Source organism: Myotis myotis, unplaced genomic scaffold, assembly GCF_014108235.1.
Source record: "Myotis myotis isolate mMyoMyo1 unplaced genomic scaffold, mMyoMyo1.p scaffold_m19_p_13, whole genome shotgun sequence".
Lineage (NCBI taxonomy): Eukaryota > Metazoa > Chordata > Mammalia > Chiroptera > Vespertilionidae > Myotis > Myotis myotis.
Window position 1 is genome coordinate 26,716,337 of NW_023416317.1, and position 67,159 is coordinate 26,783,495.

The 67,159-nt window shown below is 39.7% G+C and overlaps 1 protein-coding gene across 2 annotated transcripts; it reads right to left on the reverse strand.

Annotated features, from left to right (window-relative positions):
• Positions 1-2,255: 2,255 nt before the first annotated feature.
• Positions 2,256-38,356, reverse strand: SLC25A36 (solute carrier family 25 member 36). Of its 2 annotated transcripts, XM_036332391.1 has the most exons (7): positions 38,062-38,356; positions 25,524-25,688; positions 21,951-22,028; positions 18,517-18,617; positions 11,019-11,085; positions 8,288-8,577; positions 2,256-6,136 (listed from the first exon to the last, which is right to left on the reverse strand). In XM_036332391.1, the coding sequence occupies exons 1-7, from the start codon at positions 38,100-38,102 to the stop codon at positions 5,943-5,945; spliced, it is 936 nt and encodes a 311-aa protein (XP_036188284.1). In that variant the 5' UTR covers positions 38,103-38,356; the 3' UTR covers positions 2,256-5,942. The 2 variants fall into 2 exon arrangements, with proteins under 2 accessions (XP_036188284.1, XP_036188285.1); XM_036332392.1 differs by lacking the exon at positions 21,951-22,028.
• Between the last annotated feature and the right edge of the window lie 28,803 nt (positions 38,357-67,159).

Here is a 67,159-nt window from a genome sequence, read left to right on the forward strand (position 1 = left end):
GAAAGCTAGGATGCAGAAGCAGCGATTGCAAATTGGCGATTTACCTTGACAATAAAAGACTCAAGGAGATATAAGGTGCTTTGGTAGAGTAGGGACCTAGAACATAAAAAACAGAGATTTGGCACAAAACTTTTGTTGGGCTGAATGTGATGAGTTCCTTTGAATTAGACTAGGTTTGGAATCCTGGGTCTACCAATTGGTTTTAAATCTCAAATCAGTGTTGTCAAGTCCCAGAATAGAAAAAGATGTTATTTCTCCTGAAGGCTGCTACACTTTTATCTTTGCTTCAAGGAATGTTCCTCTCCATATCAGTCCTTCAAATTTTTATCATTGTATCAAAACCTGGTTAAAATACTGTTTTTATCTGGCTGGTGTGGCTCAGTGGTTGAACATTGACCTATGAACCAGGTCACGGTTCGATTCCTGGTCAGGGCACAAGTCTAGGTTGCGGACTCAATCCTGTACGCATCCTAGGGGGCGTACAGGGGGCAGCCTATCAGTGATTCACATCATTTCTCTCTCTCCCGCCCCGAAATCAATAAAAATATATTTTAAAAATACTGTCTTCTCCAGGCAACCTTTCCAGATTTTCCTGAATTAATCACCACACTTCCAGAGAACATAGGACATCCCTGAGGCTCAAAGGTAGACTTGAGAGCAGCTCACATAGGAAAAACTGAACCTAATGTTAAGTCTGACTTTCTATGATGTCACAGTGATGCTTTAGGGGGAAAAATCCAGTGGTTCCTCAGTAGCACCAGGATAAAAGCTAAGTTCTATATCAATCAGCTTCAAAACAGTTCATGCTGTTCCAGTTCCACTTCTCATTACTTCCCAATGTTTTATTCTGGGCCAATCCACATAGATCTTTCCTTTGGGTGAAAAGATGATTTTTAAAAATCATCTCAATGTCATCCTAAGTGTTGATGAAAAACCTAGTATAAATAAAGGAGTAACATTCAGAACATCCAAATGATAAAGGCCCAGTTGTGACTAATATCCCTCTAAGTATCACTTGTCTATTCACCCAATCTATAGGCTGTTGGGAAATCACATGAAATCATTGTGTACACATAGCATTATATGAATTTAAATTACTGGATGGACTGTATATATTAAGGTAGCTAAGTGGTCTATGCAATGCAAAAAAAAAAAAAAAGGAAATCATTTAACTATAATTGTCTGCTTGGTTAAGTTTTAACAGTTGTACAGAGATGGCACATTTGAACCTTAAGAAATCACAAACTCACAAATTCCTTCCTCTATCACAGCTCCTGATATTCAGTAATGAACACATACATACAATTTAAACTTGGGACACTTGAGCTGTCATACCAACCTCAACCATTACTTTGCCAATGTCTTCACTGTACCCAGTATTTCAGTCGTCAGTGGAAAGAGTACTATTAGTTAAGGCCACACAATTTCAGCTTTATGTAAACTTTCAGAAATGAAACATGACAAATTTGTCCTGGTTTCCTCACCTACAAAGCTGAGTGATGTTTCATGGTAGCTACGATTTGGGAAAACTCGGACAAAATGTAAAGTGGGCAGGTAGGTACTACATAACACATACCTGTGTCACTTGTATTTCAACCTATCACATGTAGATTCATTTTGTTATTCTAAACAAGTTTCCAGCTTTTTACTTTTAAATACCTTTGCTTTCCTAAAAGCTGGAACTAAAACAAATTTAAAAAGCTACTAATATATGAAAATACACACATTACATCCTAGGAAGTTTTTAATCAAATAACATAATCTTGCTCCAGTTTCTCAGATGTTCTTTGCAAACTGCATATTAAAAAAGTACAGGACTTAAAGATCAATAAACCTGTGTAAAATATGGAAGAACAGAAATTTCTTACTGAACTATGAGAGAGTTTGATTATTTGACCTTTTGATTTGCAGAGATTTCACCAGGTCAAGCAGATAGGAGCCTAACATACAACTTGTTCTACACATAGTCCTAAGAAGTAGTGATTATATCCTCACCATACTGGAATATTAGGATACATATATATTAAAAAAACACCGGCCCTACCCGGTTTGGCTCAGTGGATAGAGCATCAGCCTGCGGACTGAAGGGTCTGAGGTTCAATTCTGGTCAAGGGCACATGCCCAGTTGCAGGCTCAATCCCAGTAGGGGGCATGCAGCAGGCAGCCAATCAGTTATTCTCTCTCATCACTGATGTTCCTACCTCTCTCTCCCTTCCTCTCTGAAATCAATAAAATATTTTTTAGAAAAACCACCATATTTTCATAAGCATATTTTAATTTTTAAACTTTTCACAATTCAAATAAAATTCAGCTAGTTAACATAAACATAGAGGAAATGCACATAATTTACAGCCATGTACAGAATACATACAATAGCAATCCTCATATAAATGGTCAAAAGATATCAACTCTTGAAGTTAATTATTAGCTTTGACTTTGAAAGGTCAAGATTTAATTGTTCACATATACAGGGGTACACATTCAAAATGTTTCTTAACACAGAAACTGAGTGAAACTAGAATTTTCAGTTTCTAAAAAGAGTAGCATAAAAAGCAGTATATAGCTTAATGGGAAATATAAGGGCATGACAGAGAAGAGATCTGAGTAGGCAGAAAGTACATTATATGTTTGTATACAATTAAAATTCCTTCCAATTTAAATCATTCAGAACTATCTGTTCTTAGGAATGTTGAAGTCATGATCAATATTAGAGTAAAAAGCTAAACTGCTGTATTTATCAGACCCCAAAAGGTCCCTATAATATATAATATTGTACTAACAGTCTGGGCAGAAGAGCATGTAAACAACCAAAGACAGGCATGAACAACACTGGGAGAGTAAAGGATAGACTGATTTCTAGTGTTCAAATCCTTCAAGTTCAAATTAATATTTTTAGTGACTTAACACAAATCTAAAAATACTGACATGTTTATGCTCCAATAAGAGTAAACCCTCATTATTTTAACCCCAAACTCTGCTGGCCCTAATATACTAATGCTTTTCTACAATGGGCACTAGGTTTTAGAAGACAAAAGGCTGGATTAAATTATCTAATGATATTCTATTCTTGGTTTCGAAGTTACAAATCAATTACTTGTGGGCCCCATCCAGAAAGGCTGGTTCCACAGTTACATAATAATAAAAATTAAGACAAGGCTTTGGTGATAGTTTTTTTTCCTGGATTTAAAAGCACTGATGGGAACCTACAATCACAGGGCTTGGTAATTCTCAAATTTGGACTTTGCAGTTTAGGGGACTGTTCTCTATGAGCCACAGGTACCAGAGCGCTTTCTGCTGCTCTATGAGAGTATGCTATTTCAGTATCTACTGCTTTAACCTGAATAAGTTGTTTAATTTTGAGAAGATTCTACAATAAAAATACATACCCATCTGAAGAGTGCTGACTACCTCCATATTAGAAATAAAATGTTATCTGATAGAAAATAGATGAAAACAAAACACTGTTTAAAAAAAGTCCAGTGCTCTAAGTATACGTTTTTCTTTTTAAACATTTACATCAATTAAAAACAAGATCTACAAAGAAATGTTTCAGAGGCAAATTTTATAAATAATTTGTAATGTTTTTGTTTTTCAAATGATCTCTGTCATACATAAAAGAAACTACAGCAGACTGCTTTGGGGAGAATGAATTAAAACCAACGACACTGCTCCTTTCCAGTTGTTGCACAAAGAAGAAAAGCCCAAGACTAAGATATTTTCCTTCCAGCGCGCAGCTCACTTTTAAAAGCAACCATGCACTCAGGTCAACGTAAATCTTACTTGCTAAATACAAACAGGACTAGAATACATGTTCATCCTTGAAGGACACTTGTTATGAATTTGCTACAACTAAATAATAAGATGTTCCTTAGCTGCTGGTTTTCACATCATTCTTAGCATTTATGGGGTACTGAGATCATTAAGCTACGGGGGAGTCTCTGTCCTACATTCAATACAACTAATATTTACGAATCTTCACAAGGCAAATGGCACTATGTTAGGCAGGACGAGTGGCACCTGAAAAGGCAAACACTATAGATGGAGACTTTCTTTACAGATTTAAGTTAGAAACCCATTTTTTGTGGGTTGTTTTTTTGGCATGTTCCTCAATAAATATCAAAGCTGAAATTCACCATAAAAGTTAAGAATAATTCCAAAGGTAATGAAACTCAATTTTGCCTTTGGTCTCCAAATAGATTGGAATGTTTTCAATTCCAATCAAAGCACCTAAAAAACATCCAGTTATTGTTGATTACAAGGAAGTTAAGAAGGGGAAGGAATTTAAGAGGGCACTGTGTTTCATTGGTGACAGCAGAGAAGCTTGCAATGACATGCTATAATTTTCTATGTTAGGTCACTACAGTGTACATAGAATACTTAACCATTGACATTAAAGATCTCCAAACAACATACCAAGAGTCCAGAAAAAATGTTATGAACACTGTTTCTGCCTAATACATGACCAAGATTTAAAAAAAGTTTTTAACATGGGATTCTCTCCTTTTACTACCTCCCCTCTCCCCCGAAAGGCCACAAAGGCATTCACAGAATCATTCTTATAAAGTAAAGCCATTGCACAAATGTACAGTTCGTGTGTATTGAAATGAGTACCACATTGGAGGTTAACTGTAGAAATTTTCTTACACCAGTACAGCAACAACTGTAAGCTAAAGTCTCTGAATAAAATTACAGCCAACGTTTTCCTAAGGGCCATACATATAATACATGTAAAGTATTAAAGGGTGCTGTTGAACTCAACAGTAAAATGTAAAAGCTATATCCTGTTAGCACATTTAATCTGAATTAACTTGAATCTTTCTCATTTACCATTCAAGAAACTAGGATAGAATGAATTTCTTTGCAAAAGCAGTTTGTCATTTACAAAATGATCCTATGTCAATTAGGATCACTCACCTGCTCAATCAGATAGCAGGCCCCAGGTATTTATGTCGCCTTAAAAAATAAAAAAAAACTTGTAGGGGCAAAATTACCATTTTCTCTATGAAATAAATGCAATCTATATAGATCTTCTGGAAAAAAATTTAAAGATTCAAATTCTTAATGTGAAAGCAAATTGAGAAAGACCCAGAAGTGGTAACTTTTTTCCACTTTAAGAAAATAATGCTTAGGTATGATATGTGGTAATTCAAGTTCAAAACCAGTAAATCACTGAAAAGACAATTGCATTCATTCAAGACAAGAGGATATGCTCAAGTTACTGAAATGGCCTAAAAATCAACATTTTTACTGGTTTATTTTATCCCAAACTATTACCACTTGAGTTTGATACGTAAATTAACTAAGTGTCCACATTATGCTAAACAGCAAGCACATGCTGCAGCAGTGGGAAACAAAACATTTTAATGATAAAGATATCAAGATACTTAGGACAGTATTTCATTAGTTGTCAACTGATGCCAAATAATTAACTTTAAAGTACTAAGCCAGATCCTCTCAAGAACTAATGTGAAAGTGATAGTGAGGATCACACTATTCCTGTTATTTTATAAGAATTACACAGAAGCCAAAAGTTGGAAATTTATGACTGCCAATACTATCTTTGGATAGTTTATAGACTAGTATATAACTAGGGATGGCTTTGTTTAGAAGACTGGAAAGTATTCATAGAATAAATACTATACTCTGTCACAAATAAACAAAATGCAGCTGTGTCCCATGGACATGGTAGAGAAAATGGCAATTTTGAGGAAGGAGTGCTTCTAAAGGCTTTTTCTTGAAGGCAGCCCAGGTTTTAATTCACATTACTAAAAAGATCAAGTAATGTGGTTATGATTATTTGAATTCCGACAACCAGACTTCCACTTAGACATAGTTACACATTCCCAAACCATTTTTCTTCTGTCCATCATGTTGGTTCCGATACTCCATGGTCCACTGTAATCTTTTGGTCTTCCCTCTTTATATTTAGCGGCCTGATGTTGCTATCCATTGAGTAGGTAAACCACCAATTCATAGGTGGCCATCATAATGGCTGTGTTGGGAATCTGTCTCACCAGATGAGTTGTTAGACCACGGTAAAGAGACCCGTAACCTTCTTCTTGAACAACCAAAGACAGTGTCTGAAAAAAAGATCTATATTTTGTTCCCTCTTCACGTAGTCTTGTTCTTACAACTTCTGTTTAGGAAAAAAAATAAAATCATTTTATTTAAACATTAGTGATATCTTTATATCCTCCTAATACTGAATACATCCCATTTACCTGGAAGCGTAAGCTTAGGATAAATAAGAAATTTTGATATGTAACTTATTGAAACTATTCACATTATAATGCCACCAAACTTCTAAGATAGCTGGCTAAAGTCATGTGTACTTGTAAAATTTCATAGGTTCCTGAATGGTGAAAGACAGATGAAAGAAAAGGACCCTTAGTAAACTAGAAATAAGTAAAAGGGAGAATAAATGTGATCGGAAACAGGTGAAGGAGCAGGAAAGGGAGCGGAGGTGGTATCAAAGATGAAAGAAGCAGAAAAGTGGACAGCACAATGAGAAAATAGAATTACTAATCTGTTTACAATGGTCTGCATGTACCAACATAAACTGCATGTGGATAAGACTAAAAATGTTTAAAATACAAGCTGCCACCCAGCCAGTGCTGCTCAGTGGTTGAACATCAACCTATGAATCAGGAGATTACATTTCAATTCCAAGTCAGGGCACATGCCTGGGTTTGCAGGCTTGATCCCCAGTAGGGGGTGTGTAGGAGGCAGCCCATTAATTATTCTTCTCTCACCACTGATGTTCTATCTCTCTCTTCCTCTCTGAAATCAATAAAAATACATTAAAAAGAGAAATGAGGACTTTTCTCAGGAAACTGGGATAAATTCATAGTCCAACTTGGTTAGAGTTGTTTTTATTCATAAATTACATTTTAAAGCATATACTCATTTTCTAGACCTGTTCATTTTTCCTAATACAACTTTAACTACAGAGCCTCAGCTTTATAGGGTGAATATAAATGTTTATTAGTGTAACAAAGTGAAGCAATTAGCCCTGGCCAGGTAGCTTAGCTGGTTAGAGCATCATCCCCATGTGCCAAGGTTGTGGGTTCAATCCCACAATGTCAGGGCACATACAAGAATCAACCAATGAATGCATAGATAAGTGGAAAACAAATTGATGTTTCTCTCTCTAAAAACCAATCAATAAAATAAAAACAAATAAACACCAAAAACCAGTTTTGCTCTGCTTGGAAAAAAAAAAATGAAGTGCTTAGATTAAAAACCTGAACCAAAACAAACCTCAAACACACCAAAATCAAAGACTACACTTTAGACTTCAATTCAATTTTGGACTCCAGGCCCTTCCTGGTTTGGCTCAGTGAATAGAGCGTCAGCCTGCGGACTGAAGGGTTCCAGGTTTGATTCTGGTCAAGGGCACATTCCCAGGTTGTGGGCTCGATCCCAGTAGGGGGTGTGCAAGGGCAGCCAATCAATGATTCTCTCTTATCATTGATGTTTCTCTCTCTCTCCCTCTCTGAAATCAGTATATGTGTGTGTGTGTGTGTGTGTGTGTGTGTGTGTGTGTGTGTGTATAAATATAAAAATTGGACTCCATCACAGAGTATGTATACTAAGTTACATAATCTTAGCATTTTTTGTTTCCCTCTTAAAAATGAAGATAGTTCTGGTTATGTTATTGTCTAACTAGACTTTGCAGAATTTTTATGTAGATTAGCAATAAAGTATATAATGTGTCTATAGCAGCCGTGGGCAAACTACGGCCCGCGGGCCGGATCCGGCCCGTTTGAAATGAATAAAACTAAAAAAAAAAAAAAAAAAAGACCGTACCCTTTTATGTAATGATGTTTACTTTGAATTTATATTAGTTCACACAAACACTCCATCCATGCTTTTGTTCCGGCCCTCCGGTCCAGTTTAAGAACCCACTGTGGCCCTCGAGTCAAAAAGTTTGCCCACCCCTGGTCTATAGCATGTATAAAGTATATACTAGTATATCACTATATCCATACTTAAAATAAAAAGAAACTTGCTCAAAGTCATCTGCTTGGAACCTGACTGACTCTGCTTTAAAATGTGTCCAGAGCTCCTGCTATATCACTGCCATGCTATTATAGCATATAATGATCTATTAAAATTGCTTTGTATTATACATATTTAATTCCATTATGATGAATTCTTAAGACTGTATTTTGTTATGTGGAAATTCAGTAAAATTCTAAATTCTCTAATAAGTGGGCTAATGGCTGGGTGGGAGAGTATTTCTGAATTAACAACATATTACCTATAGAAACTCAACTTCTCTTACCATGTGGATATGCTATACTTGTGGCACAAGTTTTCGAGGTGGCAGCAGCCAGCATCATTCCCACAAAATCTGATGCTTCTTTTACAGACTCTTCATCATTTTCCATCGTTGAAGCAATCTTATATTCCAGTAGTTTTTGCTTAATACTTTCATAAATAACAAAATGGATAACAGTCTCTGATATTCCAGCATATGAAGCAGACATGCCCCTATAAAATCCTCTCAGTCCATCAGTCTGGTACACTTTACGAACACATTCAAAAGCGCCCATTTGCTTTTCCCCACGATTCCTGAAAAGCAAAATAAAAATCTTTTTAATGTAAATAAAGTAGTACAAGTTTTTAAATAAAGCAAATAAAATATAGTAGAAATATGCCACTCTGCTATAAAGAATGATTCCATTTAACTTATGAAGAAATAAAACCAGAATTTAAAACATTCATTTTAGATTTTGTAGTCTTTTATCCCAAATGTGTCATATTAGATGGGTAACATGTGCGTAGTTTATTTGACTGAATGTGAAATATACTGCACTAAATTTTCAATTTCATGTTCTCACTGAAGTCTGTATTGTAGGGATAAGCAACAAAATCCTTTAGTTAAAATATACTGTGACTGCAGCTCAAGATAAAAACAAAACAAACAAAAAATACATATTAAATCCAGTTCTAAGTTAAGATTTCTTTTGCATTTAATAACATAAAAAATGACTGAGACACTAATGATGACAGTACATCACAAAAGCACGATTAATCTAATTTCTCTGCACTTGAGGGATTCTTCCAACCCCACCCAGTTCTTCTCAAAAGGTGACTGGGTGAATTTAAGACAAATTTACTATGATCCTTTAAAGGCCATGGCCATATCTTTCATTTCAGTATCCTAGTCAGTAGTGAACAAGGACCTCTACAGTTATCAAGTATTTATTGAACATTGGGCCCAAGAAAATGTTCTTAGTGCTGCTTTTTACAGGCACAGCATCTATTCTTACAGTATATAAGTTTGAGTCTGTAAAAATATTTATAGCCTTATATAATGATTCCTCCAATAGAACCCTATTTACAAGAAATGGGTTTAAATGCTACCCACAGGGGAAGAAATAGAAGATTTACCTCTTTATAAATTATTCACAACCTGTTTCTGACATAAAATAAAACCACAATGAAGACACCTACCTCATATTCTACACATTCTTCCAATTTTATAAACTAAGGTCTGTCTTCCACTAATGACACTGAATAAATACTTTCTTAGTTTATTAACTCATGCAACCATCTGGAATGAGTTTCTGCAATCAGATCCTTCCTCACAAAGTTAAAAGAGCTTAAAGTCCCGAAGGGTAACATGCAAACAAACATATCAGCCCTGTTCTTGATTGCAGTGTTATAAATTAGCATCTTTAAATCTATGTTTCATGATTACCTCAACCTCATCCCATTCCTCACTCCCAAGCTTAAGAAGTTGTGTTAACTTGTGTTATAATTATAGTGAAATAATAATAATAAAGAATTTTAAGCCATGCTTTTCCGGGATCCCCTATAAATCCACCCTATAACATACTAAAGAATACCACTTGTTTATAATAGTACAAAATAGGCTGGCATCTCACACTTTGCCTAACCTTTGGTTTTTCTTATTCACCATTATTATCTTTCAGATCTTTGGCTTTAAGAAATACACTTTGAACTTTTGCTACAACACATAAGATTTCATTAAAAAGTATTCCAGATGAAAGAATTAGACATTTCTTTTCAAATCTCCAAACATTATGCAATTCAGCAAGACAGAATGTGGAAAACAGATCTTTAATCAAGTATAATTGTTAATCATTTCTTAGATCCGTTTTATTTATAGTCTATAACACTACTTTCCAAGCCCTAAAATATAGCAGTCTACTCTAGACTGAAGGGCTAAATTGGTTTCAAAATTATTAACATTATTATTATACACCAGATGGGATCATGTCTCTAAACAGTATCAGCTTCTCCCTATCCTCTGTTCTAAAGGCCAACAGAAACTGAGATGGCAAGACTCTAAGCTGCATTGCTTCTGGCCTTTCCTCAGATCCCAGGACATACTAAAGGCCCTAAACTTAGAACCTATACGGTTTGCACTGATTGTTGCCTCTGCTTAAATTGGGCTCAAAAAACTATTCCTTGACTATTCCATGAAAGTTGGTCACCACTGTTTCCTGGTATATCTCTAGAACCCATCAGTGCCTGCTCAATATAGATTTGTCGAATGAACGAATCTTGCTGCCATAAAGTTGTCAGTGGTAACAGATGAAGTCTACGAATAAAGGAGAGCAAAATCCCAAGTCAGGACTTCCTGTATATAAGGTTACTGAATTTGAGCAATGATCCTCAAAGATGTAGTCTAGACTGGTTGACCATGTTGGTTATTTAGCTGTTGAGAGACCAATTATAATCACCCATCACTACTTGGGCTAGGTTAATATATCCTTCTTCTTTCTTTCTTCTCCTTTTATTTAAAAACACAACACATAATACACTTTCTTTCCTGAAAGTTTCATACTACCAACTACTATATTGCTTTTGCTTCTGATGGTAGACCCACTTGGGGCCCAATTAACATCACAAATCACTATGTTCAAAACAAAACAAACAATTCAGCAGCAAAAGAGGAGACACTGAAATCTCACTAATATAAATTTGTAGAAAAAAATTAGTTGAAACCAAGTTAAAAAATTTTGTTTAATGAAATAACATACCTTGCATCAAGCTGTAACCGAGTCTTTACAAGCCAAATGGGGTTGGTTGCAGTGATTGCGGTAAAACCTAAACAAACATGTTTAAAATGAACTCTGGTAAAAATGAATACACTATTATTCTAAGGTTTTAAAAATTATATAAATCTATATTAAAGAAAATGCAAATAAATATTTAAAGTATTAACTGACATATGCTTTATGCTTTTATTTACAAATCCATACAAACATGAACATTTGTACTTTATTTCCAAACTACATTTTCAAATTCTGACCATAATAACTAAAAGATAATGTTTTAAGAGCAAAATCTGACTATATATAAATTTCTCTCCCAAAATATTCAGGATATCCTCTGGAATGGCCTCTACTCTCTAACTAAATTCAGAAACCCATTTCTATAGACAAATATACAAAAATTTTGTGTGTTCTAGGGCTTTTTAGCATGCAAATACTACAATCACTAAACTTGGGGTCCAATTAACATCACAAACCACTTTGTTCAAATGAACTCAGCATTTACTAATATTTAATCTTAAGCTGACTGTATAACAGAAAAGATTGTTGTTTGGCCTGATGAATACTTTACATAAACATATGCTTAATACTGTTAAAATAATGGTATCAAAGAGGAAAGGTTTCTGTTAGGATTAATAGGACAAATCTATTTTTCATCCACTTAAACACATACAAAAACTCAAAAGTTCAGAAAGTTACATATGGAAACTTCCCTCTCACTTTTATAGACATTAAAGAGAGAAACTTGGGGTAGAGGCACCTCTAGTTTACTTTTAAAACTGAAGTAATACTTTCTATTGAATACTAGCAGGTCAAGCACATTATTTTTAGAAAGGTGGACTATAACCAACACATTTAATATGAGTAAAGTACTTTTGAAAACAAAAATGCTCTGGTGTACATTAGGGATAAATGCAAAATAATTTTACTAAATTGTATACAAAATGGAATTCAGTTACACAGATTCTTTTCCCTTTCTAGAATGTCAGATAATTAGCTAACTCAAATTTTACTCCTTTAATCCACTGCTTTGACACTGTAGAAATAGCCAAACGTTTCACAAAGGGGTGCTCAAATCAAATCTATTAGGCAAGTAAATGAAATAAAAGTTTGATATAACTCCTTTAATAATCTTATAATGGTTATATAGTCCCCTTTTCTCTAAGTGCTTTTAAATACTACATCCATGTGTATAAAACTAAAATGGGACCAATAATTTGATAAGCATCAGTCAGTACTAAATAATAAAAATTTAAATTGTTGGATAGGTTGCCAGGAATAAGATTCTTTCCACGCATATATTCTAACAACAGGAAAGAGATGAAAAATATGAAACTGTCAGATCAGTTTAAATATTTTGTTTTGAAAAGATTTCTCTTGCATGATCTAGTTTGAAAATAAAGTTTTATAGTATACATATTTTTTCTTCTCTTAAATCTCATTTTTCTAAGTGAAAGTCAAACTAAAGATATTCAAATTTTTCTTTAAAGCTAATATAAACCAGACATCAGTATTCTGGTCATATCCTTAATTTAATAATTCTTTATTTTTAAACTTAAATATTTGTATTAACTCAGGGGTTTATTAGTAAAAAAAAAACCAACAAAAAAACAAACAATAACTGCTGATCAAATAAACAAAATAGTCTACATTACTCATAATGGTTTTTATTAATTATTTTCTGAAAATTTAAAAAGGCCAAAATAGGGAATTCTTATATTAAACTAAATAAAACAAAACAAAACAAAAAAAAAACCCAGCCTGTCTAGGTAAAAATCTCATTCAACTTATTATACTTTATTTGAAAAGAAGATAAGCACCAAAGTATTTTTAAAAGTAATTATGTTCTATTTCTAAAAATATAAACTTAGTACCCAAAGCTTAATACTCTTCCAAGTCACAAAATTCCTCAGAGGCAGAAAAACCTCCAGAAATGTAAATTTAAAATGTTACAATAAACATTTATATTATAAAAAATGAAATTTCAAAATACCCATAAGTTATAATTTTAATTATTCTCTGTACATATTAAACAAAGACAGAAAGCAAACAACAGGTATTTCTCACTTAACTAAAATTCATTTCCAGACACAAATTAATCTATGGAACAGAACACATTAAAATTCAGGTGAGAGAATGTTATCATCTAATCCTTATGTAACTGCTATTATCAGTAACCTGTGCTTACTATATGGTTTTAGCTCTTAATAAGGACACTAGCCTAACTGCCAGCAAACCATTAGGTTAAAGAATTTAGACATATCCAAAGGTTTTTAGCTCATGATCTTATCTTATGAAAGATACTCCAGTAAATTAAATAGACATTATTAGGGTAATTAAATCTAGAAAAATATAATCTATTAATTCAAAAAGTGAAGTAAGTGGGAAGAAACAAAAATGTATCACTAATTTAGAATTATATATGGTAAGGCAATTTGAAGTGGACAAACAGCCAAAACTAAACATATCTTCCTATTTTTTCTAAGAAAACATACATAATGATACTGGGAATGGTGCCCCTGAAATTAGAAATTTCTAAATACTTTTTATTTTGGCATTTAAATGTTGAGACATTTTGCTAATATGCTAATTCATAGTAATATTCTGAGAACCCTGTTAAATATTAAAACTGACTTAGAGGTATATGAAGAATCTATTTGTAGGTTAAGAGTTAATGTTGCTTCACAGTCAGTTAAAGCAAAGTGGCAATAACACTGGCCATACTGTTAGTAGTGTGATTAGTGTTTTATTAGAAAGTTTTGGAAAACTTTTAAAATACAATTTTAAGTTTTGCTTCATCTAAGACTCCCCTTGATAACATAAATGAGCAATTTTCAACCTTTTTCATCTCATGGCACACATAAATTACTAAAAATCTGCGGCACACCAAAAAACATTTTTTGCCAATCCGACCCCCCAAAAAAAGATAATTTTGATTCATTCACAGCAGACATCTATTGTTTTGTTGGCTGTTGTCATTTTTTTATTTATTTGCCAATATAAGGGAAAAGAGATCTGTACTCCTGACTACATAGTCAGGTATCACATGCTTTAAAATTCTTGCAGCACACTGGTTGAAAATCACTGATATAAACCAATTAAACACCAGATTAACAAAAATCCCACTTAGAGTAAACTTGCTGAAAATGTCTATTTCATTAAGTGAGTGATACCTGTAGTGTTGCATTTTTAATTCAATTAACTTTAGTAGTAACAAAGCCCACCCTAACTTTCTAAGGGAAATATATTAACACTACTAAAAGAAAATTAAAACAAAAACAGCTAAGATCCTACATATTCTTATCGTGCATTTATTTGGAAAGTAATGGTAGGTATTAAGATCAATGTTTTTGTAAGAGAGTAGAAAAAAGCCAAGTATCAACAGACAAGAGAATAGAAAGAACTGTGTTAGACATTTAAAATAGGTTATGCTCTGCAAACAACTATTTTTTCTAGAAGTTGTAGGATGCTATGATACCAGTTATAACTATGTATATCTTAAATAGTGTTACCAATTCTTTGGTGGTCAAAACTATTATGGCCAACCTGAGGACCCCAGGCTTTTATTAAATGATGATTGAAAAGTTACCCCATTTGTCCTTCTAGAAGGAATTATTATAAAGGGATCAGAATTAAAGTTTTATAAAATATTCAGATAATGCACACACAAATTCCGGAAATACAAGTTCATTTCCCACCTCCTATTAATTCCACAGCTATTATAAATTCCCAGGGGGTATTTCTTATAACTAGAGGCTGCAAGAGATGCTCAGATCAGTACTCACGAGGTTTAAGTTAGTCCATATTTCTACAGGAAGTGACCTGCGGATGGGGAGCATGAGATGACACGATCTCACTCTTTTCTCGGGAGAAATGTACAGTAAATGCCTAAAATAGACACAGGCTTTTCTGTATCATAACAACAAGCAGTGACCTCATCAGAAACATGTGTACAAAATGAATCCCATTGGAAGGATTTGAGAAATATTTACGGTGAGATCTAACTTCTTGAAAATTTTAAGTTAAAAAAAAATAAAAAGAAAGGAAGGAATACCAGAATGGGCCATAATTTTTTTTTAATGCACCGAGTACTGAAAATTTTGCCATCTGCAGCAGTTTCAGAGTCCAAATACTTACCTAAAAGAAGAGCAATTTTGCCTTAAAGAAAAAAATGCTAACCTTGTCAAAGGGGAATCTAATAAAATATTTGGAGGGGATTATCGTATCCCATTTCCTGCCATTATCATCTACCATGACCCAAGTTGAAATCACAATAATCAGCTTACTTAGTAAATCTTAAAGGAAAAAAAACCCCAGAATATTCAAGTAACTTCATTTTTAATGATTTATAATTTTTTAAATACAGTATAGTATATGTTGCTACAGTAGTACCTTTCACCTTTTGCACTATGGCCAGTAATATTGCACATCCATTTTTATGGAATATTTTGGGTTATTTTGTATTTAATTTCTTGTGCTCTACAAAACAAAAAAACAGGAAGAATGTTTACAGACAAACACACTAAACACCTGTCCAACCATCAATCTGGCTGAATGAACTGCCATGGACAAATATATGCAAGACATAATTTCTATTTAAATTTTTACTCAAAAACTTAACCTTTGATAGTAAACTTTGAGTTAAACAGAAAAAAATTGAGTGATAACTTTTTGAATATATAATCCAATAAAAGTTGGAAGTCATTTTCTTTAAATCTGTAATGCTGTATATAAAAGTATATATATTCCAGATCAAAACTTTAAAAAATTGGGAATTACCATAAAAAACCCCTTAATTCTATTCTATTTTTTTTATACACAGCTGTGTGTAGGTATATACAGAGGGATATGCAAGTTCATTTAAGTAAAAACATACAAATACCCTCAATAGCTAAGTTTCATTTAGTCTGACAAAGGTCATATGTAGGAAGGAAAAAAAAAAGGCACAAAAAAATCAACATTACTTAATTTGATTAAATAGCCTCACAATTAAAAAATAAAATCAGTGCATGGACATTTAGAGCTCAATTTAGAGGTATACAAATTCTTTTGTATTCCCTTGAAATACTATAACAAATGGAAATAAAATCCACTTCAAAATGTCCTTTTAGCTAAAAGGATTTAGTAACTATAGTTCATATGGATAAAATGCAAATGATTTGAGGACTTGAAATAAAAATTATGTAAAAAGTACATTACTAAATCCTTAATGTGTGAGCTACTTGTTGTGGCACAATATAGTAGGCAATATCATTAATGGACTACTTTTAGTGTGTTTTTTGATATTAAAGTGACAAGGTTAGCATTTTTTTTGAATAGCCAATTAGGTAACAATTTTCACACGACTGCCTCTAAGCACTCTGCACCCCCAATTCATTTGTATAAGGCCTCTAAAATGATCCTGAGGAAAACCAGAGCAGTCCGGTCTAGATTATTTCCAGAATGAAGGGGGCAAAAGGCTGCCTTAATGAGTCTGCATGGGACCATTCCGTTTCACCAACCGTGTAGTTATGTATATAAAAACCGAAAAGCTAAATGTTAATGCTTGTAAACAGTGCAAGAAAGCTCTGAAAGCACAATCTTAGAAAAAAATGTAACTGCCAACAAACTGAAGTATTTTCAAATTACACAAGAAGTGTATAGTGCAATAATCTCTGAACAGGTATAAGACTATCAATAACCAAAATTCAAGGAATTCAAGATGAGAAATAGTATCAATGTTAGAATAAAAACAAATCTAATACTTGTATGTATTTGGGAGAAAAAAATCAAAATAACAATTCCACTGAAATTCTTTGCAATGTGAATCAAATATAAAAAATTCTGATAAGACACGCTAATAAAAAAAAAATGATCCAGCGGGACTCAGGAAATTCTGAAATTGAATTTGCAATATTGACTATCTTCCAACTTTCCTCCACTTAAAATGAATGCTGATCTACTTTCTTGGTTTTAATTATTTCAAAAATGAAAGATTAACATTTGTTTAAAAATTTCTGGGGTTAAAAAACAAAAATGTTTAAACACTGGTAACCCAGCAATATATTCTAAAGATCCTATAGTTTGTAATTAGCTACTAACTTTGACCTTATACCCACTGAATGTGCAGAGGGAAAATCATATCTATTCATATTCAACATCTATAAAAAGTACATTAAAAAATAATTATCATTGTAAGTAGGTGGCCTCTATGGTACTGAAGAACTAATTCTCAAGATGCAAATCTATGTAGGACAACCTACTCATTCTAAGGATAAGGTAACGGAAGTTCACATAAATTAATTAACTTGCCCAAGAGCTCTCCACATTGGTAAATAAGAGTATTTGCCTTGATCTTTAAAGTTTTATCTTCCAGCTTTAAAACGTCAATGAGTTAATCAACAATTACTAACTATAAAAAGCCTTGAAAATATTTTATAAGATATATGTTAAATTATATGGCAATCGATCTTTCAGAAATTAGCATTTCAAACTTACACTTAGTTCGTTAAGTATGTGGTTCAAATTGATCCAATTAATTTCTAAACAGAAAATGGTTAACAGTTTAAGGCACTCATTGTTAAGCACATAACTGACAATTAATTGATCAAGTGAAGAAAGTACATATAATTTGCTTTATAAAGTTGTAACATAATTTAGAAATGTGAGACATGGTTCAATATGCAACAAACCTCAAAAAACTGTAGAGATTTTTCTAATGAGAACCAAAGGTCATGGCTTTGTTTAACATGCAAAAAATAATTCCAGAACCAGACTGGCCAAACCAATCTACCAGTTTAGTGTATCTTTAAGGCAGGGCAGAGAGAAGCCCAGGACTGGTTGTTTTAATTCAGAATCATACATACTCAATGATGACAGAAGAATTCCTGAAAACATTTCTATAGCAAGCACGTACATAACTAGTGCCTAGATTTCAAGTGCCATCCAGTGTGATTTATGTGAAATGCTAAACATATTTTCCAATATACATATATTACAGTAACTCTTGAGGTATCAGTAATACATCACTCACAAAAATGTCAGCATTTGAGCACAGGACAAAATGAATACTTTACCAAGAACTGCCGGCACATTTCAGACAGAAGCCAAAACATGCAGCAGAAAGGAAAAGGCACTAACAGAAATTGAGGAGAGAAGAATAAATTACAGCTCCATAACTTACTGATACTGTAATTATGATTGGATTCTTAAAACTGTTAAAAAGTGATCACTAAATATTAAGTAAACTATGCAAGACAATGTAAATAGTATATTACCTGTATGCTATCACAAATTCCTAACTACAAAATGCCAATTGACAACAGCTCTTACATATACGGCCTGGTCTAATTTATTGTATACTAATAAATGCAAAAATCATGTTTGTGGATGCTAATCAATTAGAAGCACATTGTCTTAACTTTATAATATAAATTTATCATAATTTAATAATTAAGTCTCTAAGTTTCAGAAAAAAATTTTTTTTAATATTATATAGTCATACCTGCCATTGCAGCTGAAATCATGTGTACCTGGGTAGAATCAGGATCAAATACACCATTCAACTTTTCCTTGCAGTTTGAATAAGCAGCGAAATATATTGCTCTAAAATAAAGATTTAAATTTTATCAATAAGCATGTTGCTTAATTCATAAGATTTAAATGACATGTAAATTAATCTTTATAATTTTAGAGGCATTTTAAAACAAAGTATTAGCTATATGCTCATATAACATCAGGTTAATTTACACATTTTTTCATGAAGACCCTCTTAATGAGTTTGTATCAACTCATTAAGAAAAAGACATGTGCCCAGGCCAATGGTTCAGTGGTTAGAGAGGGCTCAATTCCTAGTCAAGGGTTGTAGCTTCCTTCCCTGGCCAGGTCTGTTCGGGCCATGTGGGAAGCAACCAATTGGTGTCTCTCTCACATTGATGTTTTTCTCCCACTGTATCTAAAAGTGATGGGAAAATATCCTTGGGTGAAGATCGAAAACAACAACAAAACAAAACAAAACAAAACAAAACAAAACAAAACAAAACAAAAAACACACACAAAAAAACTCAAATGTAAATAAAGTTCCTCAAACAGACATCCCCTCCATCCCGCCCCAATACTTTGAAAACAACTATAACTAAAAGTATTTGTATAAAATTTTGAAAACACATGAATAAGGCTGGAAGACTTATGTAGCACTAAAGCTAAATTAAATACACTTGAATTAAGGAAATATGGTATGAGCACATATATATTTTGGGGGGAGAGGAGGGTAGGAAAAGAAAGATAAAACTGATTCAACCAATCAAAATGTATGTTAAACAATTTTGAGATACTATAGTGCATTCTAATCTGTACTATACACAGATTAGTTCACAATTTCCTTAAACAGACAAAACAATTCTGAAAGAAATCAGCACCAGCAGATCAGGTGATGTTTTCCAACATTTAACATTCTATTAAATTTGCAAATTTAACTTCCTGACTATGACTTTATGTACCCCAACTACCTATTAATTATTTACCTTTTCAGGCATTGAATTAGTTGCCTGCTGTATCAAATATCCTATTATCACCAAACAATCCTGATTATCTGTCCAATAAGGGACAGAATAGACAAACAAGTACAAACGGAGAGTCTCACTGTTGTGCCTTTTTAAATGTGCTTTTTTAAAAAAGGGAAGTTAAGCCCTGGCTGGGTTGTTCAGTTGGCTGGAGTGTTGTCCCATACACCAAAAGACTGGGAGTTCAATCCCCAGTTGGGGCACATATGGAAGGCAACCAATTGATGTTCCTCTCTCACATCGATGTTTCCCTTTCTCTTTCTGTCTCTCTCTCATCAATAAACATATCCTCAGGCGAGAATAAAGAAAAAGGGGGGAGGGAGTGAATATAATTTAAAATAAAACATTTTGTTTTATGAAAAAGGAAAATATAGGATACATTTAATGATGCCAAATTGTGAACACAAATAAACACTGCATTCCTAGAAATCAATAAGAAAAGAGCCTGGTGGGTGTGGCTCACTGGTTGAGCATCAACCTATGAACCAGGAGGTCACAGTTCGATTCCTAGTCAGGGCACATGCTTGGGTTGTGGGTTGGATCCCTAGTAGGGGTGTGCAGGAAGCAGCAGATCAATGATTCTTTCTCATCATTGATGTTTCTATTTCTACCTCTCCCTTCCTCTCTGAAATCAATAAAAGTATATTAAAAAAAAAAGGAAAAAGGCATTCTAATGAGAAAATAAGCAAGGAATATACATAGGTAATTCACAAAAGAGATACAAATAATTGCAAGGAGGGTCAAAAATTAAACAAATGGCCCTAACCGGTTTGGCTCAGTGGATAGAGCGTCGGCCTGCGGACTCAGGGGTCCCAGGTTCAATTCCGATTGGGGGCATGTACCATGGTTGCGGGCACATACCCAGTGGGGAGTGTGCAGGAGGCAGCTGATTGATGTTTCTCTCTCATCGATGTTTCTAACTCTCTATCCCTCTCCCTTCCTCTGTGTAAAAAATAAATAAAATATATTTTAAAAAAATTAAACAAATGTATATTAAAACAGCGAAAAATCATGTTTAGTCTATTTGGCAAATATTAAAAGACATAAATAGTTGCCAAAATTGTTAATACATGGATAAAGAGCAAATAATTCACTATTAGAGAATAAAAATGTAGAATGCCTTTTCAGAAGACTGATGAGGAATACTTATTAACTTTAAATGTGCATGTGCCCTTTTATCCAGAAATTCTACTCTTAGGTAACTATCCTAAAGAAATATGTTAATTTAAGTACTCAAAGATAAAGGTAAAGTGAAGTTCACAAAACCATTATTTTTGTTGTTCTTTTTTAACAGAGAAAGAGAGAGAGAAACATCAATTTGATGTATACATACTCACAACCTGGGTATGTGCCCTAACCAGGAATCAAACCCACCACCTTCTGGTATGTGGGATGATGCTCCAATCAACTGAGCCACACTGGGCAGGGCACAAAACCATTGTTTTTAACAGCAAAAATCTGAAAATAAATCTAAAGGTTTATCAATTTAAATAATGCTTATTAATAATAGAATACTCATACTATGCAATTTTGAAAAAATTCTACACATTTTCATGGAAAAATCCTTCAAGACAAATTGGGCAAAATATTTTTTAATATGATTAAATACACATAGAGGGTAATTAAGTCTACATATTATACATTTTATGTACTTGACAGGCCAGAAATACACTGCACTGTTTATTAATGATGGTTTTGTAAAAAAAGAGTAAGTGTATGTGGGAAGGGAATGTGCACTGGGTGAGAAAGAGGTGATGTGTTTAAGGTAGAAGGACAAGTTTTATGCTATACTTTTTTTTTTAAGTCTTTATAATAAGGACAAAATCTGGGTAATTTTTAAGGGAGAAAGTAGTCCATAAAAAGTTCAAACCAAATAAATAATGAGACATGGGCCTGGTACATTGTTTGGATACAGAAAGCTGGGTATGCATTTTCACTCTGAATGTGAAATCTGCACAGCACTCTATCATGGAAGAAGTCAATCTAAGATAAAACCATATCAGAGAAAAATGACAAATTAATGTATGAAGGCCTTTTTGGCTTCTTTAATAGGGATTGAAACCATTCTGTTTAGCTTGTCCCCTAAACCAAAAAATAGGCTTAGTTTTAGAGATCCAGGTCTTCGCCTTTCTTTCTGCTAGTTCCTTTAGTTTGTTCTTTGCCTTTTAAACCTGGTACAAAAACTGCTTCACAATAATCTCACTATGAGTTCCTTTGTACCTCCACATGGTGCAACCTCCCCAACCTATCAGATGCTTACTGAGATCTGTTTGTTACACCATACTGCTTTACCCTTACCACCTTCCCCTCAGCATCTCCCTTCGTTAAGCTTCAAACAAGAAAAGACTGAGACAATTTTAATCTTTTTTTTTTTTACCTGGAAGGAGCCACCCCCACTAAATTGGGGCCTAATCCTCTAAACAAAGAACGAGGCCCTTCTTTCTCCAAGATCACCCTGAAAGAGAAAAACATTAGTTAGAAAGAAATAACTTTCAAAGTCTGGTACTATATTTGTATAGCAAACTTAGCATCTAAATCCCATTATGTTTGTACTATAATATATTATGCTGCTCTGGTCAATTTTCCTTACTTATGAAACATCTGTTTTTCTTGACAGTATAGTTACTGAAGACAGATTTACTAGTGATAATGAAGAGGCGGGTGGGGGGAGAGGGATGAGGAGAGGGAAGGGGAGGGTGCCAGAATCAGTTTTGATAAAACTAGATTAGATAGAAACAGAGTTAAGAATAACAAATTATATAGCACATTTTGAATATTCAGTGTTTTTTAGCCCTTTCTGTATCACAGTCCCCTTCAGAAATTAAGAAAGGTAGCTATCCTTTAAAAAAAAACAAAACACATTTGCAAATATTCACAATTTTGTATACAATTTCACCTAATTTTTATAGACCTCTTGAAGCTCATCTATGAGCCATCTAAGAAATTAAGAGAGCCCTGGGGGATTCCCAAAGTTCCTCGTTAAGAAGCCATGAAACACTCATACCCACTAGGATGGCTATAGTAAAACAAACAGACATAAAACAGGTTGGAGAGGATGTGCAGAAATTGGAAATCTCATTCATTGGCCTTGGGAATGTAAAATGTAGCCACTTTTGGCAATAGTTTGGCAATTTCACAAAATGTGAAACATAAAATTACTGTATGACCCAGCAAATCCATTCCTAGTATAGCCCCAAAAGAAATAAAAACCTATGTCCCTATAGTGACATTATTCATAAAACCCCCAAACTAGAAACAACCCAAATGTCCACCACCAGATGAGTAGATAAACAATGAGATATTTGGCAATATAAAGATACTTGTTAGAACATGGATGAGCCTTAAAAACATGTGAAGTGAAAGAAGCCAGTGACACAAAAACCATATCCTAACCTATCTAATAAAAGGGTAATATGCAAATTAACCATCATTCCATCACAAAGATGGCAGTGCCCATAGCCACAAGATGGCGGTGCCCAGTCCCCTCAGTCCTGCCAGAGTCCCCCAGTCCTGGGGAGAGGCGGCCACCAAGAGCGGGCAGTGTGAGCTGCCTGGCGGAATGCTTGCTTCATCGCCACGATGACAAGGCAAGCGGGCAGCGGGCGTGGAGCTGCCAGGCTCCGCAAAGAGCAGAGAACCACAGGGAGTGAGCCTAAGCCGTCAGGGCTCCCAGACTGGAGAGGGTGCAGGTTGGGCTGAGGGACCCACCCCCCCAGGCACAAATTTCGTGCACCGGGCCTCTAATATTATATAACTTCATTTATTTAGGCACAGTTATAATGACAAAAAGATTAGTAGTTCCCAAGGCTGGGAGGAGGCTAAGAGGGAAGGGAGAAAATGAGGAGTGACTGCTAATAGGTAAGGATTTATTTTTGTGGTAATAAAAATGTTCTAGCCCTGACCGGTTTGGCTCAGTGGATAGAGCGTCGGCCTGAGGACTCAAGGGTCCCAGGTTCGATTCCGGTCAAGGGCACGTACCTTGGTTGCGGGCACATACCCAGTGTGGGGTGTGCAGGAGGCAGCTGATCGATGTTTCTCTCTCATCGATGTTTCTAACTCTCTATCCCTCTCCCCTCCTCTCTGTAAAAAATCAATAAAATATATTAAAAAAAAAATGTTCTAAATTTAGAATGTTGTGATGGTTATAACTCTGTGAATATACCAAAAACAAATTGTACACTTTAAATGGGTGAATTTCATAGTATATGAATTATATAATAAAAGGCTAATATGCAAATTGTCCCCTCCAGGGAGTTTGACCAGGGGGTGGGGCGGGCTGGCTGGCCAACCGGCCGCAACCCCCCCCCCCGCAATCGCCCCCCCACCCCCCCATCAGGAGTGGGTCCAGCCAGAGCCACCCATGCACGGGCTAGTATCTCAATAAAGATGTTGAGGGGAGAAGGAGAAGCAGCAGCAGTGGCCATGAAACAGAGTCCCAGAGTAAAGCGATGCTAGGGCAAGAGAATGAAGACTGGGAAATCACCTTTATACTGATGACAGGTGAAACATGTTAAATTAACTCTTATATAAGAGGGCCTGAAAAAGTGAGAAATTAAAGCAGAGGCCAGAGGTCCTATAGTTCCTCTAAGGAAAGTCAGAGAAGGCAGAACCACTGAAAAACAGAATAGCCCTATCCTAGTCAGTTTGGCTCAGTGGATAGAGCATCAGCCTGTGGACTGAAGAGGCCAGGATTCAATTTCAGTCTAGGGCACATGCTGGGGGGGTTTTGGGTTCTATTCCCAGTAGGAGGCCTGCAGAAAGCAGCCAATCAATGATTCTCTCTCATCACTGATGTTTCTATCTCTTTCTCCCTCTCCCTTCCTCTCTGAAATCAATAAAAATATATTTAAAAGAAAGAAAAACAGAATAGCCCGGTGTGGCTTAGTAGGCTGGGCATCATCCCATGCACCAAAGGTTGCTGGTTCAATTCCCAGTCAGGGTACATGCCGGGTTACGGGCTCGATCCCTGGTAGGAGGCATACAAGAGGCAGCCAATCAATGCATCGCTTTCACATTGATGTTTCTCTCCCTTCTCTCTCTAAAAATCAATTTTTAAAAATCTTAAAAATAAAAGGCAAAAAACACACACAACCATAATAAAAAATAATAGTGTTGTTGCAAAGGTCAAAGGGAGAACTTTGAGAGGTAATCAGTGGTAATATATGTCAAAATCATATTAAAATATTCTTGTTAATCAGAAGTATTTACAAATAACTACGGCATTTTAATTCAAACTTGTTAACAATTTTATTCTACCTATTCGTGTACTTAGGTAAGTTTAAACAAAGAAAAGACTGATAAAATCTTTTGGTAGAGAAAGTAAACACACAATATGAGCTTATTTGCTACTACAAAATAAACACTAGTGAACTAAGTTCAAACAGATTATTTCCCAATTGAGCTGATAAGGCAGAAACACAAGGTATTCAGTTACATACTTAAGTTTAAACATGTAAAACCTAGTTTCAATAGTTTTAAAATTTCAATCCAGTTTGTAGCATAATAAAGTATGGTAAAATGTAAAACCAAATCTTTTTTAAAGCATCAAGAATGCCAAACACTGAATCACATTTTAAAATCAGTAGAAGTCTGCTTTAATCTCAATTATTGTTTAGGTTATATAAAAGTCACAGACTGCCATTAATTGGACATATTTATTACTTAATTCAAAATAAAATACCTATAATAGTTTTAGAAAATACATCCACCGGATAAGTGCAAAAAATATTCCAAATATACATGAGTTAGATAATACATTTTATATTATTCAAGATAATACACTTTGTATTAGCCAATATAAAATGTTGGATGATCATTATTAATGAGCATAATTCAGAGTAACTCTATCATTAAATTTGTAAAATTTTTAAAATGTCAATATAAACAAACAAATATATGAACATCATTAAGGTAGATAAACTAAAAATAAAAATGAGTACTGTGCTCTCACTTTAGGCAATGGAGAGGTCCAGGAGACACTACTCGGTTGACACTGGCTCCAGCCATGGTGTTCAGCTGAACTTCAGAGATATAAAGCGTCAGAGAAGATGACTGTAGCCGTGTTTTTACAACTTCCAGTGGACATGTCAGAATAGCTCCCACGGTACCACCACATCTACAAAACATGAAAAGAACAAAACGTACCTACTTTATTCATAAGTTAGTACACATGTAGGCAAGTAGGAGTTTACCAAGGTACTAAAATGTAACTTTTTTTTATTTTAGAAGACTAAATACTCTTTTAACATTTCATTTGACTGCATACAGAAACACCTTTGGCAGTTAGAAAGAACTAAGCTTAATATCTACCTCATAAAGAGTTAGTCAACAAGAAAGACTCAAGAAATTTCCTATCTTGTACCCTTTCTTACACAGCTACTAAAGGATTTCTTCCACAAGTTACAGAAGAGGGAACACCTAAGACTAACACTATGTTATATGTCAATATTTCAATAAAACTGGGAGGAAAAAGAGGGAATTGAATGCAGGAACAAAATAACCCAGGAGAGGGAGAATGGTGTCCCAAGATGACAGTGAAATGTCAAGAATCAGAAAAATAATAAGGCCAGTCTGACCGCTGTGGCTCGGTGGTTGAGTGTTGACCCGTGAATCAGGAAGTCATGAGGTCATGGTTCCATTCTAGTAGCCCAGGTTGTGGGCTTGATCCTCTCAGTAGGGGGCATGCAGAAAGCAGCCAATCAATGATTCTCTCTCATCATTGATGTTTCTATCTCTCTCTCTCCCTTCCTCAACTTCTAAAAGAAATAAAAACTTACTAAAAAGAAGGAAAAAAAAACAGGCCAGATAGATTAGGATGACAGAATTCAGAGGGATAAAGATCTCCAGGAGAAAAAAAGACTAATAGACAAGTATATTTGACCATATGAAAATAAAAAAATCAAGTATAAATACTCACATAACTAAGCAAACGTTTAAAAATGTGGGGTAATTATTTTCTCTACAGGAGAAAATGAAATTATTCAAGAAAATGAAGCTATTCAAAATGAAGTTGTCAAGTCACACCTTAGCTGTGCTATCAACAATATTTATATTATCATAGTAAGGTAAGCACTGACTACTGATTTAACAAAAAACTGTGATGTAAATAACTATATATTGAGAGGAGGAAAAGATGGGGTAAACAGGGAGTGGTGTACTATAACTAAATCCAGAAAAGAAAGTATGAAGAAAATACCAAAGGAAATAGCTAAGACTTATAGGAAGTTCCTATTAAGAAGATGTGAGGGAGAACTGTAGAAATACTGATTTTTATTATTTTTCAGCACCCTTTTTTTTAACCTTTTGAATACATATTTAATTAATTTATCAAAATTTTAGCAGTATTTTTAAAAAACAGTAGGGTTTTTAAACTAGAGAATGTAGTTGATATTTCTGGGACTCATTGGACCTCATGAAAAAAATAATGTATATGGTATGCAACTGTCTTTTGACTCAGAACTTCAAAAAAAATCAGAATCTTGACCACTTCTCATCATTTCCACCCTGGTCTAAGCCACTGTATCGTTGATTGTATTGAAAACTTAAGTCAGATCAGTCTCTCCTCTGCTAAAAACTTTCCAGACTTCCTAACTCATTCAGAATAAAAACCAAAGTCCTCACAATGGCCTATAAGATCTTATACAATCTGTCCTTTATTGATCCCTCTGACCTCATCAACCATTCACCTTCTAACTGCTCCAGCCACACTGGACTCTCCGATACCTTAATTATAGTTAACTCTTGAACAATATGGGGAGGTAGAAGCAGTAACCCCCATCTCTACATAGTTGAAAATCCACATATAACTTTTGATTCCCCCCAAACTTAACTACTGTATTAGAGTTTAATACACCAAGCATGGTCCTGCCCCAGGACCTTTGTTCTTGCTATTGCCTCTATCTATAATATTCCTGCCTGCAATATGGGAATGGGTTACTACTATACCTCCTTATCTTTGTTCAGTGGCCACTTCTCAGTGATGTACTACCTGATCACTATATATAAAGTCACACCAACTCTTTATTCACCTTCCTTGTACTATTCTTCTCTACAGCACATACTGCCACTTAACATACTAAACATTTTATGTAGTTATACTTCTGTGTCCCTTTATGCTACAATGTAAGCATCATGAAAGCAGCAATTTCTATCCACTACTGTGAACCAAAACCTCTGATAATGCCTGTGACATAGCAAACACTCATGTGTTGAATGAGTGAATAAACACTGTATCACTTGTTATCCTAGGATTGAAGAGAGAGAAGTCTATGTGTCTGGTCCAACTTCCTTATTTTGTAGGTAAGGAAACAAAAGCTCTGAAAAGGAAAATTACTTGTTCCAGGTTAACAGCCAGTTACTTAAAGGACAAACCACATCTCCTGAGTCTTAGTCCAGCTCTTTCTCTCCCTTTTATCAGTGGCTTCCAAATCTTTAACTTCATCACATGAGAAATATTTTACATCAAGATGCAGTATACCCACAAGTACAAACATTTCACAGAATACAGGGCAGGGCAAAAGTAGGTTTATAATTGTGAGCACATGAAACAATTTATTCTTGTATTAGTAAGAATTGTACTAGTTTCCATATAAACATGTTGGTCATAAAGCAACCAAATTCATTTCATAATCCACTAATGAGCTGCTATGAAATTTGAGGCTGTGAAGAATCCAGGATCAAGGAGGGAAAGAGTCTGGAATCTAGAAGGCTACATGGAAGATTCGCCATTTGCAACAACAAAGACATTATGCTAAGTGAAATAAACCAGACACTGAAAGGAAAAAAATGCACGATCTCAACTTTTATGTGAAATCTTAAAAAGTTGAATAGAGACAAAAAGTAGACGGTTGCTTACCTCGGGTGAGGAGGTGGGAAAAATGGGGACATACTGGCCAAAGGGTGCAAAATTGCAGTATGTAAGATAAATAAGTCTAAAGTTCTAATGTACAGCATAATGACTATAACTAACTATATAACTATATGGAATACTAGAAATCTGCTAAAAGTAAATTTTAGGTACTCTCATAAAAAATGTTAACTATGTGAGATGATATGCTATATATAGTAATTACTATATATATATGTTTTACACCATATATGTGTGTGTGTGTGTATACATATACATACACACACACACACACACACACACACACACACACACACACACAGACAGTTTTTAAAAAGGCCAAGTGAAGAAGCTCCTATAATTATCTAGGTATGAGGTATTGAGGGCTGACAATCATTAGTTGCAACTGAGATAAAGGGATACAGAGGCTTTTTGATATCCAACTATCCTCAAGTCTCACTGGTTCTACAATCAAAACTTCCTTTCGTATTTTTCCTCACAATCCCCACTGAAAGTACCTTAAAGAAAGCTGTCATTTTATTTCTTGCCTTCTAAGTAGTTGAGAGTCCCTCTGATCCAGTAATGTGGCCAATGAGTTAATTTGCTACTAATAAAGACTAAGTTGGACCTTTTACTATTAAAATAAAGTTATAGTTAAGCTGCTCACTCCATTGCTTTAAATGCTTTGATTAGCAAAGAGAGAACAGCCAAGCTTGATAGCCGAAGAGCACAAAAGGTCATTATTCTGTAACAACAGAAATCTAGATGGAGTTTCTATGGTTAAGAATCACTATACTTTAAATGTCACATAATCTTGGGATATCCAGGTTAAAGCACCTAAACTATATATTCTTGGTGAAACTACTTGGATCAATGCTCATTTTAGAGTGTTATAGGCAGATATCATACATTTTAAAGATATAAGAAGGCCAAGGTTGCTTTCTTATGCACTGATATTAGGGAATATTTAGAACTGTTTAGAAATTCTGGCATGCCAGGTGTTCTAACTACTTAAGGGCCTATGATCCCTTGAGTAAAACAGTGGCTAAAAGCTACTTAGAATGGAGATTTTTTAAAAATGTTTTGAAGCCAGGCACAGTATAACCAAAAGACTTGTTAAAATTAAAAAACACACACAAAAATAAATCAGTGCAAATATGTCTTATAAGAAAGAAGAAGCCTCTGTGGGCCCCAAAGTGCTCTCCCAACTCAAGTTATATCAACATAGGAATAAGTTTAGGGTGGTGGTGAAGGGGATAGGAGGTAAGAGAAATTGTTCACTAGGTATGAATAACAAGCATATTAGTCTCAGCCATATTGCCCCCAAGAGTCATCAGTCAGTCTCAGCCATATTGCACCAGGAGTCATCAGTCAGTCTCAGCCATATTGCACCAGGAGTCATCAGTCAGTCTCAGCCATATTGCACCAGGAGTCATCAGTCCCTAGGTCAGCTGCATAAACACAAAACCCCATCAGGGGGATAGCCTCAAGCTGCGGAGCAACGCTGAATCTTCCAGTTTCCCTGGCTCTAGCAGACACTTACTAGCCACACCAGGGGAGGAACTCAAGGCACCCCAGGATTCTGCTCAGGAAAAGGTGGATCATAGAAAAGACTGGGATTCTAAGACTGTAGTCGTTAGACATATTTCCTTGATTTTAACCTTCTGAGCATGTATGGAGCAGGACACTTGTTTTTAATATGCAAGGTAATTTATAAATGGAAAAACCTATACTGATTGGGTCCACATTACTGTTGTTGTATGTGTGTGTGCATGTATGTGTATATCTATATGTATATATACAGTATGTATATGTATTTTAGAAAGATATGCTGTTGTGTGTGTATATATATACACACACTTTAGAAATATATGTATTAACTTGAAGCAAACCTATTTTGTCAGACAACTGTTAGCTTTGTGCATAGACTGAAATATTTTGTCATTTTTCTGTCTGCAGGTAATATAGCCCACTGTAATTTCCTAATTAGGGCATTAGTCAAATTAAGAAATATTACTAAGGCCCAATCAGTGTGGCTCAGTGGACTGAGCATCATCCCATACACCAAGAGGTTGCTGATTCGATTCCCAGTCAGGACATATGCCCAGGCTGTGGGTTCCATCTCTAGTAGAGGGTGTGTGCAGGGAGGCAGCTGATAGATGTTTCTCTATCACCGTTTCTATTTTCTCTCCCTCTCCTTCCCTCTCTTTCTCTAAAAAAAAAAAGAAAGAAAGAAGCCCTGGCCAGTTTTGCTCAGTGGATAGAGCGTTGGCCTGCGAACTGAAAGATCGCAGGTTCGATTCCGGTCAAGGACACATGCCTGGGTCGTGGGCTTGATCCCCAATGGAGGACCTGCTGAAGGCAGCCGATCCATGATTCTCTCTCATCATGGATATTTCTATCTCACTTTTCCTTCCTCTCTGAAATCACTAAAAATATATTTTTTAAAAAAAAGGAAGGAAGGAAGGAAGGGAGGGAGGGAGGGAGGAAGGAAGGAAGGAAGGAAAAGAAATACCACTAAGGAAGAAAATCATTAAAAAGTTAGCCAAGGAGTTTTTCAATCTCAAAGTATGTAACCTGTTTCTGAAATCCTATAAAAACCATTTAGGAAGTCTTACCAAAATTGTTTCTCTAGTAGTATATTTGTAGTTTCTATGAGCTTTAATGTTTGGGCAAGAAACTATACAAGTTCTTGAAATGGTGAATGAAGAGCATACTCCATATACTTGACAGACTGACTTATGAAAATCAGATAGATACAAAAGTGGTTGAAAATAACTATGTTTGGGGTATACATAGTATTTCTGATGCAGGGAAAAAATTAACAGGCCAGGCTTATTTTGAACAATAATCAAGACACCTATAACATGAGAAAAAAAGGGAAATGTTAGCCAACAACTTAGATAAGTTGTTAGTAAACATGGAAATACAGAAGGAAGTCATATCATACAGCCCAAGATGTAGGTGTATGGTTTTCACTTTCAGAAAACACAGTAAGAGATCAGACTGAAGGCATTAGTCAAATTAAGAAATACTACTAAGGCCCAATCAGTGTGGCTCAGTGGATTGAGCATCATCCTATGCATCTAAAATTCAATATAGAAACAAAATACGCTGAGGGTATGTGATAGGTTTAGTAAAGGTAAATTTCCCCCCACAAACTGTTCCTTTGTTTCTCTGCTCCCCCTAAGCAACAAATCTCAGAATTCTACTTATCTCTAAGTTCTCTCCCACTCCAATACCTTTACTCCTTGCTCTGCCTAGAAATTGCTAATCAAGGTCAACAAAGGTCTCCAATTGTTAAATTCAATGTTTAAGAGCTCTCAGATCTCACCTTAATTGACAGTAACACCACAGCTTATCCTACACTCCTTCCGAAATACTGTATATTTGTTAATTTGACTTTCAGAATGCATTTTCTTGGTCTAAGTATACTTTGCTGGTTTCTCATTGTCTCTTTTGTTGAAGTCTCTAGAGGTCCATCTATGGTCCTTTCCTCTATATTCATTCCCTTAATGATCTCATCTAGGTTCATGGTATCATCTATGTTCCAATAACTACTAAATGTACATCTTGAGTCCACACCTCTCCCCTGGACTCTAGACTAATGTATCCAACCAACCACCTAAACAACTGGCTTCTTGACCTCTCCACTTCTCAAACTTCCCATGTCTAAAATGAAACTATGGATCTTCCCCTACCCCCAATCCTATTCCATATGCAACCTAGCTCATCTCAGTTAACAGCAATACCCTCCTTCCAAGTGCCCTAACTAAAAAGCTTGGAGTTATTATACATCTAATACATCACAATGTGCTATGAACAACTGTTATTGCTCATTTTGATTTCTGCAATAGCCAAGTCATCCTCTTACTTCTGCCCTTACCCAGTTATTAAACACTAGAGGCCCGATGCATGAAATTAGTGCAGGGGGAGGGAGGCCCTCAGCCCAGCCTGTGTCCTCTCACAATCCGGGACCCCTTGGGGGATGTTGGGCCTAAACCGGCAGTTGGATATCCCTCTCGCAATCTGGGATGCTGCATGCACCAGTGACCATACTTTTCATACAGATGAAAGGTGTCTTGCTATTGTATGGGCAGCTACATATTTTTTGCCCTGATTATAAAAAATAGTACATAACATGATCCTTCTGAGGCAGTAGTACCATTTTCCCCATCTTATGGGTGGAAACTGAAGCAGAGAGAAGTTAAGTAATTGGCTTTGTCACACAGTTATAAGTGTCAGAATCAGGGCTGACCATAAAATGTGCAAGCCAGAGTCCATGCATGTCATTACTGCATCATCCTGTTATTTTCAGTGTTAGAGTAGCCTTGCCAAGTTTTAATTTTTAAATCTAAGAGACTGTTCCCAATATATAGGATAGGGTCCCTAGGCCTGGCTGGCAATCAGGGCCATCTGTGGGGTGACCGGCAGGCGGGGGTGATCGCCCTCCCCCCGCCTCCCCCTCCCCCCCCCGCCCCACTGGCACCCAACTTGGCTGGCAGCCTGGCGCTGCCCACTGGCCAGCCCCGCCCCCCGATCACCTCCCTCTGGGTGGGTGGGGGGGCAGCTCCTGCATTGAGCATCTGCCCCCTGGTGGTCAGTGCACATCATAGCAACCAGTTGTTCTGCTGGTCAGTCAATTTGCATATTAGGGTTTTATTATATAGGATGATGACCAGAGTTAGCCTTTAAAACTTGTGCAATGACTCCTTCCATTTCAGAAAAAGCTAAGTCCTTTAATGGCCTAAAAACACTCTACTGTCTATATACTTGCCTCATTATTGTGCTCCTACACTAGGATCTTTTCACTGCCTGTTCTCTCTTAAGAGTTAACACTCTCTCCTCGAGGTCTTTGCTCAAAACTCACCTTTCTTAGTAAGACTCATCACCATCCCCATATTTAGAAATAAATGCACTTCCACTATTCCCCTTTATCCTGCTCCATTTTTTCATTTTTTTTCATAGCATTAATTAATGATATAATTCAATCCACCTTTTCACATAATTGTGGATATTTTTCAATTCCACATTAAAACTGATAAGTGGTAGGTTCTTAAAGAAATTGTAATCTGAAATATACCAATAAACTTTACACAGTTGCACGACTCTGTAACATCATGCATTGATCATTTGAAAAATATTGGTTCACTGAGTTACACAGGTCTTCCAAGTGTTGATACATTTTATTAAGCAATTTAAAAATTTACACTTCCTGTCAGTCCAAGATTTCAAAAACCATAATTTTTGCTTGAAAATTCGTATTTTATCATATGGCAAAAGTGTTGTCAGTGGTTTTCCTTGAATCAACAGGCCCACTGCCTTCATTTTATGAGAAAATGTCTGCCAAATAGTCAAGTCCAAAAGTCAGTCAATTAATTGTTCTTAAAATAAGAAAGATTCTCATGAAAAAAGAGGCTAGCTCAACTTGAGACTGAAGCAACTAAAAAACTACTTTGGTATGCAGAAGTACTTTATTCATATTTCCCATTTTGTCACACAGAAATAAAGATGAGTACACTCAAGAGTCAAGATTTAATAAAATTAATTTTTCTGCTTTAAGAACATTCATAAGTGAAACTGGTTTTTTAAATTGCTAGTGCCAACAACTACTAGTGCAACAGGGCAACACTGCCTTGATGCATGTTAAGGCACCAGCAATTTTACCCATCATTGCTTATGAACTATCAGTACAAATGCAACACAGTGAAAAAGCAAATAGTGTCTTAGTATTTTTAGGAAAATAGCTTTAACCTCTCAGACCAATGAAAGGGTCTTGGGAACTCCCAGTGGTCCATGACCCAGCTGGCTGTACTACACTAACACACTTACACGAAAATAGTTTCAAGAATACTATACATTAGGATTAGCAACTTCCCTTAGTCTTGTAATCTATTAGAATGAAAGAATGCATTTTTACAAGGAAAAGAAAAAGTGGTAAAAATTATGGAAGTAAGGCTAATAAAAAACAAAATGGAAATAAACCACATTAATTATACTTTTAAGTATTCTACTTCTGCCCTGATTTTACAAGGAACCAGGTAAAGTAATTTAACAAATTTCTGCAGAATCACGTATTTGACACCCAAGTGGGAGTTTCTTACTGACTAAATGAATGGATAGATTAATTCCATAACAAAGTTTTTTGGATAATTTGAGATATTACTCATTACACGTATTAAGCTCTCACTGTCACAGAAGCTACAAAGGAAAAAAATCATCAAGTGTTGAAGGTGTAGTCCTCCCATGTGAGACAATTTCTCTCAAATAGGAAAGAAAATAGTGAACTGCCTCTTGGTGGACATATGCAACTGACACAATACTAGACATTGTGTAGTTCTATTAAAGAATTAAAACATGTTTCATATTTATATATTCATATAGAGACATATAGTGTTATTAAAAGTGAAATTAAACTTTCCTGACACATCCTTTTGCAGGATGCTGTGAGTTGCCTCCAAAACTCAATTAACATAACCAATGACCTTACAAACTCTGAATGTTAACTCTGGCAAAACATAATGGGACCAAAGGGTGTCTTAAAGAAAGCACGAGTTATGCATGTGAGTATGTCACCCAGACACAAGGTCCAGTGCTGCTGGTCTGTTTCAAATGTTCCTGATTTAATACAGCCACTAGGCTCTTAGAAATCTGAGATCCTGATAAACACACACTTCAATAAATACTATTATAATCATCAGGAAAACAATCCAAAGGCTTCACATTCAATTTTTGTCTAAGATTAAATGTCGCTGTGAAAAGTTACTTAGTTCTTTTAATATATATTGTGTTTTCATAATTTAACCCAAATGATACTTGTGTTTGCCCAAACAGCTAAAAAAAAATATATATATATCTATATATCTATATAGATATATAGATACATCTTTCCTTTTCTCTACCTAGTTATTAAAGTAAAACTAAATTTCCTAACTCCCAATTTACTTGATTCTATCAGGATTTTTAAAAAATGAAATTTAGTTTTCTGTGAAGAACATCTAAAACTGTAAGCCACTAAGAGGTATAAGAGAATTAGACATCTTCAATTAAGAATGATGTCACGGAAGCAGCCTGATTTGCATTTCCACCAGGCTTAGCACACAGACTTCCAGAATATTCTACAGAATTGATTTTATATAATAAAGAGCTGGAAGAATTTTTAGAGATTCGTTTCTTCTCATTTTACATGTATGGAAAACGGTCTTACCTTGGGTAAGTCAATTTTTCATACTTCAGTATTTTTTCCCATAATTTGAAGGGGATGAAACAGATGATCTTTACCATCCTTCCTAGTTCTAATGTTTCTCTAATATGGACAAGCCAGGTTTTATATTGAGTGACTTATGCAACCACATTTAAACGTAAAATCAAGACAACATGCAAAGGAAGGGAATTTACAAGGCTGAGTACCTATCTTATGTCAGACCCTACATCCCAGTATCTCATTTAATACTGTAAATGACCCGCACAGGCTAGGTTCTTTCCGGGAGGGGCTCCTACATCTATTTATGTTTAGAAGCTGCAAAAACTCTCCATTCCTGCCCTGGCCAGTTTTGCTCAGTGGGTAGAGCATCAGCCTGTGGACTGAAGGGACCCAGGGTTCAATTCCAGGTCAAGGGTACATGCCCAGGTTGCAAGCTGATCCCCAATAGAGGGCGTGCAGGAAGCAGTCGATCAATGATTCTCTCTCATCACTTATGTTTCTATCTCTCTCTCTCTCCCTCTGCCTTCCACTCTGAAACCAATAAAAATATATTAAAACAAAAACCAAAAAACAAAACCCTCTCCATTCCTGTTTTTGAAGAAAAAGCTAACCAGAAAGGCCTTTATATGTATTAATAATAAAGTGACTGATGACAAAGTTGATCCTAAACCAAATTGGGAAGTTAGTGCAACCAAAGTAATATTTCAAATAAATATGCCCTACTTTTAAGAAAACTTGATATATGAATCTCAAATGCAGAGTATAGAAATGTTAGGACATAGAGAAGGGCCTTAGAGATGGTATAGCATGTCTTCCACATTTTATAGATGAAGCAATTAAAATCAAAGGTCTTGTCCATTTTTCACTCAAAATAGTGGCCAGAAGTAGTGCAGTCTCCTAACTTTCAGGCATTTGCTAGCGATCTAATTACAACAGGGAACCCAATCATTTGCATAACAAGGCATCTTTACCTCTACATGGCCAATGAGTTTTTAAGGATTGAATCTACCAAGATTACCAATAAATGAATCAGTGATGTGTAAAGCAAACTTTGCCTAAATTGGGTCTCACGGATTAAAAGAAACATTTTAAATGTCAGAACAGTGGTTGGCCCACAACTGGTGTGCAGTCAACGTTCAATGAATGTGCCACGAGGCAACGAATGGCATCGCTGGCACCGGAGTCCACATGCCCAACTCCAATGAAGACACTGTGAGCAGAGCTGCGAACACATCAACTTGATATTCCTAAAAAGGTTGATTAAAGAACAAACTATGGGCTACCGCGCGGCCCGTTTGAAATGAATAAAACTAAAAAAAAAAAGACCGTACCCTTTTATGTAATGATGTTTACTTTGAATTTATATTAGTTCACACAAACACTCCATCCATGCTTTTGTTCCGGCCCTCCGGTCCAGTTTAAGAACCCATTGTGGCCCTCGAGTCAAAAAGTTTGCCCACCCCTGGGCTAAGGGGATGTGCCTTTATACGGACATAGGGGCAGAAAAAAATTATGCCTCGACATAATTCACCGTAGCCATTTTTGATATATTATGATCCTAAACTTAACATTGTTACGATTCTTCAAATAATCTGGAAGGGGCAGACCCGAAAGGGAACCTAAACGGGCTCAACAAAATATCAGCGGGCAACCTAAAACTTCAGGCCCCGTCCCACCCCTGCAGACACTTAGCTACCGCCAGAGCTTCTGACCTGTCCCTACCCCCCCCCCCCCGCCCCCCACACACACCAGCCCCCCACTTTCTCTTTCAAGAAAAGGCAAAGCGGCGGGTGCAGCAGGGGACCGGCTGGTTCTCCAAAGAATGCGACCTCAGAGGCATGGCCGCTTTTTGCACCGCATCTCGTCGCCTTGGAGAAGCTGACGAAGGGAAATTCCCAAGAGCTAGAAACCCACGGCCACTGCGGGAGAGAGAACACCGAAGCCTGTCGGGTGCCGGGAACCCCCGAGGGCCGCCCCGGAAACCGGCTGCTCGAGTCCGCCGCGCGGCCCGAGCGGCTCCAGGAGGCCCCGCAGCCCGCGCGGCAGGAGGGAAGGAGGCGGCCCAGGCCCGGCGCCCATTTTGTCTTGGGCCTCCGCACGTCCCGCCCCGTCCTCCATCCCCCCCTTCCCGGCCGAGCAGCCTACGTGAGGCCCGCAGCTGCACCCCCGCCGCGGCCCGCACCGCAGACACCCGCTAGGCCTCGGCGCGTGTCCCGGGCGCGCGTGGCCCCAACTCCGCCCGCCCGCCCGCCCGCAGGCCCCAGCCTCGCAGCAGCTCCGCAGGCCCCCAACCTCACGTCCTTCCTCGGCTTCATCCCCTCAACCCTCCCCGATGGGACCGCGACCCCCGAGTCCCCCTCGCCGCCCGCTCCTCGGGCCACAGCCCCCGGCCTCCGCCCAGCCCCGCTGCCCGAGCCCGCCCGCCCGCCTGGGCCGTACCCCCCGGCAAACAGATGCACCAGCGTGTCCCTCTGGCTCATTCTCTCTCCCGCATGTCCTCCGGGCGCTGAGGCAGGACGCGGACCCGGCCGCCCGCGACGGCCGGCGGCTTCGGTCCGGCACTGGAACCGCACAGGGACCCAAGGTGGCGACGACCAGCGGGCGGAGAAGCGTCTGCAGAAAGTCGCCGGCGCGGCCCTCCCAGCAGCGCGGAGCGGCGCCGCCTCCCGCTCCAGCCCGGCGCTCACGACCCGAGCAGGAGAGCGAGGGAGGCGGCACGGCGGGGCGGGGCGGGGCCGGCTGGCTGCGGGGGAGAGAATATTCCGCGACCCCCTCCCCCTCCATATAAACAGAAGCTCCCATTGGTCCGCGCCGGCTGACGTCACGAGCCCAGCATGCCTGTTTCACGTGATCGCTAAGGGGTTTCTCAATGAAAGGGGCCGGTAGGCGGGGCCAGAGCGCGTGCGGGAGGGTAGTAGGTCATTGTGCCCTCGCACCTAATCCGCGGGCGGTGGGGCTGCACCCCGCGCCGCGTGGGTGGGCGCACAGATCCCGGGGACCAAGCTCCCGCCGGGACTTAGGAGAAACTGTCGGTATTCCTGGTACCCCAGCAGAGTCGGGGGGTGAACATGCCACGTCCCTGCTTTGCTTTTTTTTTTAAAGCTATTTTTAAAATAATAAATCAAAAAATAATTTTAAAGATTTTTTTAGAGCAGTTTTAGGTTTACAAAAAAATGAGGAAAAGCGTGGGTGAGGAAAGATTAACGGGGGAATTTATATGCATACATAGACAATAGTGCAGTGAAGTCCTGGCAGGGGCGGGTGCAGGGTGGAGGGGGTTAATAGGGAGAAAAAAAGGGCGATATCTGCAATATTTTCAACAATACAGATAAATTTAAAAAATTTTTTTTGAGATTTCCTACTGACTGTTTGATTCACTTAAAAATTGGATTTATGACCCCATTTCTGCCTCTTAGTATCTACCTTAGAGTTATAATAAACAATGCATGAAAAGGCTCCTACAAGGAAACTCAGGACCACAAACAACAGTGCAGTGTTTACAAACAATGCTTGTAATAGTGGAAAATTGGCATCAATACGAGAATGGAAAATTAAATCATGACACATTCCTATTGTGAATATTATTCAATTATGACAAGGGTGAGGTAGATCTGTGTGGGGGGAAAAATCCTCAAAACCTACTAACTAAAGCAGGCAAATACAATTGAAATACTAAGATTTGTTTTAGAAAGAATAAAGACATTTACTCATTCGAATCAGCAAATGTTTTTATGTATATGGGTGTGTATATACAGGGTGGGGCAAAAGTTTATTCTTTTTTTAAATATCTTTTATTGATTTTTTTTACAGAGGAAGGGAGAGGAATAGAGAGTTAGAAGCATTGATGAGAGAGAAACATCGATCAGCTGCCTCCTGCACACCCCCTACTGGGGATGTGCCTGAGACCAAGGTACATGCCCCTGACTGGAATCGAACCCGGGACCCTTGAGTCCGCAGGCTGACGCTCTTACCCACTGAGCCAAACCGGTTAGGGCCAAAAGTTTATTCTTATATTATTATTCATTAAGCATTATATCATTTTCCATACCAACAACTGTAAACCTACTTTTGCCCCCTACACACACACACATGCACACACACACGGAAAGAAAATGTTTTATTTCTCTAAAACACAGTGATTAAATATTTAAAATGTTTGTTAATTATTTCTAAGGTGAAGAAACATACAGAGAATAATATAACAACAGAATCTGCACTCATCACCCACACTGAACAAATGTTAATATTTCCCACCTCTTTGTTCAGTAACTTCCATTCCACCTTCAAGGCCCACTCCATGCTTTCCTCCTCAGACGTGATTTTCCAGGGCTCACCTTCCTTTCCCTCCTGGGATTCCTTCCTTCACGAAGGTCCCCCTGGCTGCCTCAGCTCTGTATGTTCTTTACCTCCCCTAAATTCCTACCACATGTGCAGACTGCATGCCACTGGCAAGCAAGTGTTCATCCACTTCGCAGTATATGTTCCTCTGCAAAATAGGCATAAGAGTAACCCCCTCACTAGGTAGTTGTGAGGACTAAATGTGTCAACACACGTAAAGCACCTACAGAAGTGCCATATAAGGCCTACCTAGAATAATCAGTAGTGGTACTTTACTGCCTTGTAGTCTTATTACTGCCTTGTTAATGCAACAGTTTTGGGAAAGTATGGCTGGGTGGCAAGTTTTATTTCTACTTTTCTGTGTTTGTTTTTTTCAAAAATTTCCCCTCTATGGTCCGCTGAAGCTCTGGAATCAGATGGACTGTGGGAGATTCATATCCAAAGCTCCTCTGGATGAGCTGAAGAATATCGGGCAAGTCAGTTATTTTACACTTCAGTTTCTTCATGAAAAATTGGGGGGATAATGTCACCTCATAGGGTAGCTGTGAGAGTTGCATTAACATTGAGTAGGCATTTCTTTTTTTACAGCTGCTTTATTGAGGTATCATTCACATACCATAAAATTCACCCATTTAAAGGGTACAATTGAGTGGTTTTATTATATTCTCATGGTCGTACAACTATCACCACAACTTAATTCCAGAACATTTTTCTCACCAAAGAAGAAACCCCACACTCGTTACAGTCACTCCCATTCTCCTCTCCATCATCCCTTGACAACCACTAATCTTTCTGTCACTCTGGATTTGTATAACCTGGACTTTTCATATACTAGTAATGGAATCATACAATATGTGGCCTTTTATGTCTTTTTTTAAAACTAGGCATGTTTTCAAGATTCATTCATGTTGTAGCATGTATCTGAACTTTATTCCTTTTAATAACTGAATAATTTTCCACTGTATAGATATGCCACATTTTATTTATCCATTCTCAATTGATGGCCATTTAGATTTTCTACTTTGGGGCTATCATGAGTAATGATGCCATGAACATTTGTGTACAAGTTTTAGCCAAGACGTGTTTTCAGTTCTCTTGGGGATATGCCTGGGGGCGGAATGCCTCGGCACATGATTACTCTATGTTTAACCTGTAGAGTAACTGCCATACTGTTTTCCAAGGTGACTGCACCATTTTAAACACATTTCTTTTAAGACAATAGCTTTAGCTCCATGTTTTTGACATAGTGAATGTCATAATTACTATATTTAATGCAGCTTCAGAAACTGGTAAGGAGGGAGCCAGGATTCTCATGTGCAGACCAGTTTTTCCCATAATGAGCAATTACAATTATAATGTGACCATTTCCTTTTGAACCTCCTTCAGATGCCATCGTGGAAGGAGACTCTGCCCCAGATGGAGTCATGAGGGCAGTTGATCTCAAACGCAGCTTTGATGTCTCTTCAAGCCACCACTCCCATCAGCCACTCTGTGTAACATTCCCAGTCAGTGATGGTTAAAGGTTCTTCTGATACACAGGTGACAAGCAGAGCTAGCCCTGGAAATAGATAACAAGCTTGTAGAAGTGGATTTTCCGCACGATGAATTAGCAGTGTGCGTGCAGGAAACAGTATCTCTCAGGGACTCGTTCAGGAGTGTGTCCCAGGAGGCTTGGAAAAACACCAGCTAACCAACTTTGTCTACCAGCTAGGACAGGAGTATTAGAAGGGTGAGGAGACCTTGCAAAGATAAATTTTGTTGAGATAAGAGTGTAACACACTTTTTAATTATATCTGAATAATGCCTGGGACTTCAGTTTGTGGCAATACAGAAGTAGTAACCCCCGACCCCCATTGAAGAACCTATCCAAGGGCCCGACCAAAAGTCCTGCTTTGTCTGTTAGCATTAATTCTTTGTGTGTTCTTTTATTACAAAGTAATAAAGGCAAACAAACAACCCAATTTAAAAAATGGGAAAACGATTTGAGTAGATGTTTTTCCAAAGATTTACAAATGGCCAGTAAGTACATGAAAAGATGCTCAACATCACTAATCATTCGGGAAATGGCAGATAAAAATCACAATGAGATACTAATTCACACCATTAAGGTGGCTACTATAAAAAACAAAACAAAACCAAGAAATAACTATTGTTAGCCAGGATGTGGAGAAATTGGAATCCTGTACATTGCTGATGGGAATGTAAGATGGATTTTTTTTTAAAGCAGTTTGAGACTTTCAGAAAAATTATGCAGAAAGTAAGAGTCCAAAAATTCTCCGCTCACCCCCCTCCACCTCTATTTCCCCTACTATCAACACCCTGTACCAGAATGTTAAATTTGTTGAATTTACATTGACCCATCATTATCACTGAAAGCCCATAGTTGACATTAGGTTCACTCTTTGTGATTTACATTCTATGGGTGTTGATGAATGTATGAGATGTATCCACCTTATAGAGTCATATGAAATAGTTTCACTGCCCTAAAAATTCTGTATTCCTATTTGACACTCCCTACTCCCAATCTCTGACCCACTGATATTTTTACTGTATTAATAGCTTTACCTTTTCCAAAATGTCATACATTTGGAATCATACAGTAGCCTTTTCATATTGACTTCTTTCACAGCAATATGCATTTAAGGTTTCTCCATGTCTCTTTTTTTTAACTTGTTTTTTAAAAAATATATTTTATTGATTTCAGAGAGGAAGGGAGAGGGAGAGATTGAAACATCAGTGATGAGAGAGAATCATTGATCGGCTGCCTACTGCATGCCCCCTACTAGGGGGTCGAGCCCGTAACCTGGGCATATGCCTTTGACCAGAATTGAACCTGGGACCTTCAGTCCATAGGTCGATGCTCTATCCACTGAGCAAAACTGGTTAGAGCTTCTCCATGCTTTTAACAGCTTAACAGCCTTTTTGGCACTAAATATTCCATTGTCTGGATGTACCATAATTTATCGATTCACATACGGAAGGACATCTTAATGGCTTGCAACTTTTGGCAATTATGAATAAAGCTGCTATAAACAAAAACGAAACAGAACAAAACAAAATGGAAAAAGAAAATAATTTCCCCTCTGGCTTCTGTTAAAGTCACCAAAGGAGGAATAAATGAGGCCAAAAAGGGTACAGAATTATAAATTTACTAGAGGCCCAGTGAACGAAAATTTGTGCACTGAGGGGGTGCTCCTCAGCCCGGTCTGCCTCCTCTCACAGTCGGGGAGCCCTCAGGGGATATATGACTGATGGCTTAGGCCATTGATGGAGAACCTTTTGAGCTCGGCGTGTCAGCATTTTGAAAAACCCTAACTTAACTCTGGTGCCGTGTCACATATAGAAATGTTTTGATATTTGCAACCATAGTAAAACAAAGACTTATATTTTTGATATTTATTTTATATATTTAAATGCCATTTAACAAAGAAAAATCAACCAAAAAAATGAGATCACGTGTCACCTCTGACACACGTGTCATAGGTTCGCCATCACTGGCTTAGGCCATGGGGAGCAGGCCTAAGCTGCAGTCTGGCCTCCCTCTGCAGGAGGCAACTGTGTTGATCAGGGGAAGGCGCCACCTTCATCACCCTGCTGCTGCTGCTGCCACTGCCAGCCGCAGCGGCTGCGAGGTCTAAGCCCTGGGCTTTGCAGCCTCCGGGGCTTTGTCAGGATGGATGTCCAGAAGATGTCCTCCCTAATTAGCATATTACCCTTTTATTAGTATAGATTAGGTCATCTGGAAAACCAGATGGGCTGAATCCCAAAATGGTGCCAGCCCCAACAGCCGGGGAGAAAGAGTTTTTAAAGGGCTCTAGGTGGGCTTTTTGCGGGAGGAGAATTCTCTGGGCAGGTCCAGATCCTGGGAAAGTTTGGAGGGGAAGGTTAATAGTTTTAGCAAATGGAATGTGGTCTTAGCAAGTGGAATGTGGTCTAAGCAAAAGGCAGTGTGGACTGTGAAGTGGTCTAAAGGTCAGTTTCCATGGGGGCGGGGGTGTTGAGTCAATTATTTGATCAGACCTAACCACTTCAGGGCTAATATTGAGAAATTTGAGTCCATTCATACCTCTGATCTTTATACAGAACATATTTTTGCTTTTAACCTTTTCGGATCTTTCTTTAATCCCTGGTTTGGAGAAATTTCATGACAAAGTGCCATGTTGGTGGTGGGGGTCACTGTGCCGGATGCTCTCAGTGGGCCTTTTCAGGCTGGAAATGAAATCTAGGATTTTATCCTTGGAATGTTCTATAGTGGTTTCACATGTACTAATTTGGATCTTTCAGCCCCCAAGGCCAAAAAGTGTAGTTGATATTTTCTCTCCCCGACAGTACTTGACAAGAAGTTAGCACTCAATCAGGGGCCAATGGTTAAAAGGACAGATTTCTGTTTTGGCAACAAGGTGATGAGAAGCAGCACTTGATAAATATTTGGTGGAGAAAAGAGCTGATAACAGATTCATTTCTCAAGTGGCCAGTTTCTTTGAGTCTGGGGCAAGGAGAACCGGTTCAGCAGCTTTCTACCTGCACCAGGCCATGCCCTCAAATACCACTTAGCCCAGTGAACAGAAGGGAAATGGAGAACAGGACTGGGGAGTCTCACTGTACTTGGGTTAGGGTCAAAGATCAATGCTGGAAGGGAAAGTCCCACACTCTCGTCAGAATTACTGTGGACGGCCCTAAAATCTCCCAGAAACACAAGATACTAAGAATTTTCTGTGCTTAATGTTTCTCTCTGCTCCTCAGTTGATCCTATAATGTCTTCTTCCAGAATGTCAGTAAAACCATCTCCATCCAGCTTCTTGGCCACAGTTAAACAACTTGTTTTTTATGTTTTCATTGGCTGGGAAATACCTAAAGTTATGCCCACAGCTTTTTCATAATCTTGGCTCTGTAAGACTTTTACTTCCACACAAGATAGAGTAGTAACAGGGATCAGAAATACCATTAAACCTATAAATAAATATATAAACCTATGGTTTTGAGGACACCTGATAGGCAGTGAAACACGATTCCTAAGAGACGGGAAACAAACAAAGCATGCCATCAATTGCCCCAGCTTATGGCCTGGAGAAAGTTTCCAGGCCACAGCGCAGGCAAGTGCAACAGGCAGAGCCTGGCAGATTCTGTGTGTTGGGGACACGCAGCTGAGAGTCCAGAGAGACCAAGGTAGCTATGGTTGTGGGACAGAGTGCCGGGGAACCCCAAATATCTGCAGAGGGTCCTCCTTAAGTTTTAGCCTGAGTACTGATCAGTGCATGCACATGAGGAAACTACCTGAGGAAGGAAAAAGGAAAACACAAACCCTCCTCATAGAATTTGAGGGAACAGTACTTGGCATTCATACAGGGCCAGGAATGGCCCCGTCGATCAGAATGGGAAATCTTACAGGTGATGGAGCACTGGGTACAGTACTCAGAAGGGCCTTTCCTAGTGAGGAAGAATTAGCCCTAGATTAAATACTGTTCTGGTCCTGTCAAATATATCTTAAAAGTCAGATATAAGAGGATTAAATTGTGTGTAATTAAGTTCAAATAAAAATATTTATAGAAATACAAAAATATCTATGCCTGACAAGGTAAAATTCACAATGTCTGGCACCAACCAAAGATTACCAGACATGCAAAGAAACAGGAAAATATGACCCAAAATATGCTATTGTCATTTTCATATATATGTGAAGAAGAAACATGTCATTCAAAGATAAACTGTGCGAAATTAAAGCTGTATACTATAAACCCTTACACCCACTAATATAACAAAGCTATAGTTAATAAGCCAACAGGAGAGGTAGAATTGAATCATAAAACAATATACAATCAAATAAAAGACAGGAGAAGGGCACACAGAGCACACGGGACAAATAGAAAACAAGTACCAAGATGGTGGATTTAAACCTAACTATAGCAACAATCATAGTACATGTAAATGGCCCTAATTCAAAGGAGGTGATTGTCAAATTGGACAAAAAGCAAGACCCAACTATATTCTCCCTAGTATTTAAATATTAAGACACAAGTATATTAAAGTAAAAAGAGGGGGAAAGGTATCAATGCTAACTTTAAGTCAAAAGAAAGCTGATAGAACAAGCAGACAGACAAGAGGCAAGGATATACTAGCTTTGAACAGCACTATCAACTAACTTGTCCTAATTGACATTTATAGAATACTTCTCTTAACAACAGCATAACAGCCCCCTCTCCCCACTCCAATGTACAGGGAACACTTACCAGGCAGAACAAATTCTGGGCCAACAGAAAATATCTGAAAAAATTTAAGAGGGCTCTGCCCTGGCCGGGTGGCTCCGTTGATTGTAGCGTCTTCCTGTATATCAAAATCTTTCAGGATCAATTCCCAGTCAGGGTACATACCTAGAAAATGGGTTTGATCCCCAGTTAGGGTGCATATGGGAGGCCACCATCGATGTTTCTCTCTCTCTCTTTCTCTCCCTTCCTCTCTCTCTAAAAAGCAATACTTGGGTTAGGGTTCGGATTGGTAAAACTGTGGGTTTGAAAGAGAAATAGTGCACTATCCATTCAGTCCAAGAAATAAAATATTTATTATAGTTATACAACTAACTTTTATTCAGCTGCTTTTTATCAATTAGGAATCTGATACATTGGTGTCTGCTTTCACATATATTATCTCATTTTGTTCTCAGAACACAGCTATGAGGCTGGGTCCCCTCATAGAGAGAGAGAGAGAGAAGACAAAGATGAAGAAATAGAGAAAGAAGAACTAAAGAGAAAGAGGAGGAGGGGGAAGAAGGGGAGAGACACGGAGAGAGACAGAGAGAGAAGGAAGTCCAACTCCCTTAGTGTGGCACTTCATGGTGAAGTCCCTGTCTATCTCTTCCTCCCATTCTCTCACCCCTCCCTACAAGCATAGATCCCTCTACACCCACTGCTGATGGTGCCCCCACACACATAGTTGTTTCAATCCTTTGGGCTTTCAGACATGTTAAAACACCTCCCTCCCCTCCTTGTCCTTCTAAAGCTCTGTGCTAGCCTCTCCAGACTATGCCCTGTCCAATCCTTATACAACAGGCTTCTCCAGGTTGGGAATCATTCCACATTTGTCTTTGTGGCCTCTTTGGCATTTGATATCATGGACATTCAATAAATATTGTCCATGTGCCTGCCTTGAGCCAAGTGCTGTCCTAGTAGAGCAACCAGACAGATAAGAGCAACAAGAATATATGCTCTAGCCTAGCTGGTTGGCTCAATGGATAGAGCGTCGGCCTGCAGACTGAAGGGTCCTGCGTTGGATTCTGGTCAGTGCACACCCGGTTTTCGGGCTTGATCCCCAGTAAGGGGCATGCAGGAGGCAGCTGATTAATGATTCTCTCTCATCATTTATGTATCTATCTTTCTTCCTCTCAGAAATAATATATATATATATATTCTCGCCTGGGCAGTGTGTCTTAGTGGTTGAGTGTTGACCTATAAACCAGGATGTCATAGTTCAATTCCCCGTCAGGGCACATACCCAGATTGCGGGCTTGATCCCCAGTAAGGGGCTTGCAGGAGGCAGCCAATCAGTGATTCTCTGTCATTATTGATGTTTCTAGCTCTCTCTCCCTCTCCCTTCCTCTTTGAAATCAAATATATATATATATATATATATATATATATATATATATATAGAATATACACTCTCACTGAGTTTATATTCTAGTATATCACAGGCAATGTGGTGGTCGACAAATCGAATAATATAATTTTATACTGTGAAATTACTGGGAAGAAAAACAAATGATAGGCGGTTGTAGTTTAGACTGAGTGGTTATGGACATACTCTCTGGGGATATTAATGTTCAGAGCTGAAAGTGAGAGGGACCAGCAATGTGAAGATGGGGTTGTATTAGTTTGCTGGGGCTGCCATAACAAAAAGTCCACAGACTGTGTGGCTTAAGCAAACAAAATTTGTTTTCTCATAGTTCTGGAAGCTAGAAGGCCAAGATCAAGGTGTCGGCAAACATGGTTTCTTCTGAGGCCTCTCTCCTTGACTTGCAGATGGCTGCCTTCTCACTGTGTCCTTATATTGTTGTCGTTCAGTCTGTGTGTGCCTGTGTCCTAATCTCCTTTTATAAAGACACCAGCCATATTGGATGAGAGCCCACCCATATGCCCTCATCTTACTTAAATGTCCCCTTTAAGGGCCCCGTGTCTAAATACATTCACAGTCTGATGTACTGGAGGTTCAGACTTCAACATATGACATTTGGGAGAGCACAATTCAGCTCATGACGAGGGAAGTGCATTTCCAGGAATAGCAAGTGCAAAGGCCGTGAGTGAGCGTAAGGCAAAAGGAGGGCAGTGCGACAGGAGCATTGTGAGCAGGAAGAGAATGCTGGAGGTGGAGTTGGACAGGTGACCAGGGGCCGACTCCTGTACACTCTTGTAGGTCGTGGCAAGGATTTTACTCTAAGTGAGATGGAAAGCCACAGTAGGGTTTTAAGCATAATAGTGCAAGATCCAGTTTTCAATTGCAAAAGATCACTTTGGTAATATGTAGAAACTGGTTGGAAGCGGGGCAAGAAAGGAGCTGGGGAATCCATTAGGGGGCTATTGCAGATGGTGGCTTGGACAGAGGCCTCTCAGAGAAATAATGAGTGGGCTCGGTGAAGGGAAGAGTAAGTGGATGGGGAGGAGGAAGAAAGTATGTAGTACTTTTGGGTGTAATTTTTAGCCAAAATTCCTCATCACGACATGTAGAAGGTGCTAATTTAGGAACACTTCCCATGAATAGGGCAGGGTCATTCTAATGAAACCTGGATAATTTGACTGGAATAGTAAGTGCCACTAACACATACTTGCTTTTTATTTTATTTTTATTTTTTATTAATATGCTTGTATTGATTTTGGAGAGAAAGAGGGAAGGAGAAAGAGAAACATAGATGTGAGAGAGAAACATGGATTTAGCTGCCTCCTGTATGCCCCCTACTGGGGATCGAGCCTGCAATCCAGGCATGTACCCTGACCAGGAATCAAACCAGTGACTTTCTGGTGCACGAGATGACATTCAACCAACAGAGCCACACTGGCCAGGGTAACACGGACTTGCTTTATATGTAGTTTCAGTTCATCCTCAGGACAATCCCATGGGAGGGAATTGCCACCATCATGTAGAGATAAGGAATGAAGGCTCTGGTGAAGACATTGGTGAGCATCAGAGTCAGAAATGCCTCTCCAGGCCCCAGGCCCTGCTGGTACCCTGCCCTTTCCCCTGCCCTGGGGCCCTCCCAAGGCTGCCACTTGGGGCTCAGAGGAGGACTGCTGGCTCTTTCTCCCCTGAGCAGCTGACCCTGTCTCAGATCTGCAGCAGAGTGAGCCCCACGCTGGAGACCTGAGGCTGTGGGCCTTTAATAAGATAGAGTTGCTAAAAGAGAACATTTAATTGCATGTTTTATTAATTTGCTCTCTGTGAAATATTAATCACAAGCTCTTGTGAACACAGCGTCTGGGGAGCAGTGAGCAACTTTGAGTTATGATAATCTTGAAGTACTGAAACTTGCCCAGTTCTGGTTTCTCAGCTGAGTTCTATCTCATGGCCTCTACTCTGTCTCACCAGAGAGAACCACTCTACCCAGAGGACTCTTGCTCAACTCTGTCCTTCGGCCCTCCTGAGGACAGCTGCAAACTTAATTTTATGAAAAAGGAAACAAAATATTTGAAGGGAAAGGAAGGAAGGAAGGAAGGAAGGAAGGAAGGAAGGAAGGAAGGAAGGAAGGAAGGAAGGAAGGGAGAAAGAAAGAAAGAAAGAAAGAAAGAAAGAAAGAAAGAAAGAAAGAAAGAAAAGAAAGGGAGCCCTAGCTGGTTTTGCTCAGTGGATAGAGCATCAACCTGTAGACTGAAGGGTTCTGGATTTGATTCCGGTCAAGGGCATATGCCCGAGTTGCAGGCTCGATCCCCAGTCGGGGGCATGCAGGAGGCAGCTGATCAATGATTCTCATCATTGATGTTTCTATCTCTCTCTCCCTTCCTCTCTGAAAATCAATACAAATATATTTTTTTAAAAGAAAGAAAGGAGAAAACCAGGGTGGGAAGGCTGGCAGCTGGCAATGGCTGGGAAAGCAGAAGCCGGCCAGGAGGAGGGGGTATGGGAGGGGGCGAGGTCAAGCTGAAAACTTCCTCTTCCTGCCCAGACCCCTGAGCAGAGGAAAGCGAACCTGACTTGAGCTGCCCTGCTGTGGGGTGAGGCCAGGCCACCCTCCAGCCCCAGGTGGTTGTCTGCTGGCCTGGAGGAATGCCAGCAATGAACACCAAACAGAAGTGCTCTTTATTTTACTGGGACCACAGTGCACACTGCCACCTTCTCTTCAGAGAGTCCTGGAACAGTGTTAAGAAATAGTCAACAAGGAGGAGGGAGTGGCCAGTGTGGGGGGAAGCTATCCAGTGGGTTTCAGAGGAGGTACAACTTCTGCTCCAGGGCACTCCCACCTTCATAGGAGCACAAGGGCCCCTTTCCCTGATGGGGAAGCAATTTCTTACTGTGCGAAGGCATGTTGATATAGGAGAAAACTGGATTGCTGCCCTTAGGGAATGGCTGGTTTGAGGGCGTGGATAAGTTGAAGGGGGTTCTAGGCTAATGGTCTCTGTTCTCAGGGAGCCCCCAATTCGTCCTTGGGGAAAATTTCGCCAATGTAGCTCACACAACCACTATCTACTATGAACTCTAGGATGTGGTGAACACATGCGTGAAGATGACTAGGGTGCCTTGAAGAAGTGTAAGGTAGTATCTAGGCATCTCTTGTTTTAAGTAGCCAGTAGATACAGACTTTACAAAGCATTCTGCTTTTTAAATCCATATACATATTTCAAATTAGTGGGGAAAATGAATTATTCAATAAGTCATGTTGTGATTACTACTGGATTGTCACATCATTAGCAAACAAACAAAATTTGGATTCCCAATCTCACTACTTGGATCAAAACAAATTCCAGAGAGAACAAAGATTTAAATACAAAAAGTTAAGCCAAGTTAAGACAATGAGAAGACAAGCCACAGACTGGGAGAAAATATTTGTAAAACACATGTCTTATAAAGGAATGTTATCCAAAATACAGAAAGAACTCTTAAAACTCAACAATAAGAAAACAATCAAATAAAAACATGGACAAAAGACCTGAATAGACACTTCACCAAAGAAGATATGCAGATGGCAAGGAAGCATATAAAAAGATGTTCAGCGTTATACACCACCAGGGAAATACAAGTTAAAACAATGAGCTATCACGACACACCTAGTAGAAAGGCCAAAATCCGAAACATGGACACCATCAAATTCTGATGGAGGTTTGGAGCAACAAGAACTCTCATTCACGGCTGGTGGGAATGCAATATGATACAGCCACTTTGTAAGACAGTTTGGCAGTTTCTTACAAAACTGAAATTCTCGTACCATACAATTCAGAGGCATTGAAAAACCTATATCCATTAAAAAAAAAACAAAAAACCTGCACATGATGCTTATAGCAGTTTTATTCATAATTGCCAAGACTCAGAAGCAACTATGTCCTTCAGTAGGTGAATAGATAAGTAAATTCTACTACATCCAGACAATGGAATATTATTTAGCATTAAAAGGAAATGAGCTGCCTAGCTGGCTTGGCTCAGTGGATAGAGTGTAGGCCTGCAGACCGAAGGGTTCGGTTCTGATCAAGGGCATGTACCTTGGTTGCAGGCTCCTCCAAGGCCCGGCCCCTGATCAGGGCTCCTGCAGGAGGCAACCAACCTGCGTGTTTCTCTCACATCGATGTTTCTCTCTCTCTGTCTTAACTTCTCTCTTCCATTCTCTCTAAAAAATCAATGGAAAAATATCCTTGGGTGAGGATTAAAAAATAAAATAAGATAAATAAAACAATCATATTAAAAAAAGGGGGGGGGGGAATGAGCCCTAGGTGGTTTGTCTCAGTGGCTAGAGCGTTGGCCTCCAGACTGAAGGGTCCCGGGTTCAATTCTGGTCAAAGGCACATGCCCAGGTTGTGGGCTCAATCCCAGTGTGGAGCATGCAGGAGGCAGCTGATCAATGATTCTCTCTTACTAGAAGCCCATTGCATGAAGATTTGCGCAATAGGCCTTCCTTTCCCTGGCTGCTGGCACCGGTTTTCCTCCGGCACCTGGGACCCAGGCCTTTGGTCCGGCCGCAGCAGAGAAGCCAAGCCTCTTCAGTCTTTAGTGCCCAGTCTTCAGTCTTCGCTCCATGCCTGCGTATGCAAATTAACCACCATCTTTGTTGGGTTAATTTGCCTAGTTGCTCTGATTGGTTGGTGGGTGTAGCGGAGTGAAACCAATTTGCATGTTTCTCTTTTATTAGTGTAGATCATTGATGTTTCTAACTCTCTCTCCCTCTCCTTCCTCTCTAAAATCAATAAAAATATATTTTTTGTAAAAGAGGAAATGAGCTATCAAGCTGTGAAAACACATGGAGGAAACTTAAAGCATATTTCTAGAGAAAGAAGCCAATCTGAGAAGGCTACATACTGTGATTCCAACATATGACATTCAGAAAGGGTAAAACTGCGGAGACAGTATGAAAATCAGAGGTTGGAGAAGGGAAGGATGAATAAGCAGAGCACAGTGAGTTTTTATGGCAGTGAAACTATTCTGTATACTGCTATAATGGTGGATATGTTTTATTATACATTTGGCAATACCCATCGAATGTATAGCACCATAAATGAAATCTAAGGTGAACTATGGAGTCGGGTGATAATGATGCGTCAGTGTAGGTTCATCAATGATAACAAATGTACTCTTCTGTTTGGGGATGTTGATAGTGGGTTATGGTTGTGTGGAGACAGGGCGTAGATGGAAATTCCCTACTTTACACTTAACATTGCTGTGCACCTAAAAATGTTCTAAAATCTAAAGTCTATTAAAAGAAAATTAAACCATCAGAAACAAAATGAAACAAAAAAGTGAAGCCAAGCAGCTTTATTCATAATATCCCTAAACTGGAAAATATCCAATTGGTGAAAGGATAAACAAACTGCTTACGGCCCTTCGAGCGACCTGGTTTCTGATTAACCAAAGTCTCTCCCCAGATTAGACTGGCTGATCCTGCTGATCTCACACCTGGCCCCAGGCTCTTTTCCCTCCCAGCAGCTAGGCCTGGATCCTAAATAAAGACAGGCTGGCTTTTAGGTCAAGGTCAATTGGATTGGTATAATGGTAAGCCTAGTTGGATGCTGTGTCCTGTCCAGAGCTGGCTTCCTGGTCTCAGGCGTGGCCTTGGGATCCAAGTCACCCTCCCCAGCCCAGTCTGAGTGGTGTTTGTGCTCTGAGGCTTGGTTGCCTTGATCCCTGTGCTGGCCCCTGGCTTCTCTGAGAGGAAGTCCTTTTCCTGTGTGTCCTAAAGATTCTCCCTTGCTTTCAAGCCAGTCATTATTTTTCTTTTCCGGGAACTTTCTATGACTGAGCTTCTAGAAGGCCTTCTAATCCTTCCTGGGTGCTTACTGTGAGCCAAGTACTTCGCTAGATGCTGGGATCAGCCCTGCCCTCAAGTTAGTTACTCATAGTTTAGTGGGACGGACAGACAACCAAATAGGCCATAATAAGTCATGGCTGTGATAAAAGGAATCCTGGGGAGGGGAGGAAGAGTGAGATTTGACCGTAGGATCCCAGCTGAGGAGATCAGGGGAGATTTCTGCAGGGGGTGATGTTTGAGCCCCGACTTGAAAGGCAGACAGGAAGACATGCGGGGGAGATGCACAGGCAGAAGGAATAACCTGTGAGGAAGCCTGAGACAGGAGGGTGAGCTTTGGGACGTGGGGGCAGGGAAACCCCACAGCTCCTTTTCCTCCTTTGGGCCATGTTTGTCAGGAGCGTCTCTTCCATCTGGTGGTTGAGGCCCATCCTACCCCTGATAGCTATGTAATATGAAATTTAGCAGCTTCACGCAGCAAACATTCATTATTTCAGACAGGTTCAGAGGTCAGGAGTCAGCAGCTCACCTGGGACTCAGGGTCTCTCATGCAGTTGCAGTGAAGCTGTCTCCTGGGCCAGAGTCTTTGTAAAGTTTGACTCAGGTTAGGGAATCTGCTTCCAAGCTCATTCCCGTGCTTGCTGGTAAGCTTCAGTTTCTCACCATGTGGCCTCTCCATAGGAATGCTTATAATGTGGTCGCTGACTTCAAGGAGAAAAAGGGGGTGAGGGAAGGGGGCACCCGTATGGGAGGCAACCAATCAATGTTTCTCTCTCACATTGATGTTTCCCTCCCTTCCCCTCTCTCTAAAATCAATAAACATATCCTTGAGTGAGGATTAAAAAAAAAGGAAGGGCCCAGCCGATGCGGCTCAATGGTTAAGCATTGACCCAGGAACCAGGAGTTCATTCTTCAACCACATGCCCGGGGTTGCAGGCTCAATCCCCAGTAGGGGGAATGCAAGAGGCAGCCAATCAATGATTCTCTCTCATCATTGATGTTTCTATCTCTCCCTCTCCCTTCCTCTCTGAAAGAAAGAACACAGGCTTAGGTTGCTGACAAACCTAATTCCATCATTGGCCAAGTTCCTTAACCTCTCTGAGCCCCACGTTCTTCATCTTTGAGAAGTGGTGCTCTGAAGATCCAATGAGATAATTCATACAAAGCATTTAGTGGAAATGGTTGTAAAATTGATAGTTTCTTTATTTATTTTTCCCCCTCAATGAATGGTACTGTTTTTGGTCTTGTCACTGCCATCTTCCTTCAAGATCCAACTCAATTCTACCTTTCCTTCAAATCTATCACAGTAATCAAGCCAACATCACCATCTCTGTTCCCTAACCTCCAATAACACTCTGAATCAGCTATTCATAAGTTAATACTTAATTACCTATCATCTTATGTTACTTCCTATTTATTTTGGGTCAGTCCTGTCTTCACGGTTAGGTTTTAACTGCCTTTTCCTAAGTGCCTCTAGTAAAGTCCAATAGAGCAGTTACTCAACAATTCCTTGGCAGTTGTTCAAGATACCAAATGTCCTTGGGAAGCTAGTGGCAAAGTCAACCCCCTGCTTTAAGTTCAAAAAATTTTCAGGAGGGGAAGAAAAGGGAAGGAAGAGAGAGTACTGCAGCTAAGTACAATACTGTCAGGGATCTCTGCAGTTAAAGTTCTTTCCATTACTATGATATTATTGGGTTTCCAAATTAATTGCTAAAACTGTAAGCACTGTATAGCTAGCAATTAGCAAGGAAGCTATCAAACCAGATTGGGTTCATTTCTTTACAACAGTGTCAATTAATCTTACTTCTGCAGAGGAAAACAGGCTTGCACCCTTTAAAACCCTGCTTACAATATACCAATTTAATATTAATCTGAAAATATAATGTAAACAGATAGCAGTGGTAATATTTTAAAAACACACACACACACACACACACACACACACACACTCAAACGTACATTTTTTGCTGCAGTTGACAACATGTTTATCAAAGTGGAGACTATTTTGCAATAAGAGAAGAATGGTTCCATTAAAGCATCAGCTCTATGGAATCTAGTGGCTGGCTTCGAGGGCTATTTTAGGGCCTTCACGACATGTATAAATGTCTGTGTTGACAGCTCTAGCTTCCTGTTACCAAATGTGAATAAAATTAGTCCTCATTTCAAAAAGGAACTCATTGTATAGAGAAAGTAGAATTTCAGAGTTGGTTTATTCGTGGATCCATGGCTTTTATAGAACATGCTGCTGCAGATGGGAGGGATTTCTAGCACATTGTGTATTGTTGGAAGTATTTGCAAAAGAATAACATTACAGCCCTCCTCTGGTAATGACCCTAAGCGGCAGGTCATTTTGTGGGTATCTGATGAAGCCAAGGAAGGGACTGTTCCCCAGCAAGATTCATAATCATAAATAAAAACACATAAGCGTTCCATTGATTGCTTACAAGAGTCAATGGATCCTAGGTTAAGACACTCTAGGGCAGCCGTGGGCAAACTACGGCCCACGGGCCGGATCTGGCCCGTTTGAAATGAATAAAACTATTGAAAAAAAAGACCGTACCCTTTTATGTAATGATGTTTACTTTGAATTTATATTAGTTCACACAAACACTCCATCCATGCTTTTGTTCCGGCCTCCGGTCCAGTTTAAGAACCCATTGTGGCCCTCGAGTCAAAAAGTTTGCCCACCCCTGCTCTAGGGTTAAGTTGACCAGGGAGTATGGAATTTTTAAGAGGCTAGGAAGTCAGTGATGGCCTGGAGGATATGGCTGTGTCTCACTGGCTCCCTAGAAGGTCGCTTGGAGTGCTCAGGTAATGCTTGAATGAATGATTAAATGGCTACAAACATGATTAGAGCAGATGTCTCCAACATCTTAACAGAGTAGGACAGGTCAGTGGCTTCAGGGAAGAACACCAGTGTAAGTGACAACCTCATACAGGGGTGGACAAAAGTAGGCTTACAAATTATGAATATATGAATCACAGTTAATTCTTGTATTATTAATTCATTCTCATATTATTTATTATTATTATTAACCTACTTTTGCCCACCCCTGAATATAATCTCTTTTGTCCTTTCTCATGTCTGTCCTTTTTTTAGATACATTTTTATTGATTTCAGAGAAGAAGGGAGAGGAAGAGAGAGATAGAATGATGAGAGAGAATCACTGATTGACTGCTTCCTGCATGCTCCCTACTGAGAATTGAGCCTGCACCCTGGGAATGTGCCCTTTACCAGAACTGAACCCAGGAGCCTTCAGTCTGCAGACTGACTCTCTATCCACTGAGCCAAACCAGGTAGGGCTCATGTCTGTCCTTCTGATGAGCACAGTTGCCCTTGGTGAATGCAGCCAGAGAGGTCATGCCTGCACCTTGATCTCTGTCCCTATTTGCAGGGAGAGAATCTAGACACAGCGAGAGAGGCAAGACTACTATCCTCTGGCTGATCCTGGTTCTACTCCAAGAATCCCTGCTCTCAGGTGCTCATCCCCCACGAGGGCCCACCTTGAGAGGCTCCCCTTTCCACATGGCACTTGGCTGCCTGCCTGCACCTTCCTTTTCTTCCTGGCAATATGCCCACATCCTTGCTGCTGTGATCTCAGGGGGCAACCTGATAAATGAATTTACACCAGCCACTTTGTAACAACTTAACTCTGTTACTCAAAGGGATGACTCTCTAAGAGTGCTAATTTGATGGGGGTGGGTAGGTGTTTGTAAATGGAGTAGCCTTGCCCAGGGTGGTGACATTCTTTCCTGCCAATGAGCATCACATGAGATCTTGGCACACAGGTCCAGGTTTGGGTCCTGGCTCCCCCACCCACCAGCTGTGGGATCTTGGCCAAGTCATGTTCATTTCGTTAAGCTTTAATTTCCTCTTCTCTAAGGTGAGGAAATGAGTCTTCCAGCCCTCACAGGGTGGTGGGAAAGAACAGGTGAGTGTGTAAATGTAAAAGAAACTGTTGGGCACTTGGCAAGTATTTTAATGAATATTATGCTGGGACTAGCCTTGTCAGGACTGGGGGTGGGGGTGGCAAAGGTTGGGGTGTTGTGGAAATGAATCCAAAGAGTCCCATTGAAATTCTGGAATCTAGGGGTCAGGTTTGGAGATAAATTTCAAAAATGGTTGAACGCTGTGGGGTTCTCCTAAGCCCCAAGCTCTGCCTCCATTGCCCCAGTGGGCTCCAAGGCTTGCCAACCACACGCTGAAGGCCACTCAGAGAATTCTTGAATGACTCCTCCAGGCCTGGGCACCTCAAAAGCAGGAGTCCACTTGGCAACAGAGGGCAAGAAGTGAGAAGCGTGACCTGTGCTTTGTTCCTTTTCTTGTCTGAGAAGTGGCTGGGGGAAGCATGCACTCTGTGTCTTGGACATTTGTGAATGAACAGTGTCAATGTCAGGTCACGTTGGGTCAGCCCCGTTGGATGTATAAAACAGAGCAGTTTGAGGGAGGCCCTTGCCGACTTGCCTTAAAGATTAGAGACGGTGCAACCTCATGGTAACTCTCTTCACTGCTTGTTGGATAGAGGCACCTTTTGAGACAGAGCACAGGGGGAGAAGCAAGGTGGAGTTCAAGATCAGACCTAGGGGGGTATTTAAGTGGAAATGTCCTTCCTGCTGGCAGCTGGTGATGCCACCAGGGGAGAGATATTTGGAAGCCACCAGCAAGGAGTGGGAGGTGGGAGCCATTGTCCTGAGTGCAGGAACTAAGGTGCATGTGGTCTATAGAGTGATCAACCAAAGAACATGCATGCATATATGCATAACCCATAGGCAGGCCAGAAGGGGCCAATGGGGGAGGAGGGGCAGAAAAGGGACATGTGTGATATGTGTGCTACTTTCAACAATAAAGATTTAATTTTAAAAACAGTAATAAGAATGGACTAAAAGTCAGTAAACTTTTTATTAACATGAGTGATTCTAAATAATGCCAGGGATAACATTTTTCTTTCCACAGGGGCAGATGGCTCCTGCTACCCCAGCCCTGGTTCCCTTGCATTTGTTCACTCCTTACTTGGAGAATGACTTCCTGAATGGCACACCACTCTCCAAATGGGCTCTGACCAAGAGCTGGGCCTCTGTTTGCCTGAGATGATTAAACAGAATTGCAACGTGGTGACTTTAGCAAAAAGGAAGACAAGAGCTTCTAGAGATGGAGAGAGATTCCTGCATTGGGACCAGCCATGCCTGAGGATTTCCCTGAAATGATTATCTATAGGAGCTAATGAATTCCCATTTGCATCTACAGTGGGGCCTTGACTTACGAGTTTAATTCGTTCCGTGACGGAGCAAATTACTCGTATGTCAAATCATAAAGTGAACGAGTGAGACACCTGATGCTGGGCTGATGTTGTGTTCACTGTGATGTTCACTGCGCCAACTAGCGGTGGGGTATCTGAAGCTGACTCGTAACCCAAATTTTAGCTCGCAACTCAAAGCAAAAAATCGGCCGAGAGACGGCTCATATCTCAAAAAACTTGTTAGTCGGGACACTCGTAAGTCAAGGCCCCACTGTAATTTGATTTGGGCTTTTGTCACCTGCCACCGAAAGATTCCAGTTATAATATCCCATAAATAGTTACAGGCACAGGAAACTCCACAAGCATTTGGTTGTACACAAGGTGCTCTGACTTTTCACCTCGTGGCTGGGCTAGAGGCTGTGGTTTCTAGGATTTTTCCTGACTTTGGTGACCCTTGTCATCACTAAGCAAACAAACACATTGGCAAGTCACAGAGACACCTTTCTGTACACACCAGAACTCAATAGGAAGTTGCTTGGACCCAATCCAAGGCAATTATTTACAGAAGTCCTCAAAGAACGTAATTACAGGGCCACAGTGCAGGGACCCGTACCATGAGCGCAACTCCTGAGTGCCCCTTTCATCTCATGGCACACAGAAACTAATTACTAACATTCTGCAGCACACCCAAAAATATATTATATTTTTTGCTGATCTGAGTCATTCATACCAGGCGGCTATTGTTGTGTTGTCTCGTCATTTTTTTTTTTTTTTTTTACAGATTGATTATTTATTTTTGTTGTTGTACAATTATTTTATTGAAGTGAAACAGTAAGTGAAAAGTATAAAACACACAGCTGACTCCTTCCCCGTAGTGAAGTACCAAAGGTTTGCATGGCCCCTAATTAGAGCCGCAGCAAAGGAGTCTGCAGACCAGACTGGGGCCGGCTCGCGGAGCTCCCAGGGCCGGGACCATCCTGTGAGAGAACAAATGAAGAAGAGTGGGGGGGGGGGGGTGTCAGAACGTTCTAGGACAGCTGTTCTCAACCTTGGCTGCACATTCGAATCCCCTGGGAATCTTTTTAAAATCCTGATTGCTGGGCCTCATCCTCCGGAAATTCTGTTTCTTTGTGATGGGGTGGGGCCACAACATTAGTAACAAAGAAACAGAATTTCCGGAGGATGAGGCCCAGAAATCAGGATTTTAAAAAGATTCCCAGGGGATTCGAATGTGCAGCCAAGGTTGAGAACCGCTGTTCTAGGAACCCTGGACTCCTAACAACATGGCAAAGGTTATGCTCAACACAGCGCAGCGGTCGTGTAGCTGGGTCGCTCCCACCCCCCTAAGTATCAATAAGAGAAGGCAGCTTCTCAAGCCGGAAGCTGTTCGGAGCATGAACAGACGGTGCTCGCCCGCAATGGGTCGGCGAACGCGTCTGTTTCTCCAAAGTCTCGCGTTGCCTTCCCACCACGCGCGGGATCAGGGAGCGCGGAGCAGAGCGCAGGCTCCGCGTGGGCAGCGCCCGCGTGCGGTGACCGGTCCCGGGTTGGTGGGGGAGGTAGGCGGCCTTGCGCATGGCTGCTCCTGCCGCACGTGCATCCGCCCCTGCAGTCGCTTCGGCGGGGTCATGCCCTCCGCCCCGGAGCTGAGGGCCGCAGGGGCGTTCCCGTGGCCGCGCGGTGCCCCTCCGGCGGCGGGGAAGCCTTCCGCCGGGACTGCACGGCCGTGACCTGTGTGACTGCGACCTCGTGGCGGCTGTCCCCGTCCAGAAGCAGGTGTCTCTGGTTATTGGAAAGACGACAAACCATCGTCTCCGAGTTTGCAAACCTTAGCAGGAACATGGCTCCTCTGGCGGAGCGCACGCGGAGCTGCTTGTCGGAGAACGCGGCCTCCTTGCGCGACACGCACGGGCACGGCGTCCAGGAAGCACGTGTCTCTGCCATTCTTTTACCTGACCGTCCAAGGGAAAGAGGTCAGTGCCCCTGACTGCATAGTCAGATTATTGCATGTTTTCTTTTTGTGTTTTTGTTGTCGTCGTTAATCCTCACCTGAGGATATTTTTCCATTGGATTTTAGAGGGGGAGGGAGGGGGAGAGACAGACAGGACCATCGATGTGAGAGAAACACACTGATGCACCCCGGCATGCACCCCGACCAGGGCCGGGGATCGCACCTGCACCCTTCAGTCGCTCTACCCACGGAGCCACCCGGGCCAGGGCCACATATTGTATGTTTTAAAAATCCTTGCGGCACACCAGATGAACATTGCTGCTCTAGGGTATTCCACAACAAAGTCACTGAACGAGTGGAACTTGCACTTAGGATAAAAAAAAAAAGTTCTACTGCATAGCTTAGTATGAGGAGGCCTGAATCAATAGCATTTCACTTGAAAAAAACTGTGAAGATAAAACTTTTAAAGAAGCAGAAGGAGCCGGTTCGGCGTGGCTCAGTGGTTGAGCGTGGACCTATGAACCAGGAGGTCAACGATTTGGTTCCCAATCAGGGCACATGCCTTGGTTGCGGGCTGGTTGACCCTCAGTAGGGGGCGTGCAGGAGGCAGCGGGTCCATGTTTCCTTGTCATCAATGTTGCTTTCTCTTTCCTTTCCTCTCTGAAATCAATAAAAATATATTTAAAAAAATAAAATGACCCAAAACAAACTCAGCCCTTCACTGGGAAAGGAAACACTTTCTCCCATGGGCATAGGTGGCTTGCCAGGCCCCTGGGGAGGCTGCACACAGCTCCTTGTGCTCTAGGGTCAGGTAGGGTTCAGCCAATGGAAAACACTAGCAGCGGAGAAGAGAGAGGTCAGGCTATTTGCATCTCCTCCCTGTCCTCCCCACGGGTTTTTGTTTTTGTTCCTCGGAGGCAGTGGTTCTCAAAGAGACACCACAGCTGCAGCATCTGCACCACCTAGGAGCCAGTGAGGAGTGCGAGTTTTTGGCCCTACTCCCAACCTTCGGGGGACCCAGCAATCTGTATTTTAACAAGCCCTCCCGGGGATTCTGATGCTCTCCAAAGTTTGAGAAACGCTGACACCTGGCCCACAGTTCCTGTGGGCAGACCTTCCCCTGCAGTCCTAGCTTTTACGAGACTCAGTAATTCTCTCCCCTTTTGTTGTTCCTTCAGATCTGGGGGTAGAAAGGGCTTCTCAGCACAGGTAGTACTATGTTACTAGTAGCTCATAACCTCTTGCCGGGTGCCTTTGTAAAGCCTTTGTAAAGTCTTTTCAGTTAAATCGTTTGAGCGAACTGCCTGATTCCTGCTGGGCGCGTGCTTGATGCACAGCCACCACCTGTGGGCAAAGGCTGGACACCGAAGTGTCCGTGGTAGCAGGAGTCTGGTCAGATCAGGCTGGCGGAGCGCCGAGTGAGCCTCTCCTATGTGCCAGGCATTTACTCACTTCATGCCCACAAGCCTCCTGGAGGTGAGTGTGCATGTTTTACTGACAGTCAACTGAGCCAGACCCATCTCTGTCTAGGACTGGGCTAGTTCTTCCTCCTGGTCAAGGGGACTCCTGGAAAATCCAACCCCTGAAGTCCTCACACAGATCACACCTTTACCCCTGAAGCCACCCTGAAGTTGTCAGCAGCCTGCAATCAGGTGTGGGAATAGGGGAGATGGTTAGGCCACTTATGAGCTGTGTGAGAAACAAACAAACAAACAAACGGCTCTTCATTACAGGAGATTAAATTAATTAACGTGGAAGAAATGATGGACATAGGAGAATCACCCTTTGACAATAACTGTTGTAGGCCATAATCAGCAATTAATCAATTTAGTGGGCGAAAGTTTGATGAGAAAGAAGATATTTGCATAGTCTCATAGTATCTCCCACAAGATCCTTGTTCATTACCAAGGGAAAACTCACAGATTTATAGAGGAGAAACCCGGGGACACCCCATTAACCAAGTGATCACTAGCAATGGGGAAATCAACACCAGGTGCTTTCTGATAAGATGACTGCGAAGGACACAGCATCACTTCTGTGGTGTTCTTGCCAAAAATGCATAACCTGACATTAATCATGATTAACATCTGGCAACTTCAAATAGAGACATTCTACAAAATAACTAGCCTCTATTCTCCAAAAATGTCAAGGTTATAAAAGACAAATACTGAGGAACTGTCTCAGATTGGCAAAGGTTAAGGAGACAGGGCAACTAGATGCAATATGGGTTCCTAGATTGGGTTCTGTAGCAGAAAAAGAACATTAGTGGGACAACCAGTGAAATTTAAATAAGGTATATAGATTAGTTAATAGGAGGGCATACATTTCTTGGTGTTGATGATTCTATGGTTATGTAGGATGAAGAAGGGTACATAGGAACTCTTTGTATTACTTTTGCAACATTTTTTAAAAGTGTGAAATTATTAGAAAGTAAAAAGTTAGACATAATAAATGAATACATTTTAAAAATAAGATGGGTCCACACAATATTGGGCTGGCTGCTGTGTGAAGAATGGGTTTTAGTGGGTAAAAGTGGAGGCAGGAAGACAGGTTATGAGGCTTTTGCAGGTGAATGAAAGGTGATGGTGACTTGGATGAGAGTAGTGGCAGTGAGAATGGGGAGAAGTGGAAGGTAAAAGTTACATACACATACATTTTTCAATTGAGATATAATTCACATGCCATAAAATGCACCATTTCAAAGTGTGTAATTCAGTGGTTTTTAATATATTCTCAGAGTTAAGCAACCATCACCACTAATTCCAGAACATTTTTCTCACTCCAAAAGAAACTGCATACTTAAAAAAAAAATATGTATTTTTTATCCATTTCAGAGAGAAAGGGAGAGGGAGAGAGAGAAAGAAACATCAATGATGAGAGAGAATCATTGACTGGCTGCCTCCTGTGCACCCCCTACTGGGGATTGAGCTGGCAACTGGGGCATGTGCCCTTGACCAGAATCGAACCTGGGACCCTTCAGTCCTCAGACCGATGCTCAAACTGAGTCAAACCAGCTAAGGCTACCACACTGTCTTGATTACTATAGCTTTGTAGTGGGCTTAAAGTTGGGAAGTGTTTGTCCTCCAACTAAAATGGATATTTTATTTATCTATCTATCTATCTATCTATCTATCTATCTATCTATCTATCTATAATTGATATTTTAAAGACAAAGCCAATAAGACTTGTTTATGGATTTGATGGAGAGTATGGAAATATCACAACCTTTAGGACATTTTGGAATCTTTACCTTTTGGAAACTGTGTCTGCCAAAGAAGACCTTCCTTTTTCCAGTTATTAGAAAATGTTTAAGTATGTTTAGAATAATTTGAGTATATGGCTTACTTTTTTCAGCTCTGAGTTTTATGAAGTATAAATACAGATCAAGTGTTTTAGATAAAAATATTTTGCACTAGATTTTTAAGTTGAAATGGGGTATATGTGTAAAATACCCACAAGATTCAAAGACTTAGTATGAAAAGAGACTACAGAATATCTTGTTGATAATTTTATATTGATTACATGTTGAATAGATAATATTTTGGATATATTGGATCAAGTAAGATACTTTGATCACCAAGAGCGAAGATGTGCTATTAGAGACGAAGGCTGAGATCATCCATAGTCTTGTATGGATGTGAAAGTTGAACAGTGAAGAGGGCCGTTAGGAAAAAAAAAAGATTATTTATTTGAAATAATAGTGTTGGAGGAGCTCTGCCGACACCCTGGGCCATCAGAAAGATGAACAAATGGGTCCTAGAGCAAATTAAGCCTGGAATTTTGCTGGAGGCAAAATGACAGAAGCAGAGCTGTTCTTTGGGCACATCGTGAGAAGGTAGGGTTCTTTGGAAAAGGCAGTAGTGCTGGGGAGAACAGAAGACAGTAGGAAGGCGGTAGGCCAAACATGAGATGAATTGGCTCCATAAAAGAGGCCATGAGCATGAGTCTGCAGGAGCTGAGGACAGGATGTTGTGGACATCGCTCATTCACAGGGTCTCTGGGAACTGGAGCCGACTCAATGGCACGTAACATATACAAGATACTTTACTAACATCACCAGATTTTTGTTTTTTTACTGTTTAAAATGATGCCATTATAAAGGTACATTATTTCTAGTAGACAGAGCTGCTCTAGATGTTTAATGATGAGCCGCCAATGCCATTTCAACAGCCAAGATAATCACATAGCAATGGGGCTGTAGTGACACCTACCATTGAGATTTAATGTTCCAATTCAGTGGAGGCTATAAATGAGATTAATAGGAAAAACAAAGGCAAAGACTGGTCTGGGAGATAAGGAAGTGTTTGAGGGTACTTTGCCCCCTTCTCCTTCCTCTTTCTCTTCTTAAGTGACAATCCCCCTCCCCCCTCCCACAGGCCCTCTCTGACTTAGTATATAGCTTCACTTTCCTAAGAGGAAGGAGGCAAAGTTCTGCAGTTCTCCCAGTCAGAACTTCTGCTCTCCCCTCCCTTCTCAGGGGCTCACATTCTTCATACTCTACATATCACCAATTTTTTTCTGGAGGAATATAGGCAAGAAACTTAACTCTCAAGTTGGTTGGCAAACTATTTCTGTAAATACTTGAGGCTTTGTTGCCATTGTCTCTCTCTCTCTCAGCCAGTCTCTCTCTCTCAACCATCCAATTCTGCTGTTTTAGAGTGAAAATAGCTATAGACAATGTGTAAACAAATGGGTGGGGCTAGGTTCCAATAAAACTTTATTTATGGACACTGAAATTAGAATTTCATATAATGTTCCCATTTAATGTTCATAAAATATTCTTTTTTTCAACCCTGCCCCCACAACTCTTTCAAAATGTAAAAGCCATTTGAAGCCAGCAGGATTTGGCCTGTGGGTCTGGGTTTGCCAAACCTGCTCTGAAGTAAGAGTGAGGACCTAATGTAATGACATTTAGGGCAGAGGGATCCTTTTGTTACTGGGAAACCCCCAGGTGGGCTCAGGCTGCCTGGGGCAATGTCCAATAAGGAAGGCAGGGTTGAATCATATAAGGCATTTATTGAGAAGGCCAGCCAACCAAGAAGACTGGGAGCTTATAAGCATTCAAACCCTGTCTTAAAGCAAGGTGCAGGGGACCGAATTATAAAGGGGAATGGACGAGGGTGAGGCTGGGAACGGAATGCAGCTACATGCAGCGCTGTGGGTCCGCAGATTGTTATTCTTGGTTGTCAAGCGATGAGATGACGTCTTGACTCCTGGTAGGGACAGCCTGATCACGCTTAACGGCTCTGCTTGCTTGCTGGGTACATTGTCCCCAGCTGAGTCACCTCCTCAATCACTTTGCCCGGGATCAAAGGGAATATGCAGGTGCACCGGTCTAAGAAATGAAACTCAGAAAAACTTAACCCTCTGTTCCCATATAAGAAACTTAACCTCCCCTGTTCACATAAGTATATGTATCCTAGGATTTAGAATTAATATGATTATTTTTCAGGTTAATTCAGGTGCTTTATAAGTCTGCCCCTTTCACTTTCATTCCTTTGCCTTAAAGCTCAGTCCCAGTAAATTGTAGGCATTCAGTACTCTGCCTGAGGGATTGAAATTTTAGGACCCCTGTCCAAGTAGGTAGGGATGTTAGCACCAAAGTCGTCAGTAGACCCTGACAGCAGGAGGGACTTCAGTGCAATAATTGCTCTGAGGCCTGGGAGAGAAGGCTCCCTGCCCTGAGTCCTGTGCTTTAAAAGGCTCCCTTTGGTCCTGGTCTGGCTTTGACATCAATGGATGAAGGATTCACAGGGCAATGGAGACACATGCACTTGGAGACTAACCTCTTTCTCCACGCTTCAGGTACTTGGGACCCCATAATTCCTTCAGGTTCACTTTTATGCTGGTGTGGCCTCTTCCCTGGGCACATTCTCCAGTGCCCAGACTGAGGCTAGTAAGCCAGGACAAGTGGAATAGGGAAACTGAGACAGATAGTTAAACGGCTATGCAGTTTACAGCCATCTAGTAAATCACAAAATCCTATCTTCCCTAACCAGGAATAGTTGGAGTAAATGGTTTTCACTTCTCCTCCCCAACCAGAGAGTAAATAGCTTAAATCACCCTACTCGGCAAGATGGCAAAAATCCAATTAGTAGCATTTGCTTCAACTGTTGGCAATGATAATGACACCAGGTGTTAGACCGGTGGAGTCAGACCAGACCTTGATTCAGCAACCTCGCTACTTGAGTTTATTTAGAAAGTCACAGAGCTCGAATAAGAGCTGCGGAAGAAATGGGCTCAGGAAATGTTACAGAGGCAAAAGAAGGGCCCTTGGACCTTAGGAGAGAGGAGGGGCAGGAGAGCTCTCAGGGGGAGAGCTGCTGGAGCCTCCATCCTAAGGTCTTTTAAAGACTTGGGGTTTTGCCTTAGCTGGCTTGGCTCAGTGGATAGAGCTTCAGCCTGCGGACTGAAGGGTCCCAGGTTTGATTCTGGCCAAGGGCACATGCCTGGGTTGCGGGCTTGATCCCCAGTGCGGGACATGCAGGAGGCAGCCAATCAATGATTCTCTGTCATATTGATGTTTCTAACTCTCCCTCCTCTCTGAAATCAATAAAAAAATATCTATATATATATAAAAGCCTA

Excerpts from the sequence above, each read along its gene's own strand:
- SLC25A36 (XM_036332391.1), bottom strand. The coding sequence starts at position 38,102 with ATGAGCCAGAGGGACACGCTGGTGCATCTGTTTGCCGGGGG. Across the intron at positions 25,689-38,061 it reads GTGCATCTGTTTGCCGGGGG|ATGTGGTGGTACCGTGGGAG; the intron begins GTACGGCCCAGG and ends CATGTTTTGTAG. Across the intron at positions 6,137-8,287 it reads AAGTATAGCATATCCACATG|AAGTTGTAAGAACAAGACTA; the intron begins GTAAGAGAAGTT and ends TTTCCTAAACAG.